The 72089-nt window shown below is 46.1% G+C and overlaps 2 long non-coding RNA genes across 2 annotated transcripts; both read left to right on the top strand.

Annotated features, from left to right (window-relative positions):
• Positions 1 to 39398: 39398 nt before the first annotated feature.
• On the top strand, positions 39399 to 41869 carry LOC306816867. The gene is made up of 3 exons (XR_013777801.1): positions 39399 to 39518; positions 40933 to 41037; positions 41839 to 41869. It is a non-coding gene; the product is annotated as an uncharacterized lncRNA (long non-coding RNA).
• Positions 41870 to 45304: 3435 nt separating this feature from the next.
• On the top strand, positions 45305 to 47419 carry LOC306816869. Its single transcript, XR_013777803.1, has 2 exons — positions 45305 to 46639; positions 47274 to 47419. It is a non-coding gene; the product is annotated as an uncharacterized lncRNA (long non-coding RNA).
• The last annotated feature ends 24670 nt before the right edge of the window (positions 47420 to 72089 follow it).

The following is a 72089-nucleotide window of genomic DNA, read 5'->3' as shown; positions in this document are numbered from 1 at the left end:
TTCAAATAATTTAAAATTTATAAACATTGATTTAAATTGTTTATTTATCTCTTTGTAATCAGAAATTAAAACTGAAAATTGATTGATTATTATATTTTAACCAAGAATTTATTATTGTTAAATCAAAATTTGAAATTGAAAACTTATTAACATTGATTTAAATTGTTTATTTATCTTTTTTTGTAATCAGAAATTTAAATTGATTGTTAAATTCTTATTACTATATCAAAAATTGAAATTGAAAATTTATTAACATTGATTTAAATTGTTTATTTATCTTTTTTTTGTAATCAGAAATTGATTGCCAAATTGATTATATGTTTTGTTTTCTCTCTCCTTTTTCCTTTCCCGTATCTTTTTTCCTACTTTTCTATTCTGTCCAACTTTCTGTCTCTGTTTTGTAGGATATGCTATCAACATGGACAAGTCCTGAAGACTTTGCAACAACACCACGAAGGAGTGCTCTTGCTGATGATCATGAGTCATGGGGTGGTGTGTCAGTCTGAAGTTTTCTCTGATCTGCCTCATGACCACCATCAGAGACTGGGACCTGAGATTGCACCACTTGCCCTGAACCAGAGCTCCAGCCTGGCCCAGGTGGATGCTTGCAGGCCAAGGACTGTTTGTAGCCGTGTCTGGTGCTTGTCATGGTACACTGCAGGGTACTGGTTATCGCACCCTGTCCCTGCACCTGCGTCATGGGGCTACGATCTCCACATACAATAGTCCATAAATCGTCCCACCTTTTGGCCAGAGGCCATTCGCTTTGGAAAAGGACTATAAAAAGTGACTTTCTTAGAGGAGACTGAGATCCTTTTCTCCCCAATGGATTGAAGACGTGTCTTGTCTTGTCGGACGGCCACGAGGATGCATCCCATCTGTTGGTAGCTATATCCCATCCTTTCTCCCTCTCTCTCCCCTTTTTATTTCATATCTCTCTCACACACACACAAAACTTAATTATTAGCACGCAATAAACTGTATTACTGCTTTCTGCTAAACAAACCTGAGTCTCTAGCCTTTTGTCTTTTGCACCCTGGGGTCGAACGAACCATCACAACTCCCGCTCGGGTTGAGCGGATCGTGACAATGTCCCAAGAGGCAAGTATCAGCTTTAATTTTTCTTAGATCATGGAGTAACCTCCACTTTCCAGATTTCTGTTTTATAACAAATACTGGAGTGTTCCAAGAACTCATAGATGGTTCTTTGTGCCTCTGAACCAATTGTTCTTGAACCAGGGTTTTGAGGGCTTCTATTTTCTCTTCTGTTAGGGGCCATTGTGGAACCCACACAGGCTGAACAGTAAGTCATTTCAAAGCAAATGTGGGATGCTGTTTACCCTCTATTACAATGGCCCCTGTCAAAAATCCGTACCCATCCGGACTCCCCATGCTGATAATGCATCCCTTCCCCATACACTCATGTTTTCTGCAATCACATATGGCCGAAGTGTGGCTATTTGTCCTTTATCAGTTTTTATTAGCACTGGATTATCGCTTAGATAGCTTTGTGTGGTCTCTCCAACACCAGCAATAGTAGTTTGTGAACGCATAGTAGGCCAGGATAAAGGCCATTTGTATGCAGAAATAATAGTGATATAAGATCCTGTGTCAACCAAACCCATGATCCCTATCTGTGAAGGCTTGGCTTTAGGCATAGTAACAGTAGCTTTTATAATAGGTCTGTCATTACCTATGATTTGAGTCCAAAATACCTCTGGCTGTCCTGTTGATCTGAAGCCTTGGTCTCCTCACTCCTTTAAATCTGCATTGGGGACACAAGACTTAAACAGGAGAAGTTGTGCAATTCTAGTTTTTTCAGGGATAGTTACAGGTGGAGAAGGAGTGGATACCATAGCATATACTTGTCCTGTAAAATCCACATCTATTACACCAGGATGTATAAAAAACCTTGTAAAGTAGCAATAGATCTTCCTAAGAGAAGGGCACTTAGTCCTTTCCCTATGGGCCCTCAGTCCTCAAGGGGGACCCTATGCACCTTTGATGAGTCTATGGTTACTGTTGCAGAGGTGTAAATATCCAGGCTGGCTGATCCCCTTGTCCTTGCTGTGAGCTGGTCACAAAGGCTTGTTCTGGGGGCTGAGGAAGCACTTCTCTCTTCATGCATTCCTCCATCGCGCTCTGCTTCTGGTTTCCCTGATTCGTAACAAGTTGACCATTAATATGATATTTAGATTTGGATACCTTTGTCTCATGTCCAGATTTCCCACATCAATCACAGGGTGAATTGACATTACCCTGCCCTTGAGCCTTCTTCTGTGAGGCAGATTTCTTGGGGCAGTTTGACTTCACATGGCCTTGCTGTCCACAATTGAAGCAATGCACTCTCAGCCTTACTGCAGCTGCAAATGAATTGTCTAACATATCCATGTTATGACATACAGTCCCAACCTTAGCACATGCAATAATCATTTCCTCCAAGGATGGATTTTTTTTGGGCAGTGCATTTATAATTTTTCTACGGTCCTCATTGGCATTATCTCATGCTAGTTGTAGCAATACATGATTCCTTGCATCCTCATTGGCTATCTGTTTCTCCATGGCATCCTGCAATTGCTCTATGAACTGCATATATAGCTCACTGGGGCTTTGTCTTATGTTTGAATATCTCTGGGTTGGCACAGACATGTTTGTGACCTTATTTAGGGCTCGCATCCCTAATTCTTTTGCTTGACTTACTATTGCTGAATTTAAATATGCCTGGGTTTGTGGGTCTTCCGTGGGACGCACCCCCATTAGGTGCGGAACCCCTGCCCCAAAGCACGGATCATGCTATGAAAGTCTCGAGTCTTTTAGCTCTTGTTCCTCTGCATATGTTCTCCAGGCGGATTCAAACATCATATATTGCACTGGAGCACAGATTATTTTCACAATCTGTTTTATATCATAGGTTGTCAGGTCATTAGCAGTCACTAATTGCAGCTGCGCAATTTGTTCCTTTATTTCAAGAAATAATAAGAGCAACACGCTCTGCACCCCCCCAGCCATCTGTGTTTTTCCCAGCCCCATTTTATCCCCCGATCCCGGTGGCTCCACCTCACTATGTCCTTCCCCAATGCCATAGCGAAAAACCAAAGCCCCGCTTCCCCCGCAAGCCCCGTGCCCCGAGCCCGCTCGTGCCGAAATTTTGTGTCCCACCGAACCGCCGGTTCCTCCCCCCCCACCTCCAGTCCGCGCAGCCAAATGAAACATTGTTTTCCCCCAAAGCGCCGGATCCACCGCGCCCCCCTCCTTTCGACTCTGCGTGTGCAAACGACACCCCGCTTTGCCCCAAAGCCCCGCTCAATTCCGCTGCGAGACAGTCGCCCGTTCCCCCACGCGCACAGCCGGGACGAGCCGCAAAGCCGGGCCACAGTCGCCCGCACAGCAAAATCAAACCCCCAGTTGCGCACCGCTGCTGCCAAACGCAACCCAGCCCTGCAACCGTGCATAGACCCCCAGCTTCACATACCATGATAGGCGCGGTCTCCTCCTCCCCCTGCCTTTTTCCCGCGACAACCCCCCTGTCTCAGTACCAGTGTCACCCTTCTATTACCTCGCCTATACCTGCATTTTACAACTCCCCCCATCCCCCACTGTTAGCCCCTCAGGGGCCCCCTATAATCCCTCACTCCCTACAGTTGCCACAGAAACTGCATTCCTCCAACATTCCAGTGGCTCCCAACCCCCGTGCTCCCTCCCTACCCCCCTTCTCGCTCCCCTTCCCTCGGCTCCTGCTTCCATTTCTAATGCACCACTGTCACCGTGTGGCGAAACCGTGTCATGCACGCAGCCAAAAAAATTTCCAAATCCCACCACCCCTCCCACCCCCCGCTCCCCCTTCCGAGCCGTGCGCTCCCCTGCCTGTCTCCAGGCCCCTCACCCACACCCTCCCTTCTCATTCTAAAAAACACTGCAGACGACGTAGATATTCTACGTCTTCTGAGGACACTGACTCTTATAATTCAGAATATGAACAAGACCCCTGGAACAATGTTAAGCTATTAGCCACACAAAGTGGTGATTGGCAAATAGCTCAAAAAAATTCTGCTTTTCCTGTAGCATATAAAGCAGGCCGTACAGGACATGCCACAAATAATGCTCATTGGGAAGCTTTTTATTCAAAACAACTGAATTATCTAAAATTGCAAAAGAAAATGGTACAAATACCCAAATTTTTAAAAACTTTTTAGAAGCAATTTTTTCTGCACACATTTTAGTACCACATGATTTAAAAAACTTAGCACAATGCCTTTTGTCACCTGCTAAATATATGTTATTTCAAAGACATTGGGAAAAAAACCTAAAAATATTATCTGATAATTATGCAAAAGATGCAAATCGTCCAAATTTTACAGTAGAACAATTAGCTGGAGAAGGCAATTTATCAAAGCCTTCAGCCAAGCAAACACTTTGCCCAGCGACACATTGCAAGACATAGCCAATGCAGCAAAAACATCCATACTTCTCACACCTGATGATTCCACTCCTACCATGCATTTTTCTAACATCAAACAAAAAATAGATTAAACCTTTATTAAATTTGTAGACAGACTGAAAGATGATTTGGAAAAACAAATTGAGAGTGCAGAGGCAAGAAAAGAACTGTTATGCAAACTTGCTATGAGCAATGCAAATGAACAATGTAAAACTATTTTAAGGTCCTTGCCTCTTGACACAGAACCCACCATTGAACAAATGGTGGAAACCTGCACACATTACATGTCTACTGAGAACACAGTAGCCCAAGCAGTGGCCAAGGGCATTGCTGAAGGAGTCACAGAAGCCTTTGCAGCAGTGACATCCAAAGAAAATGCCCGATGCTTATACTGTGGAGAACTTGGACATTTTGTAAAAAATTGCCCAGACAAGCCACAAATCCAACACCCCCCCAGCCATCATCCTAAGCCCCAAAAACAACAAAAGCACCCACAGAATCCAAAAAACGAACAATGCAGCGCGGGTATAATGGCCCTGCGCCAGGACAACAAATCAAAAGCCATTCTAACCACTGTCCCACCTATGAAAATCAGTCAAATTCCGGAACGCATCAAAATGGTTCAACACACACCCAGATATCGTTGGGAACCCACCGCCGACTGGTAAATTCCTTGCCTTACAACTTCACAAATGGTGATTTTTACCGTGTTCCTACAGGAAAACGTGGGCCACCAGATGGCCCTTGGGACATTCGCATATTTGGTGATATTGTACACAGCCCAAAGCAAATTTTTGTTTTGCCAGAAATTCAGACTGTTCAACCTGGACAAGAAATCCTTGTTCAGCTTCCCTGCACAGACACGCCTTTTTTCCTTTCACAGGGTACACCTATCGCACAAGCCTTCCTGCTTCCAAAACACTACAACAAACAAATCCCTCTCAACCCTACTGTGTTGTGGGTACAAATTATGGGATCCCAAAAGCCCATCCTGGAATGCAACATCCTCTGCAAAGGTGAGAGAATTCTCAGGCCAGGAATGATCGACACTGGAGCAGATGTCACCATCATCGCTCGCTCAGAATGGCCATCCCACTGGGACCTGCAACCAGTAGCTGGCATGATTTCTGGAATTGGTGGCGTCACCGTGTCCATGCGAAGCACAAACAACGTTTTCATCGAAGGACCTGAAGGCAAGTTGGCAACTGTCTGCCCGTTCGTGGTCAGAGCCCCCATCACCCTGTGAGGCAGAGATGTTCTATCCCAGTGGGGAGCCCCCCTTCGAGTCCAATGTCGGGATTTCTGATTGGGGCCACTGAATAGCGTGCCCTCCCACCGACCCCACGGCTCACATGGAAAAGTGACAACCCTGTATGGGTCGAGCAGTGATCCCTGTCAAAAGTCAAACTGCGCGCACTGCATGCCCTGGTGGAAGAGCAACTCGCCAAAGGCCACATCACTGAAACCACAAGCCCCTGGAACACTCCTGTTTTTTTCCTGCAAAAACCTGGAACAAACAGATGGAGGCTTCTCCAAGACCTTCGCAAAATCAACGACGTCATTGAAGATATGGGACCCCTTCAGCCTGGCACGCCTTCTCCATCAATGCTGCCTTGAAACTGGACACTTGCTGTCATTGACATCAAAGACTGTTTTTTCAGCATTCCACTGCACCCAGAAGACGCCCCACGCTTTGCTTTCTCCGTTCCCTCTCTCAACAAAGAAGCTCCCCTCAAAAGGTACCACTGGCTTTTCCTTCGTCAAGGACTCAAAAACTCTCCCACCATATGCCAATGGTATGTGGCTCACATTCTCTCCCCTCTTCGAAGCTCATTCCCAGATGCAATTTTGTATCACTACATGGATGACATATTAATTTGTGCCTCAGAAAAGACTTACTTAGACAAAGTAATAAAAGCAACCACTGAAACCATCGAAAAAGCTGGATTTGAAATCCGTGAAGATAAAGTACAGTACACCAGCCCGTGGAACTATCTTGGACTTCAAATTCGAGAAGGAACTATCGTACCTCATCAGCTTCACATCAAAGACAATCCAAAAACCCTAATAGACCTACACAGTCTGTGCAGATCCATCAACTGGATACACCCCCTCCTGGGAATCCCAACAAACAACTCGCCCCCCTGTTCAACCTTCTCCGCGGAAAAGAAGACCTCAACTCACCGTGCACCATCATGCCAGAAGCTCAACAAGTCATTGTCAACGTCCAAGAAGCTCTCTCCTCATGCCAAGCTCATCGGTTTGAACCTGACCTGCCTTTCCAATTTGCCGTCTTGGGAAAGGCCCCTCACTTTCATGGACTGATTTTCCAATGGGACCCCAAACTCACGAACCCTTTGTTAATCCTTGAATGGGTTTTTACAAGCAATCAACCTACAAAAACAATTACCACGTTTCAAGAAATCATGACACTCCTTATAAAGAAAGCCAGAACTCGCCTCCGCTCCCTCGCAGGGTGTGAATTCACATGCATATACCTGCCACTTACCACTGGTAATCTAGAGCATTTGCTCCAAACCAATGAAAGCCTCCAAATTGCTCTAGATAGGTATACTGGCCAAATTTCAATTCAATTACCACAACACAAGCTTTTTAATAAAGATGCAATTTTTCATTTAATTCCAAAATTAGTCCAAAGCAGAACCCCCCTCAAAGCTCTAACTGTTTTCACAGACGGCTCAGGCTCCTCTCTGTGAGAGTCCGTCCGAACCTCTTGTCTGTTTCTGCCCAACGACCCTCTCCTGAGGCCTGCGCTGGCCAGGGATGGGAGGAACGCCAAGTGACTGTTCTGCAGGTGATGCCTACCAGGACTGGGTTCTCATGACAACTAGTCATGGGGCGTTTACTCAACAAAGCTCCCACAGATGGAAGAACAATGGACTGGTCAGTATGGGCTACCCTGCGTGTGTTCATAACAACAAAGATGGTTTGGTGTTCCTTGAAGCGTCCTGTTTCCACCTGTTCCTCAGCAAAAGGAGCTCCACATACAATAGTCCATAAATCTTCCCACCTTTTGGCCAGAAGCCACTCGCTTTGGGAAAGGACTATAAAAGTGACTTTCTCAGAGGAGACCCCCGAGATCTCCCCAGACGGCAACAGACACCTATTGGCTGCCTCTACGAGAATTCATCTGCCCGTCTTGGTAGCTATAATCCCGACCCCCCTTTTTTCTCTCTCTTTTTCTATCTCTCTCTCTCTGTCCCACTATCGCATTTTGGTTGGCACTAAATAAAGTGCATTTCTGTAGAAGTAAACTGGTTTTGTCCCCTGCTGTGTCTTTTGCGCTCTGAGATCCATAAAAGAACCAGTCGCGATTTGCTCTTGAATTGGGCAGACCGTGACACTCTCACAAGTCAGTTATGACTTGGAAAAACCCCAAAACCCAAAATTGGGAATCAGATATTCAAACAGTGGAGGGATCTTCACAAATTGCAGAGCTAGCAGCCGTTGTTAGAGCCTTTGAAAAATTCAAAGATGAACCTTTTAGTTTAGTCACAGACTCAGCCTATGTAGCCAGTATAGCTATGAGAGCAGAACACCCCTTTTTAAAAGATGTTTCCAATCCAAAACTGCACCAATTAATTTCTACACTGATATACTTAATTTCTCACAGAAAACAGCCTTACCACATTGTTCATGTAATGCCACACACTGATCTCCCAGGTTTCATTACAGAAGGAAACAGACGAGCAGATGCTCTAGCAATGCCTATACAAACTGCAAATGTCCCTGACATCTTTGCTCAAGCAAAGCTGTCACATGCATTTTTTCATCAAAATGTGCCCGCTCTAATGCGAATGTTTAAACTTGCAAAAGACCAAGCAAAAGCCATTGTAGCAACGTGCCCAAGCTGTCAAACTTACCAAATACCCTCTATGGGTACAGGTGTCAATCCCAGAGGTCTGAACAGCTGCCAGCTGTGGCAAACTGACGTGACCCACTTCCCATCATTTGGGAAGTCCAAATACGTGCATGTGTCAGTTGACACGTTTTCTGGACCAGTTTTTGCATCAGCACATGCAGGAGAAAAAGCCACTCATGCTATTAAACATTTTCTCCTAGCTTTTGCCACTCTGGGAGTTCCACAAAAAATTAAAACTGACACTGGTCCCGCTTACAAATCCCAAAACTTAAAAAAGTTTTTCAGTGAATGGGGGATTGAACACACCACCGGCATTGCTGCAAAACCTACAGGACAATCCATCATAGAAAGAACTCATCAAACCCTCAAAAGAGTTCTCAACCAGCAACAAAGAGACACAAAAATTTTATCTCCAGTTGAAAGACTCTGCAAAGCTTTCTATGTTATCAATTTTCTAAATTGCACAACTTCAGAACCCGATCCCCCAATTCTTCGTCATTTTTCAAACTCCACACAAGCCAAACTCACTGAAAAACCACCAGTGCTGGTAAAAGACCCAGAAACTTACCAAATTTCTGGGCCCTTCCAATTAATCACCTGGGGAAGGGGATATGCTTGTGTGTCCCTGCCATCTGGTCCAAGATGGTACCCAGGCAAAAACATAAAACCGTATTTGGGCACAGCCAAAAAAACTTCTTCAGGGACCAAAAAAAAATTCTCCTGAATCAAACACAAAACCCCCTCAAGACCAAACCAGCTCTGCATGGAGACGCAGGCATCGCAGAGCACTCACATACCAAAGGAAAAATCGTCCTGTCACTTAACAGCAGACAAAACAGAAAACCAAGCAGCCTTTAGCTGCCTTAGATAAGCCTTAAGCTGAAATTAAGTTTTTTGTAGATTTAGTTTAAAAATTATTAACCTTTGTAGAATTTTTGTTTGGTTTTACTATTACTTTTATTAAAATTTTTAACCTTATACGCAATTTTTTGTGTTTAGTGTTAAGAAAAAGGCGGGGGGGGGAAGGGAAAGGACAAAATCCTCTCCCTCCTCTCTCCAAAATAACGAATTTTGCTTGTATTTCCTATCAGAAGCCTCATCCTTGTTCAAAGATGAAAATTATCCTCGTTGATGTTGTTTTCACTGCTGCCAGGATGTTCTTCAACATACCTCATGCCTTCGGCTGGATGAGCCCACAACCCAGCCACAATATTTGGGTGACCTTAGCAAAGACATTAAAACAAGATAACTTGTGTTTATCCCTAGGCAGCCTTGACAATCCACTTTCCACATGTTTAGTGGGAATTCCATTCCCAGCAGATGAATGGCCCGTTCAAAACTCAGAACTTCTCAGCATCACAGGTAAGAGACCCAACCCCGTGGACACTTGGGATGATTGGACAAAAATTTTGCCAAATGGCCTTGAGGAACCCCAAGAATTAGCTTTGCTGGGGTCCTCCAAAGCAACATACTGTTTTAAATTTTACTTTAAACGCCCAAAACAAAATATACAGGAATTGGATTTGCACAAAAACACATACAGAAAAGACATATCACCCATCAATAAAGCATACAATTATCCAAATTGGTGTGATTACACCGCTCCCACAATTTCAGAGTCCTCGCTCCATCCCAAGAAATTGCCCAAGGGAATGTTTCTCATCTGTGGTAATTGAGTTTGGGCCGGAATCCCCTCTTGTCTCCAGGGGGGACCTTGTAGCCTTGGCAAGCTTTCTACCCTCACCCCCAACATTACCTTGTTACATAATTGGAAAAAAAATAGCAATTCAAAACGTGAAAAAAGATCTTACACTGAATTTGACGAAAATTGTGACCCTAAAATTCACATTTGGAACAAACCCAAAAGAATTGCTGCCTCCCTGTTTTATCCATGGGTAGCAGCAGCAAAAAACCTTGGTGACATTGACCATTTAGGGTGCTGGCTCAGCAAGCAGGCCAATGCTACATCTGCTGCTTTGAGTGACCTTTTGAAAGATGAAGAAACCATAAGACATGCAACCCTGCAAAATCGAGCAGCAATTGACTTTCTGTTGCTTTCTCACGGACATGGCTGAGAAGACTTTGAAGGAATGTGCTGTTTCAACCTGTCTTCCTGCTCCACATCCATTGAAGAAAACATCCAAAAGCTGAAAACCCTCGTGAAAGACCTCAAAACCGAAACCACTCCAGACTGGGTCAACAACCTTTTTAGCCAATGGGGACTGACAGGATGGGCTTCGTCCTTGGTCAAAGGAATCATGTGGATTTTTATTGTTATTTTTGTTGTGTTAGTTATGTTTTCATGTTTAGTTCAATGTTTAAAGAAAACTGTTAAAAAAGCTCTCTTTGTAAATACAGAGAGAGGAATTGTAGAAGATGTTACACTCCCTAAAGCATACCCCTGGGACGCCATCCCATGAAACAAAGAAATTCCTTCAAACAAAACCCCCCCTCCCTTATCGAAAACCCAGTTATCTCTTACGATTTCTATTGGCTCTTAAAGTCACAAGTTAGTTGGTTCTTTTCTCACTTAGAGTTTTAAAATAATTGGTTAGTTTGTAAGTTGTAGTTTTTATTGGTTAGAAACTCAATCCTCTGGAAACCCATATGAAGTGTTTTGTTATCTGATATAATTAGACCGTTGCTAGCATCTCCCTTCGAGGACAGTAAAGTTATACTTGGAACTTTGCAGCGTAGCTGGGGACTCTGCATCCAGGGTTCAGAAGTACCTGGACTCAAGGCTGCAGACCCTGGGGTTGGAAAACACCCAACCCTAAAAATAGCTAAAACTAATCTAAGCATATTTGTTACTGCAGGAGATCCTAACCCATGTTTAGCAGCTAGCTGGTGTAATTCTGGGAGTATTTGCCAATTAAATGGTACGTATTTATCCGGGGCAGTTCCATTTCATCTTATTACTGGGAATGCCATTACAGTTTCCCCCCTGTTTTGCCAGTCCTCTTCTGTTGGTGAAGACCAAGGCACAGTTATTAGTTCAGCCCCCTCCAAGTCACCACTTTCTAGAACTTTTTGCTTTACCTTTATCCGGAAGACAGCTGGGTCCTAGGAAGAGATGACCTCGGATCGGAACATCGATGGAGCTGGAGCTGAAGTTTGAAGTGTAGTGTTCCTTTCCTGGGTTTCTTGAGTGTCCTTCAGTGCTGTGATTGCAGCAGGTTCGGGGCTTGAAACGGGTAGTGTTCGGAGCGTTGGTGCTGGCATTTCTCGGTACCAGGGCACTTCTGGGTTTGTCTCCTGTCACTCCGAGTGTGACGTCATTGTGGCGCTCCCTCTCTTGGCAGTCAGCAGGTGTTTCCATGGCGACTCAGGGCAGAAGCAGGCTTACTTTCTCAGGCGATGACATGCCCTCCAGAGGCAGGGCCAGGGGCGGGACCCCTCCCTCTGGAGGCAGAGCTACCTGGGGTGGTGGCACGCCCCCTGGGGGCTGGCCCGGGGTGAGAACCCCGCCTTCCTGAGGCAAGACCTTGGCCGGAGTTACCGACCACCAAGGCTGGGTCAGAGTAGGAGGCACGCCCCACCAGAGAGGGGCTTGGGGCCAGGCCGTACCCCCCCAGGGCTGGACCAGGGCTGGAACCACGCCCCATGAGGGAGGCTGGGTTTCCTTTTCCCGCTGGCGAGCACAAGGCCATCGCTGTCTTGGGGTTTTTCCCGGGCTCACTCTTCTCTCGCCATGTGGCCACTGCCATCTTTTGGGCTTTCTTTGTCCTTTTGTATCCCCCTCCCCTCTCTCTGGGATGGCACGGGGTGGTCCCCTGGCTCCTTATTTCCAGCTGCTGAGGTTTTACTGGTTTCAGGAGCCTCTCCAAAAATGTCAGGCTGCTTACCAGTCACCGGGATTGTCTCAAATGTTCTGCAGCCCTCTGGAGACACTTTGCGCTGGAAAGGTTTTTTTTTTCTCTGTGCTGCCACCATTAAAGGATCAGCTGCTTTACTCCATGCCTCCCTTTGTCTGCGTTTTGCTACCACCCTCCTTGTTACTCTGTGTTATAAATGAGCACAAAGGGCCATACTCAAAACCAATTTGAAAAATTTATTGAGTACAGACGGCAAAAGCAAATTGCAGCGCTGGGTGGCAGGGAGACTCCGCTCCACAAAACTGCCACGCTTTCCCCCAAAGTTCGTTCTCTTTTAAGTCCCCTGATTTCCGGGTGCGCACGTTTCTCCGGTTGCTAGGGGGTCTTCCGTTGTCAGCGCTGATCCTTGTGAAACAGGGGATTTAAGGATTAAATAGAATGAGGAGTAGAACATATGTTTTCAGTTACTGTGTGCTTATAAGGAAAAGAATGTACAAGAGACCCCTGATGTATAGGTATCAGTTACTGTGTGCTTATAAGGAAAAGGAATGCACGATAAGAAGACCCCTGATGTATAAGGAAAGGGGCCCCTCTTTGTAAAAGTGCAAAGTCTGCAAAATATCACGACCAAGAGGCTAAAAGTGCATGCGTGGAAAGACAAGGTGAAAAGTTCAACTAGTGAGGAAGACTGTTACTTCATCATTTTCCGCCCACAGACTCATTTGAAGACCACCGACTCAATTAACTACGCAGCCGCAATGAATATGCAACTAATCTCCATATGAAGCGGGAAACAGGAGGGGCAGATAATCAATATGTATAGGCGATTTAGAATATGCATGGACTTCCTAGATAAATAGAAGGTTAGAAGCATGTACGGTACGCAGGATTTGGGAGGATGCTCTCCCCCTGCGTCCAGCGCTGAATAAAATACGTACCTACTCCACAACTTTACAGGTTGTGAAGTTTATTTTCCGCGCTTCACTTGCAGTACCCTTTGTTTTCCTAAAAAAAGTTACTAAGACGTTTGGTTATTGTGCTAGCCTAAGCAATCAGTAATCACATACCCACAGACCAGCCCGCATATCCGGGCTTCAAGATTACTTATTTTAAGCCTGCATGTCCGGGTTTCAAGATAACCTATCCTACAACTGAGAGGAATGTTACATTTGTCTTTACAAACAAACTGTAGATCTGTTGGTAGGTAAAGTTAGCACCTATAGATAAAAGAAACAATGGGAGGGATTACACTGATTGATGAATGGAAAAAGAGATTTGCCTTTACAAACAAACTGTAGGTTTGCTGGTAAATAAAATTGGGTAACAGAAGATGAAAGAAGCAACGGGGAGGGGGAAAACTGAATTCTACAAGAATTAAAAATTAAAAGGGAGGGTTATACATTAGAGGGGAATGTCAGGTGTCAGGCGTTCCGGGAAGTCTGTGCCTCTCGAGTACCTCAGCCAATGGGGAAAGAGAGAGGGAAAAGCGGCCGGGAAGTTAGGATAAAAAGGGAGGCTGCGTCCTCCAAAAATTCGAGAGATCCCAGGGGAATGCCCCATGGCCTCTCCCTTTATTCGAATAAAGCAAAAAGGACTCCTCTGTCTCCTTTTTGGACATAAACCTCTGGTGTTTGTGGGTTAATTTCCCTTACAACTTGGGGGCTCGGTCCGGGATATTTCCACCATCCGGGGAGGCAGGCAGCGGTGGAGCTGAAGGCGCGCCTCACCCAGTTTCGGTGATCAGCTCCCCCGGGTGCCGGCTGGCACCGGGCGATCGATTGGGTTCCCAAGACTGTCCAGGAGACAGACGAGTGGTGGACCAGGGGGGTCCGTGAAGAGTCCGCAGGGAAGGACCACTGAAAATCTCACCGGTGAGTAAAATGGGATCCTCGGGGAAGCAAACCTGGGAGAGCGCCCATGGAGGGCAGCACAGGTGAAACGGGGAACCCATGGAAGGTAGCACAGGTACACCTGGGAGGGCGCCCATGGAGGGCAGCACAGGTGAAACAGGGAAACCCATGGAGGGTAGCACAGGTACACCTGGGAGGGCGCCCATGGAGGGCAGCACAGGTGAAACGGGGAACCCATGGAGGGTTGGAAGGGTGAAGCCGGGAAAGGGACGCTGCAAAAAGGATCCCATAATACCCTCGGAGAGTCCCTTGGGGAGAATGCTGAGGTCTGGGACAGATTGTATATTCACCCAGAAGTAACTATGGGAATTATGATAAAATACTGTTATTTTGTGTGGCCAGAGTATAAGTTGTCAAAGGGGCTTATAAGGCCATGTTATATAGATGCCCTGGGGGGGCAACAAGTGAGGTCGAGAAGGGGTCTCGATAATCCATGCCCTGGGGGGGCAATACGGGAAATCGAGAAGGGATCTCGATAGTCCATGCCCTGAGGGGCAAAAAGGGGAGTTGAGAGAGGGTCTCGACAGCGGCGGATGGATGGAGAGTGTTTGTGTGTTGGAAGAGAATTGAGGAGGAGTGTGTCATAGGTATGGGTGAGGCAATGAGCGGCAGGTCCGAGCACGGAGCTGCGGGACCAGGAACACGGGCTGGGGGCTGTGGGGCTGCCGGGGCTCAGCGCGGGGCTGTGCCTGACCCCGTCAGCCCCGGGCAGGGCCAGCAGTGTCCACTGGCCCCCATGAGGCTCGGGGTGCCCCGGCCCCGTAAGGTTTGGGGTGCCCAGCCGCCTGCGATGCTGCGGGCCGTGCTAGCTGGGAGCATCGGTGGGGGAGGAGCTGTGTTTGCACTGTGACAGGATGCAAACTGACTCTGTCATACGGTGTGTGATGAAAAGAGGGAGAACGAGAATAAAGGAATATATGGGAAATGCAGATTGTACGTGAAAAGATTAGGATTCTGTTTTAAGGATTTTGTGAGTTTTGCTGGAAAATACAAGTAATACAGGGAAAGGCATGGGAATTTGCTAAATGTGTGGGAGGGGTTTAAAAAGCATGAGTTTCTGATTGCTCCTCATTGTGCCTGTAATTTACTGGGAAGAGATTTGATGACTAGAATGGGAAAGCAAATTAATTTTGTGAAAAGTAACAAGAGTTAAAAAAAAAAATAAGAAGCAACACAGAGTCTGTGTTACTGTCTGTAATATCTTTATGTTAAATGTCTGGTAAGATTTATGCTGAAATGCAGCTGCAGAGATATACGAAGTTTGTTTAGGCAAGCTGTGCAGAAAATATTAAGAGTTTACTCCACTCTCAGGAGTTAAGCTGTTGCAATATGTAGATGATTTGCTGTTATCGGGGGAGCAGAAAGAGGTGGTTGAGGAGAGAGTCAGATATTTGGGACACCTTCTGACTGAGGGGTTGCAGTGTGTTGGTCCAGAAGGAGTGCAGGGGATTTTTGCCCCAGACTGACAAGGGGTTGTGGAAATTTTTGGAGTTGGTGGGGGACTGCGGAGCTTGGATCGAGGATTTTTCTGTTGTGGCTAGACCTTTGTGTAACTTTTTAACCCAGAGCAGTCCTGGTGTTGTGATGTGGACACCAGAAGTGGAGCAGTGCTTTGGAAAATTGAGGGATGGATTAGTTGGTGCTCTGGTCTTGGCTCTTCTGGACACAGAAAAGGAATTTCAATTACATGTGGGTGTTGAGCTGGGTCATGCTAAAGGAATTTTCGTGTAAGAGAATAAGGAACACAGGGGCCTGTCGCCTGTTTTTCTGAGTTGTTAACCCAGCGGCCAGAGGCTGCCTCCATTGTCTGTAGAAACTGTGACCACAGCTCTGATAGGGGCTGACAATGGGAGGGTATGTGATTGTAAAAAGTTTAGCATCAGATTAAAGCTTTGTTAACTGAGAGAGCCTCTATGTGGATGACGAGTGCTCGATTATTACAATATGAATCTTGTTTAATGGAACAGGAGGATTTAGAATTTAAAAATGGGGAAAATTTTAATCCAGCCTTCTGTTTGAATGGCCCCAAAGAAAGGGGGAGACAGGAGGAAAGCCATGATTGTATCCAGGTTATAGATCTCCAGACTAGAGCTAGGGAAGATTTGAGAGATAATCCCTGGCCTGAGGGAGAGAATGTGTTCATCGATGGGTCGTCAAGAGTAATAAACGGGAAGCGTTTTACAGGATACTCTATCGTGAATGGCAAACAATTAAAGGAAGGGGGGAGGTTACCGCCCACGTGGTCAGCCCAGACAGCTGAGCTGTATGCGCTGATCAGAGCCTGTGAGTTATACCGGGATAAGACAGTGAATGTTTTTACCGTTTCTAAATATGCTTATGGGGTGATACATGCATTTGGGAAACTGTGGGAAGAACGAGGTTTGTTAAATTCTAGGGGAAAGACGTTAGCCCATGAAAACTTAGTCTCTCGCCTATTGGAGGTAGTGACTTTACCAAAAAGGGTGGCAATTAATCCACATTAAGGGGTATCAGGCAGGGTACTCAGAGGAGGCAATAGGAAACCGATTGGCTGATGAAGAAGCTCGGAAAGCTGCATTGTTGCCAGAAATCTCTAAGATACTCCCCTCACTCCCAGTAACTGCACCGCTGCGAGAGAAACTGTCTTTCCCACCAGAAGAACTCGAGATAATTAAAAAAAAGTGGAGCAGAAGAAAGAGGAAACAATTGGTTTACAAGGGATGGGAGGCAGTGAATCTCAAAAGCTCTGGCCTTATAATTGTTAAAACAACTTCATGAAGGGAGTCATTGGGGCTCTCGAGAGTTGGCAGAAGCCTTCCTAAAAATGTATGCTGCTGTGGGTCTTTTTAGCTTGGCAAAACGAGCTATTGAGGGTTGTTTGACTTGTGCTAAAACCAATAACAAGGTTACAAAGAAACTTGCCAGGGGAGGGAGGCCTTGGGCTGTACGTCCCTTCCAGAGATGTCAGGTGGATTTTACTGAAATGCCCCGAGTGGCAAGGTTTAAATATCTTCCGGTAATAGTATGTCAATTAACAGGCTGGCCAGAAGCATTCCCTACTGTTTCAGCAACTACAGGATTAGTTGTTAAAGTATTTCTGGAACAAATAATTCCAAAATATGGAATTGTGGAAGCAATAGACTCAGATAGGAGAACTCATTTTACAAGAAAAATTCTTCAAGGAGTTATGGCTGCTTTAGGGATACAATGGAACCTGCACACCCCCTGGCACCCCCAAAGTTCGGGTCGGGTTGAAAGAATAAATGGAGAAATAAAAAACCACCTTCTGAAGCTGGTGATAGAAACCAAGATGCCATGGGTACAGCTCCTGCCCCTGGCTTTGGAAGAATGAGGGCCAGACCCAGGGAAGATATTAAATTATCTCCCTTTGAGTTAATGTTTGGAATTCCTTATCCTTGCAACTCTCAGCCTAGTGGGGGGATAGAGATAAGTGATGTGTATTTGAAGCATTATGTGTCTCGGGTACTGTCTCTTGTGAAATCTCTTCGACAGGAGGCTCAGCTGGCACAGACCCTGGCTTTGAACTTTGCTGTTCACAACATCCAGCCCGGAGATTGGGACCTAGTTAAGGAGTATAAAGAAGCACCGCTGGTGGTGAAGTGGCGTGGACCTTTCCAGGTGTTGCTGACCACAGAAACAGCCGTCAAGACAGCTGAACATGGGTGGACCCATCACACTCGGGTCAAGGTCTCTAAGGCCCCAGAGATTTGGACATCTCAGCTGGAGGGGAAGGACGGGAAGCCACGACTGACACTCCGCAGGGGCGGACTGGAGCAGTAGCAAGTGCGTCGACATCGAGGGAAGCCTCGTGTGCCTACCCACGGACTGCCTGCTGAAATAAGTTTGTGTGGGCATCCCACCTCTCGGATCTCCATTCACTGGGGGGCCAGCCCTTTGCTGTCACTGTTTTCCTTTATATTAAGCTGTTTCTGTGCCTTCACTCACCACAGGTGCAGAAGACAACGTGAAAGTAAAAATTAGGTTAGGGAATTACATAACCCAGTTACAATGTTTCTCTTAGTGATCTTACCTTTATACTGTCAGTTAGGATGGGGCCAGGAATGGGAAAATAAGTTTTTAACCTTAGGAGAAGAAGTAGCAAAAACCTTTAACCTTAGCAATTGCTGGGTCTGTGAGGGGCCAGGAGGATCTGAAAACTGGCCATGGGTGGCCAGCCCAGTCGAACCTAAATGGTGGGTTAGCACCCTGAGTGAAGTCCATAATGGAACAGGATTCTGGGATGAAGAAGGAAGTCCATGGCGGCTTCATTCTTCTGAAAGAGGCACTTATTGTCTAAATAGAACAGGAAGCATATACGTGGGGAAAAGTGTTTGTGACTGGACTTTATCTTTGGGTTTAGATTGTTGGACCCCCAAATGCCTTCCTTATGATTGTTCCAGATATCAGGGCAGATGGAATCAAACTCATGTTAAGCTCTCAAATGGTAGATGGGTAAAGTGTTCCTACCATACTTACCAGAAAGATTTGGAAGGCTGTAAAGCAGTGGAGAGGGATAAGCTTTTTGACTCCTTATTTTTAAGCTGCCCCTGAGATAATTCCACAAGTAGGACACATGTTGTTCGTGACTATCAGTGGAAGTGGCAACACCGGAATGGAACTCGAACTCTTTTTAGCAGGTTCTGGTCCCAATCTAATAAAACAGATCTGGGATGTAACTGCAGCTGGAAACCTCATGTGGGAGCATGGAAGTGCAAATACTGTGATTCTTATGGTGGGGCAACTATTCTTAGGGGACCACTAGGCCCAGGAAGCAAGCTGTATTTTGACCCCCCAGTAGATCATGAAAATTGGGAAGGTCCCTTTGCCAACGGGACGTGGGCTTTAAAGGGGCATTACTGGATTTGTGGCCAATATGCCTATCGCAGGTTACCCCCAAACTGGTCAGGAATATGTTATGTGGGGTATATCCGACCACTGTTCTTTCTGCTACCACAAGTTCAGGGAAACCAGTTAGGAATCAAGGTAGATGATGATCTAATCACGGAAAAGCGGTCAATTGATGTATCCTTGGCTGGGGGGAGCACCCAAAAGTGGGGTAATGATGAGTGGCCACCTGAACAAATCATACAACACTATGGCCCAGCCACTTGGAACCCTAGTGAATTAATATCAGGTGCCAGAGAACCCATTTATAATTTAAATCGGATAATTAGGTTACAAGCTGTCTTTGAAATAGTAAGTAACCAGACAGCTACAGCTCTTGACCTTCTTGCTGACCAATCTACTCAGATGAGAAATGCAATATTTCAACACCGGATGGTATTAGACTACTTATTAGCAGAAGAAGGGGGCGTGTGTGGCAAATTAAATGACTCAAACTGCTGTTTGCAAATAGATGACAATGGAAAGGTGGTGAAACAAACAGCAAAAGGAATAAAAAAGTTAGCTCATGTACCTGTCCAAACATGGAAAGGATGGGAATGGGACATGTTTTCATGGCTACCTGGTGGACTGTGGGTTAAACAACTCCTTTTTTTCTTCTTATGTGCTGTAGCAACTCTAATCTTTTTACCATGCATGATCCCTTGCTTAATACAACTTATTCAACATGTGATCAAGGGGACGCAGGTAATAGCCATGCCTACTGACCCAGAGATGGCTACAAAAGGACAGAAATTGATGTCATTGCAAATAATTGCAAAACCAAAAAGGACACAAGACCAAGAAATTAAGACAATGATAGCTAAAGTTTGTAAAGACAATTACTAAAAATAAAAGAGGAGGGATTGAGAGGAATGTTACATTTGTCTTTACAAACAAACTGTAGATCTGTTGGTAGGTAAAGTTAGCACCTATAGATAAAAGAAACAATGGGAGGGATTACACTGATTGATGAATGGAAAAAGAGATTTGCCTTTACAAACAAACTGTAGGTTTGCTGGTAAATAAAATTGGGTAACAGAAGATGAAAGAAGCAACGGGGAGGGGGAAAACTGAATTCTACAAGAATTAAAAATTAAAAGGAAGGGTTATACATTAGAGGGGAATGTCAGGTGTCAGGCGTTCCGGGAAGTCTGTGCCTCTCGAGTACCTCAGCCAATGGGGAAAGAGAGAGGGAAAAGCGGCCGGGAAGTTAGGATAAAAAGGGAGGCTGCATCCTCCAAAAATTTGAGAGATCCCAGGGGAATGCCCCATGGCCTCTCCCTTTATTCGAATAAAGCAAAAAGGACTCCTCTGTCTCCTTTTTGGACATAAACCTCTGGTGTTTGTGGGTTAATTTCCCTTACACAACGAACAAAAAGGTCACCATTCCCTCACAATCCCCCCTTTTTCTATTTACCTATTTTTGTTCGTTGTATCTCTGGAGCTCTTTTCTGCTAAGTTCTAAGCAATCCTCAGTTTCGACACCATCTAGAGGCTCATATTTCGCCCGTATCAGCCTAAGGTGGGCAGCTTCTAATCTCCCCTTTACAATATTAATTAATTTGTTAAAAATACAGGGGCCGAATGTCAATCCGATTATTAGTAAAACTATAGGTCCTGCTATAGTAGATAAAAGGGTGGTTAGCCAAGGGGAATGATTGAACCATGATTCATACCAACTTTGCTGAGCCTCTCGTTCCCTTTTTCGTTGCTCTAGCTGTTTTCGGAGCTCAGCCATAGTGTCTATGACTATGCCGGTATGATCTGCATACGTGCAGCACTCTTCCCGTAAGGCTACACATAATCCCCCTTGTTGTAAGAACAACAGGTCCAACCCTCTACGATTTTGCAACACTACTTCTGATAAAGACCTTACTGATTTTACCAAGCCATCAATAGCCTTTTCAATTCTACTTAGGTCTTCATCCACTGACATTCTCAGATCCCTCATCCCTTGCTGCTGGTTTACTAGGGACGCTACTCCGGTACCGATCCCGGCCCCCCCCAACACTCAGCAACACTGCCACTGTGAGTGCTGTAAATGGTTCTCTTTTCATTAAGTGATATTCAGGGGTCACCTGATGTTCAGACACATAATTCTTTGGGTGATGTGATATTTGGGGGATGATGAGAACCTGTATGCAATGTTCCAATGTTTCATTAAAGTTTTTAGTATCGAAGCCATGAGCCACCGTCTCACATCCCCAATATCCACAATAATACTCCCCTGGGTAATTACAATAACTCCTTCCCGGGTTGGATGCAGGACAAAAATAAAATCCTATCTTGTTTAGGCAGGGTTTTGTTGGCATAAGGTCGCAGAGCTGACAACCAAATGAAGGACTTCCCGAGGTTATTACTGTAGAGAGAACTTTCTGATCCTCGAACCTTATTAGCGACCATTTGAAAGGTTCGTGACTAGCTGCTGCTGGTCCCATAACAAGTCCCAGAAGTCCCCCCATCACACACAATTTTAGAGTTAGGGGGTGTTCACTGCCAAAGTTAGTTCGTTGTTTACCAATTCTTTCCATTTCATCCGTCTTACCACTTCCCTCCCGGCCTTGGGTTCTTGAACGGATACGTGCCTTATTGGTGATTATATTTGGGAGCCCTTTTTCCCCACTATTTATCCTTCTGCCTCGCCCGCCAACTAGGTTGCTGCTAGTTGCGGGGTAACCCATCTTCGAGGCAGCAAGGATATTCTTCAGGGGTGGAATTTGCTCCTCTCTCCCACTTCCTTCCTTTAGAATGCCAATTCTTTTCTTTCAATGGTGGAGTATCACACCTGAGTTTCTTTGCCTGTTTCCGGCACTTCACTTTTACAATATCCTTATTGAATGGTCCCAAAGGCTCATTGGGGTGGTAACAATAAAGCTCAGGGTTAATACCTTTGGAAAATATTTGCCACCAAGATGGGGATCCCACTTTTAGCTCTCGAGCTGCTACCTTTTGACTTAAAACCAAGGTAGTCAGCTCGCGCTGTCCCTCCCAACAAGGCTGGCACACGCTTTTAGGAGCCCTCCCTCTTTGGCAATGAACCCACCACGACTCTCTGCAAATTTTGCAACAAAAGCATACAAATGGGTAGCAATCACAGTCTAACCAGCTGCATGCCACCCTTATATCTTTATGATTTACATTCCCCTCCCCATTATATAATTTCCCTTTATTTGTTAACCTAATGTCTCGATAGTAAGGTTGTTGTGCAAGTTCCTCTAAATATCCGCAATATCCAGGTGACTCTGAGGTTCCGATTAATTCTTTTTGCAATATCCAGTTATCTCCTACCCAAATGTCCCCCGAGTCCATTTATGGAGGCGTTTTCTTTTTTTCAAAGTCAATTTTAAGTCACCCGTTGTTCTTTTCACCTCCCATTCAGAGTTATTAGTGTCCTTTGTGAACTTCAATGGATCCACTGGTCCCTTTATTTGGCTGGCATGAGTCCACCCCCTTTCTGCGATGCGTATTGCCGTGTCCGTTGTAAGTAGCACCAAATAAGGTCCTTCCCACTTGGGTGTTATCGGATTTTCTTTCCAACTCCGGATCATTATCCAGTCCCCGGGCTGTACCTGGTGTTAGAGCTACCAGGTACTTATTGATATAAATTTCATAACATTTCAAATGGGGAAAGCCCCACATCCGCTCGGGGTTGGGTTCAGATGTTCAGCAAGGCTAGTGGAATACATTTTCCATCCTCTAGCATCCATTTTCCTGACTTCTCCTTAACCCCCATTTTCCTTAATTTTTCCTTTTCCTCATTAGTAAAAATTATGTTAGTACTTTCCTCATTATGTACTTCTTGGTTTTCTTGCCCCCCTTTTTCTTTTAGGACCATCTCTCTTAAGGCTGCCTACTTAGCTTCTTGGTCCGCTGCATTATTTCCTCTGCTTTTGAAATCTATCCCCCATTGGTGTCCTTTTAAATGGACCACGGCCACTCTCCTAGGTCCCCTCAAAGCCTGCAATACTTCAACTATTAGCTTCTGGTGCACTAGGTCTTTCCCCTGTGAATTGATCAAGCCCCTTTCTTCCCATAATTTTCCAAAGGTATGTACCACCCCAAATCCATATCTGGAGTCAGTATATATTGTCCCTTCTTTTCCCTTGAGGAGTTTTAGAGCTCTTAATATGGCATACAACTTGCATGCTTGTGCAGACCAAGATTTATCTAAAGTACCTGACTCTATTACTTGCAAGTTGGAACCCCCCACAACTGCGTATCCCGATCTCCTTCTTCCTTCAATCACCCTAGAGGATCCATCCACAAATAATCTTTCACCATCTTCTAACTCCTCTTCCTCCAAATCAGGCCTAATCTTTGTTTGCTCTTCAATGGTTGCTACGCAATCATGGGTTAGGGGTTGATGTTTCGGTTCCCCATATAAAAATGCAGCTGGGTTCTGTAAGGTGGTAGTTTCTAGTGTTAAATCAGGGGCTTCTACTAGAATGCCCTCATGCTTTAAAAGTCTCGCATCAGAGATCCATTTGTCTGCCTTTTGTTGCATCACACTCCGGATATTATGAGGAGACATCACCTTTAGGCTACTATTAAAGGTAATTTTTCTAGCTTCTTCAATCAATAGAGTGCATCTCGCTACAATTTGCAAGCATGTGGACCACCCCCTACTCACTGGATCTAAAATTTTTGACAAATATGCCACTGGCTTCTTCCTCCCCGCCCAGTCCTGAGTAAGCACCCCAAAAGCAATACCTTCTTCTATGTTCACAAATAAAAAGAATGGCCTCCTTAGATCGGGGAGGCTTAGGACTGGGGCATGGACCAGGCTCTCTTTTAACTCCTGGAGTTTGTCTGTGTCCTCTTGGCTCAATTTTAACAACCCTTCTTGTGTTAATTTGTAATACAAAAATCTGGCCTTGCTGCTATAGTTTTCAATCCACTGTCTACAATACCCAGTAAGTCCAAAAATTTGGCGAATTTGTCTTTTATTCTTTGGTATTGGCAATGCCACAATTGCTTGGATTTGAAAAATTTATTGAGTACAGACGGCAAAGGCAAATTGCAGCGCTGGGTGGCAGGGAGACTCCGCTCCACAAAACTGCCACGCTTTTCCCCAAATTCGTTCTCTTTTAAGTCCCCTGATTTCCGGGTGCGCACGTTTCTCCGGTTGCTAGGGGGTCTTCCGTTATCAGCGCTGATCCTTGCAGTACCCTTTGTTTTCCTAAAAAAAGTTACTAAGAATTTGCCTTTGCCGTCTGTACTCAATAAATTTTTCAAATTGGTTTTGAGTATGGCCCTTTGTGCTCATTTATAACAATTTGGTGCCGTGACTCGGATCGAGATTGGGTAAGGGGTATTTCCCGTCTGTGGGAAGGCGCGCCCCACCCTCTTGGTGGTCCTGAGGGACGGGAGCCCCCGCTCCCACCTCGACCGACGAACCTAAAACCAGAAGGCAAAAGCAAAGGAGGAAAGGGCCCGGTTGACCCCTTAAATTTTGTGCACAAAGTCCGGACGAAGACGCGGGACGCGTAAGTAAAAGGGAATCCGTTCGGGCGGGGTCGGGATCCCGGAGTGCGGCGACGTGGTGTGTGACTGAGAGGGGAACTGGCAGCCAGATTCCCCAAGCGAGTGCAGACCCTTAGTAGTGCGGTTCCCATTGACCCGCGAGGGCGTGGACCACGAAACAGGGGAAGCGAAAGTGACTTTTTGTGCGAATGAAGGCACTCCGGAGGAATGGGACAGGGGAAGAGTAAGCCTCCTGCAGGGATTAAACTCCCACCTGTACCAAGGGACAGTCCCTTGGGGTTTTTATTAGATAATTGGGAACATTTTCCGGACACAGGGGGGAAGGATAAGGCTAGGATGATACACTATTGTGTAGAGATATGGGGTGGAAAGGAAATCTCAAAGGGTGTGTTTTGGCCAGTATTTGGGTCTTCCGAGGACTGGGTGAAGCAAAAACTAAACATTTGGGTAAATACAAAGAAACCTTTTCACCTGGAGGAGAGTGAATATGCTAAGGTGTGGGTGGGCCGCCCAGAGGTGTTTATTTTTAAACTAACAGAAAAATCTAGCGAGAATAAGGAGAAGGGGGGTCGAGCTGAGGAGACTATGATAGCCCCTCCCCCATAGCGGTGCGGGAAAGTAGAGGGCAAGATCAGGGAAAGATGCAAAAAGAGCCTATAAGAGAGTTTGGGGGTCCGAGAGATTCGAGGGAGAGGCAAGACCAGAAGGTGTGCTTTTATTGTGGAAAGAGAGGACATTTCAAGAGGGAATGTCGAGTTCGAATTAGAGATGAGAAAATTCAAAGCAGATTAGAGGGGTCAGGGGCTCTATTTAATGGGGACCCGGAAACAACAAAAAGAGCCCTTGATAAAACTGAGAGTGGGTCCCCATGACCAGGAGATAACCTTTCTGGTCGACACGGGTGCAGAAAGATCTACCATTCAATTTTTGCCCAAGGGATGCACCCTGTCTAAAGAAACCGCCACTGTGGTGGGGGCAAAAGGAGAACCTTTTGAAGTAGGGGTGATAAAAAGGGTGACGGTGGAATCAGAATCAAAGATAGGAATAGGGGACTTTTTACTAGTACCAGAATCTGATTATAACCTATTAGGAAGAGACATGATCATAGAATTAGGAAGTCAAATAGAAGTAGTGGAAAAGGAATTACAAATTAGGCTTTGCCCCCTTAGACAAGAGGAGGAGGACAGAATAAGTCCTGATGTGTGGTACAACCCAGGAAGCGTTGGACAACTGAAAATAGCCCCATTCACGGTAAAAATTAAGAATCCTGAGGTCCCCGTGAGAATAAAACAATACCCCATTTCCCTAGAAGGAAGGAGGGGACTAAAACCTGAGATAGAAAGACTACTAAATAGGGGGCTGCTGGAGCCTTGTATGTCTCCCTACAATACACCTATACTTCCTGTCAAAAAGACGGATGGGTCGTACCGTCTAGTACATGATTTGAGGGAGATAAACAAACGGACCATAGCAAGGTTTCCTGTAGTAGCAAACCTTTACACCCTTTTGAGCAAGCTAGGACCTGATAATTTATGGTATAGTGTAGTGGACTTAAAGGATGCCTTTTGGGCCTGTCCCCTCGATGAAGCAAGCCGGGATTACTTTGCTTTCGAATGGGAAAACCCTGATACAGGAAGAAGACAACAGCTTAGATGGACAGTGTTACCCCAGGGGTTTACGGAATCTCCAAACTTGTTTGGACAGGCACTGGAACAGATCTTACAAGATTATCAAACTAGGCCGGGGGTGACCCTGATACAATATGTGGATGACCTATTGCTGGCAGGGAAATTGGAGGAGGATGTAAGAGAAGAAAGTATCCGGCTATTGAATTTTCTGGGACTTAAAGGGCTGAAAGTTTCCAAAGCCAAACTTCAATTTGTGGAGGAGGAAGTCAAGTATTTGGGACATTACTTGAGAAGGGGAGAAAAGAGAATAGATTCCGAAAGGATCCAAGCAATTGTGGCATTGCCAATACCAAAGAATAAAAGACAAATTCGCCAAATTTTTGGACTTACTGGGTATTGTAGACAGTGGATTGAAAACTATAGCAGCAAGGCCAGATTTTTGTATTACAAATTAACACAAGAAGGGTTGTTAAAATTGAGCCAAGAGGACACAGACAAACTCCAGGAGTTAAAAGAGAGCCTGGTCCATGCCCCAGTCCTAAGCCTCCCCGATCTAAGGAGGCCATTCTTTTTATTTGTGAACATAGAAGAAGGTATTGCTTTTGGGGTGCTTACTCAGGACTGGGCGGGGAGGAAGAAGCCAGTGGCATATTTGTCAAAAATTTTAGATCCAGTGAGTAGGGGGTGGTCCACATGCTTGCAAATTGTAGCGAGATGCACTTTATTGGTTGAAGAAGCTGGAAAAATTACCTTTAATAGTAGCCTAAAGGTGATGTCTCCTCATAATATCCGGAGTGTGATGCAACAAAAGGCAGACAAATGGATCTCTGATGCGAGACTTTTAAAGCATGAGGGCATTCTAGTAGAAGCCCCCGATTTAACACTAGAAACTACCACCTTACAGAACCCAGCTGCATTTTTATATGGGGAACCGAAACATCAACCCCTAACCCATGATTGCGTAGCAACCATTGAAGAGCAAACAAAGATTAGGCCTGATTTGGAGGAAGAGGAGTTAGAAGATGGTGAAAGATTATTTGTGGATGGATCCTCTAGGTTGATTGAAGGAAGAAGGAGATCGGGATACGCAGTTGTGGGGGGTTCCGACCTGCAAGTGATAGAGTCAGGTACTTTAGATAAATCTTGGTCTGCACAAGCATGCAAGTTGTATGCCATATTAAGAGCCCTAAAACTCCTCAAGGGAAAAGAAGGGACAATATATACTGACTCCAGATATGGATTTGGGGTGGTACATACCTTTGGAAAATTATGGGAAGAAAGGAAGAAAGGGGCTTGATCAATTCACAGGGGAAAGACCTAGTGCACCAGAAGCTAATAGTTGAAGTATTGCAAGCTTTGAGGGGACCTAGGAGAGTGGCCGTGGTCCATTTAAAAGGACACCAACGGGGGATAGATTTCAAAAGCAGAGGAAATAATGCAGCGGACCAAGAAGCTAAGTAGGCAGCCTTAAGAGAGATGGTCCTAAAAAAAAAAAAGGGGGGCAAGAAAACCAAGAAGTACATAATGAGGAAAGTACTAACATAATTTTTACTAATGAGGAAAAGGAAAAATTAAGGAAAATGGGGGTTAAGGAGAAGTCAGGAAAATGGATGCTAGAGGATGGAAAATGTATTCCACTAGCCTTGCTGAACATCTGAACCCAACCCCGAGCGGATGTGGGGCTTTCCCCATTTGAAATGTTATGAAATTTATATCAATAAGTACCTGGTAGCTCTAACACCAGGTACAGCCCGGGGACTGGATAATGATCCGGAGTTGGAAAGAAAATCCGATAACACCCAAGTGGGAAGGACCTTATTTGGTGCTACTTACAACGGACACGGCGATACGCATCGCAGAAAGGGGGTGGACTCATGCGAGTCGAATAAAAGGACCGGTAGACCCATCCAAATTCACCAAGGACTCTGGTTGGGAGGTAAAGGGTGCAGCCGGAGACTTGAAGTTAACTTTAAAGAGAAAGACACAATCCTGAGAGACCGTGTCGAAAATTGAAGGGAGACTGAATTTTGGTATACCGCTGAATGGACTCAGGGGATATCTGGGTGGGGGAAAACTGGGTGTTATAAAAAGAACTAATAGGACACTCGGAGTCCCCAGGATATTGTAAATACTTAGAAGATCTTGCTCAACAACCATATTATCGACCTACTAGATTGGAATATAAATCTCAATTATGGAATGGGGAGGGGCATGTTAATCATAGAGATATAAGGGTAAGGTGTAGCTGGCTAGATTGTAGTTGTTCCCCATTTGTGTGTTTTTCTTGTAAAATTTGTAAAGAGCTGTGGTGGATCCACTGCCAGAGAGGGAGGGCTCCTAAAAGTGTCTGTCAACCTTGTTGGGAGGAGCAGCGGGAACTGACTACCTGGGTATTGAACCAGAAGGTGGCAGCTCGGGAACTAAAAGTAGGATCTGGATCTTGGTGGCAGATATGTTCAAAGGGAGTGAACTCTGACCTTTGTTGTTACCATCCTAAGGAACCCTTTGTTCCATACATTGTGGATATCATAGAAGTAAGGTGCCGAAAGAGGGGAAAAAAAGCTCCGGTGCGATATCCTTCCACTAAAAGAAAAAATTGGAGCTCCAAAAGGAATAAGTGGGAGAGAGGAACTCATCCTGTCCCTGAAGAACATCCTTGCTGCCGAGAAGATGGTTTATCCCGTAGCTCGTAGCAACCGAGTTGACGGGCGAGGCAGAGGGATGAGATGTGGGAAAGAAAGGATTCGCCAGGATGAGGAAAAGGTGGATATGGCACCTAAGGTCCTAAGGGAACAGGGACGAAGAGGAGGTAACAGGGGGAGAACGATAGGGATAAAAATAAGAAAAACTCATTCTGGCAATGGATCTCACCTGGTTCTGGGGATATGTGTAATTTGGATGAACATGATGTTGATACAGGGAGACGGGTAATCACATGAACCCTTCAGGTGGTCTTTAATAAGATGGGAGTCTCCAGACACACCTATCCAAACGAAAGTCACCTCAGGAGCCCCCAGTTTTAATATAACATTGGATCCTTTGTTCAGTACCTGGGGTATTGGGGGTGCCTTGTCAAAACCAAGAGGAGTAGTTTACTTGTGTCCGGCATCAAATCCAGGAAAAGGGTATTGCAACTATCCTGGGGAATTTTATTGTGGATATTGGGGTTGTGAGACTATTTCCCTGGGATGGATAGTTGGAAACCCAGATAAGTACCTGAAGGTGGGAAGGGGGCCATATGGTTGTAGGCCACCCAGAACGGATCCATCGGGAGTAGTACTAGATGTTGGAACTTGCAAGTGGATTTACCTAAATGTTACACAGCCTCAAGACACCGCTTGGATAACAGGAAAATTTTGGGGAGTGAGGCTGTGGGAGCCAGGGAAGGATAGAGGGGGGGCATATCCTGATAAAAAAGGAGCCTCTTCCACATGACCCAATAGCCATAGGACCAAACCCAATGGTGGAGGAAGAAGAAGTGGAGTAGGATGATGCAACTGTGACACCAAATAAAACACAGGGAAATCAATTTTCCAGCTGGCCCATTGCAACCCAACCTACCCAGAAGGATAATATTCTCTGGAAGGTAATGCAGGCCACCTTTGGAGTTTTAAATAGCACCTATCCAAACTTAACCAAAGGATGTTGGTTGTGCTATATGATCAGCCCCCCATTTTATGAAGCCTTAGGATCTACTGCAAAGTCAAGGCGCATTAATGGAACAAACCCCAGAGAATGTCTGTGGAAAAAGGGAAGGGACAGTACTCCTGGAATATCCATGGCTCAAGTGAGAGGAAAGGGAAGGTGTGTTGGCAACATACCACCGGATAAAGACCACCTTTGCCAGGTAAAAATGTCCGTGAACGATCACCAAAAGCCAGCTCAATGGCTGATCCCTGCTGCAAATACTAAATGGGTCTGCAATATTTTGGGAGTTACCCCGTGTCTGGCAATTGATAGATTTAACCAAACGCATGAGTATTGCATACAGGTGTTAATCGTTCCCCAAATTATTTACCACTCAAAGGAGTATGTGTATAACCATCACGTCACCCCAGAACATCACCTGGGCAAAAGGGAGCCACTCACAGCTCTTACTGTAGCGGTATTACTGAGTGTTGGGGGGGGCTGGGATCGGTACCGGAGTAGCGTCCCTAGTAAACCAGCAGCAAGGGATGAGGGATCTGAGAATGTCAGTGGATGAAGACCTAAGTAGAATTGAAAAGGCTATTGATGGCTTGGTAAAATCAGTAAGGTCTTTATCAGAAGTAGTGTTGCAAAATCGTAGAGGGTTGGACCTGTTGTTCTTACAACAAGGGGGATTATGTGTAGCCTTACGGGAAGAGTGCTGCACGTATGCAGATCATACCGGCATAGTCATAGACACTATGGCTGAGCTCCGAAAACAGCTAGAGCAACGAAAAAGGGAACGAGAGGCTCAACAAAGTTGGTATGAATCATGGTTCAATCATTCCCCTTGGCTAACCACCCTTTTATCTACTATAGCAGGACCTATAGTTTTACTGGTAATCGGATTGACATTCGGCCCCTGTATTTTTAACAAATTAATTAATATTGTAAAGGGGAGATTAGAAGCTGCCCACCTTAGGCTGATACGGGCGAAATATGAGCCTCTAGATGGTGTCGAAACTGAGGATTGCTTAGAACTTAGCAGAAAAGAGCTCCAGAGATACAACGAACAAAAATAGGTAAATAGAAAAAGGGGGGATTGTGAGGGAATGGTGACCTTTTTGTTCGTTGTAAGATAGGTTATCTTGAAACCCGGACATGCGGGCTTAAGATAAGTAATCTTGAAGCCCGGATATGCGGGCTGGTCTGTGGGTATGTGATTACTGATTGCTTAGGCTAGCACAATAACCAAACGTCTTAGTAATTTTTTTAGGAAAACAAAGGGTACTGCAAGGATCAGCGCTGACAACGGAAGACCCCCTAGCAACCGGAGAAACGTGCGCACCCGGAAATCAGGGGACTTAAAAGAGAACAAACTTTGGGGGAAAGTGTGGCAGTTTTGTGGAGCGGAGTCTCCCTGCCACCCAGCGCTGCAATTTGCCTTTGCCGTCTGTACTCAATAAATTTTTCAAATTGGTTTTGAGTATGGCCCTTTGTGCTCATTTATAACACATACCACAAGTCCTTACAAACCAAAACACATACGGTGTGCTGCCAACTTAATTCCTAAGCACATGAAACCACGAAAACAAAATCCGTCCCCATACCCAAGCACATAGGCACATCCGGCACGCACAAATTGTGATCACCGTATTCCGTGACCCAAAATGGAGTCATCCATACACCAACACCCGCGACCGATACCTCAAGCTGGAAACCACCATGTCGCTTTTAAGCCACAGATTAAACTGGAGCCACCACTGCTCCTAAACTACAACAAAACCCATCAGCGCTGTTGTTACCGCTGCCCGAGCTACCGCTCGAGCTCTTACTTCTGGTGGCCACCACGGTCCGCCACTACCTCCCTACTTTCGCGGCACTAATTCCTGGTGCTGTTACCAGTTTTTCCTGGAACATAGATCACTACCAGACCCCACGGAAACTTACAAACAAACCCACTTAGGCATTTTACCGTGTGCAGGAAGTCTCGCTGCGTCTTACCAGCTGCCTTTCTTCAGAGGTACCTTTTTTCAATTTTAAACATACCCTTTTTGCCTGTAGTTTCAGAAGATCCTGGTCTTTCCCCTGGGGTGTCAGGGGGACAAAGGAGCCCTCTTCCCAGGAAAATTCTGGGTGGGCACCCGAGAGGGGTTCTGAGCCTTGCTGGCCCCTCGGCCAAAGAGAGCAGAGTCCTGCCACGGTCACCAAATGATTTACTAAAATATGGATATTGATCTAATACCGATACCCAACTGTGACGAACAAAAGACTCTCTAACAATTTAGAGTTAGAAAGTGTAAGTTTAATTCAGCACTAGGCTGAATTAGGGGACTACCCCACACAGCGGAGGGAGGGAGCGGCATAAGTACTTCCATTTTTTTTTGGTTCTGTTGCCGGCTGCGGAGCCGGTGCGAGCTGTGGCTCTGCATTGATATTGTCTGAAACCACCTGTGGAGCCTGCAACTCCGGATCCGGGAGTGCAGAAGATAGGATAACTGGGACCTCCCCCCCAAAGAACTCTCGTGCAAACGTCGGAAAGGCAGCTGTGAGGTCATCCGGCTCTAAAGCCGCTGCTGCCTTTAACACTGTTATTATTGCCTTCCAAGACGTGCTAAGTCCCTTATTTTCCTTTGATCCATCACTTACGGCATCCCAGAGAATTCCTTCCAGCATTTCCCACTCGAGGGTGTCGAAAACACTCCTGGGTGTAGCAAAAAATCCTCTTCTGACCTCATCTCAATAGTATTTTTAAAGCCTCTGGGTCATATTTAACTGCTCTCTTAGAGAGGATATGCTGGAGGATATTCAACTTTGCTTGCTCTTCTTTCGACAATGCCCTTCCCATCCTCCCAGCCCTGGTCGCTCACCTTTTTACCGTAGTTCCCCGCTGCGGAGCCCATGCTTTATTTCTGGAGTCTTTCTCGGGAACTTTCTCTCTCCCGTGCTCCTCGGGTTTTTCGGAGCCTTTCTCGGGAGTCTTCTCTCTCCTGTACTCCGCGGAGCCGCTCTCTGCCCGCCCCCCCCCCCCCCCCCCCCCGCGGTCCAGCCACGGCAGTCTCCGACCGGACCTCACACTTTTTCGATCTGCGGATCCCCTGCAGAGACTGTCCAAAGACTCCAATGGTCTGCTTCACAAGCACGATGTCTATCACGTCATGAGTCACTAAAATGCAGGAACAAAGGACTTCCGAATGACAAATCAATGTAATTATGCAGAAGCCAATTTATTGTTTACCTTATACCCTACTTATACATTCTAAAACGATCATGCATTTTTGATTGGTGCCTCTGTCTTGTCCACACACTCTGCACGCAACTTGAAGGAAATATGATTGGTTACAGTCCAGAGCTTCACCGCCCACCTTTATCTTGGTTCTTCTAATCTTGATATTCTGTTTTTCAGCTTTTTCTCTCCCCATTTAGCACAATTTATGTTTCAGTAGTCTTGACGAATTCCATTGTTTGATAAAATAGCAGAGAAACAGTTAAAAATGGCTAGGCTGGTGCACCTGGTATAAACTATGGTCTAAACTATTCAAATACATTGCTACACTATCTCTTCTGAAGAGCTTGTAGCCATCCAGTGCAGTGCTCCGGCTATGTAAGTCATCCCACCACATTTCTGTGATGGTGACTACATCATAGCTTTGCTCTTGTACCATGGCTTCCTGCTCTTCTTGTTTGTTACCCATGCTACCTGCATTAGTATACATGCACCTCAGCTGGACTACTGATTTCACCCCTAACTCAGGCTTACCACCCTTAGGTCTGCTTCCAGAGACCCCAGCTGCATCCCCCTCCCCCTTCAAACCTAGTTTAAAGTCCTCTCAATGAGTTCTGCCAGATCATGAGCTAAAATCCTTCTGCAGCGATCCACCTGCATCCTATGGGGGATGTGCTCATGCCGGAGCAGGTGGATGCCTGGAGGAGGCTGTGGTCTATAGGGAATAAAACAGAGAGTACAATGGAACTGATAACAGGGCCTGATATCTTAGACCTTATTGAGCAGAAACCATGGGAGAGGCAGACACAATATAAGTGTTCTCTGGATAAGAAGTGAACAAAAAACATGTTGTGAAACTTTGTGATAAGATAATGTTACCAGGTGATGTGATGTCATGAAGAATGTGCAACCAATGGGAAATTTTTGCCAAAATTAGAAACCTATATAAGTGCCATACAAGTAAAACCCTATAAAAACCCCTGTATACTCAAGAAAATTGGCTTCTGATCACAACTCGGAATGTCCCCATCTCAGTCACCGATAGTGGTCTAGTGAAAGATCTGGTAGAGAGAGAGGGCCTGTGCTTCCAGGCTGGAGCAGCCTGTCCTTGGAGGACTGCACCCTGTAGAAGAGTGACCCACACCACAGCATTTTTGGAAGGACTGTTTGCCCGTGGGGGGAATTAATGTTGCAACAGTTTTGGGAGAACTGCTGCTTGTAAGAGTGGACCCAGACTGGAGAAGCTCACAGAGAACTATCTCCCATGGGAGGAATCCCACAGTGTCAGGGGAAGAACTACTCTCTCAGAGCCACAGAAGAAAACCTTGGGTGACGAACTGACCAAAACCCCCATGCTGTCTCCCTGCCCTGTCAGGGGGAAGGAGGGAGGGGCTGGGGAGAAAAAGGTGTTTTAAGGGTTTATTTTACTTCTCATTATCCTCCTCTGATTTTGTTAGTAAAAAATTCACTTTGTACCTTAAGCTGAGCCTGTTTTGCCCTTGGAGTGTTTTTCTTCCAGACCTTATCTCAACTCATGAGGCCTTCATTTATTTTTTTTTTTTTTCTCTCCTCTGCCCAGCTGTAGCAGGAGAGGGTGAGAAAGTGGATCTCATGGATGCCTGACATTTGGCCAGAGTAAAACCATGAGGCTACACTGTTAAAGGAATAAAGTAGGTATTTATTAAAAGGCCTTCAAAGGATACATTTTGGGTAGTACAAGAGCCTGGCCGTGACTCCACCCAAGGTGGACTCAAGGTGGACAGCGATTCACGAGTTTTCACACTTTATAAAGTTTCAAACTTTATAAAGTTTGGTCCATTTACATATTGGGGTTAATTGTCCAATTACAGCTTCAGGTTATGAAGTTTTACCCTCTCAGATCGTTCTCCTCAATTTGCTGTTGTTTATACTTTTTGGGCCTGAAGCTGCAATGGTGTCCTTGGTTCTCAGGCTGGAAAAGGATTGTTTTGTCTAACTAAACTGTGAAGAGAACTTGCTAACACTTTATATGAAGTTCAGAGTTAGACACTAATGCAGTACAGAATCTGGAAAATATGAAAGCTAAAACATAAAGCATCAGAAGGCAGGCAGGGGTTGCCCTCTATGTAAACTGAAAATAAGAGGGCTTGAATGCACAAAGCTGTCTTTGAAAGACAGTGGTGAACAGGTTGAGAGCTTATGGATGAAAATTAGAGGCCAAGCTGTTGTGTTAAGAGCAAGAAATTTGACAGAAAATAAAGTCCCTTGTATTCCAGCTGATCCTCAGAGGGACTGGGTGGAGTTGGACTTAATTTCCAATTCCAACCAATTCAGCATTGTAAGTCTGGTTGCGTTCTCTAAGAACCTTTGTGAGCACAGATTCACTAATAGTGCAGTTTTTTTAAGCTATAAAAATACAGATTCAGAATTGCCATTGAGACATGCACTAGCTGCGATAGGGCTCTAATAACATTGTGCTAACCCAGGTAATAATAATGATGATATTAATAATCATGATAATTATAATTATCATTATAATAATAATTGTCTGCAGAAGCTTCCCAAGAAAGTGCCCCTGCTTGGGAGGAGGGAGAAGAGAGCAGCTTGTCATCTGTCTCCGAGGTGTTTTGGGAAGTCCTCCTAACTAGGTGAAATTTCTACCCTCCTTAAATATAGCCCCATCTCCTTATGTATAGCATGATCTAAGCAGAGAGATGAGTAATATAGTCATATATGTGGTACCATGTACATCATTAAGCTTATTAGCATATGCATGAGTGTGCATTCTAATACATCAATGACCCTTAATCAGGCACAGGTTACTTTTTTGGCCTTGGTGTCCTTCAAAGTTCCAGTCATAAGACTCTGTTCTGTTCTATGCCGTTCATCAGAGACAAATCAGGACTATGCTAGATGCTCCAGACCTTCTCCTTTGGCTAACTCATCTTTTTTTTTCATAAGCTGTATGGATCCCCATCTGCAAAGATAATCGTCTTGGGAATGGTTTTTATCCCATATCCATTGTTTGGTTTTTTTGTTTTTGTTTTGTGTCCGTAAGTGGTCACACTCCCCCCCCCCCCTTCTGCCCAACCCCTCCCCTTCCCCCCGCTTCCCCGGCTCCAAGAGTATTGCAATGGGTGAGACCTGCCCAGGATTCCTGTGAGAGTTGGGGGCAAGGTCTAAATGGCCACTTGGAGTGGTGTTTCTGGCTAGAGATACTCTTGCCTTGTGGTTTTTGCCCGTTTCTTTTTTTCTTCTTTTTTCCTTCAGTACTGTGACTGGAGTTTACTGGCTTGCTTCTCTACTCCTTTGCTTGCTTGGGAGCCCAGAGCCAGCACGTGTTGCGCTAGGAACCCCTTGTCCCCACACCAGGACCAACCCCTCTGCACAGCCCAACCCCGGGACCAACCATTGCCAGTGAGCTATCCAGGGGAGCGACTCCCAAGCCATCCCCATTGTTCTCTGCTGCTGCTTCAGAGCTTCTTGCTACACTTTAACCAAACATCCGGACACTCCGCAGCTTCTAGCACACCCCTGAGTTTCTGCTACATTTTGTTTGCCATCCCTGGTGTGCCTGCCTCTTCCATTCCAGCTTGCTGCTTCCAAGGTTTCCTGCTGCAGTGCATTCCATTTCCCGAGGGGCACTGAGACCGGCTGCTTCCCATGAGTTTGCAAAAGAAAGACACTTCTCGCTCTCTCTGGCCTGCTCGCCCGCCATTACCACGTGAAGAGAGACAGCAGAGCTCATGCCACAGCGCCCCCTGCAGCTGTGGGGAATCATTGCACCTGACCTGCCTGGCTGGGAGACAAAAGCGCCCCTTCCACCTGTGACCATAACTACACAAACGGGGAAAGTGTGACTGTTACTGGTTTTCTGTTTTTTTTTTCTTGGTGCTGTTTGTTTGCCTTTATATATATATATATATATATATATATAACATTTTCTACTAATGAACTGTTATTCCTTTTCCCATACCTTTGCTTGAAAGCCCTGTGATTTCAAAGTTATAATAATTTGGAGAGAAGGAGGTCACATTTTCTATTCCAAGGGAGGTTCCTGCCTTCCTTGGCAGACACCTGTCTTTAAAAACAAGACAATAATATGGAGGGTACATGATATAGGCTGTAGTTAGTAAGCCTTAGCTTTTGCCTGCATCCATGGTCATCACCTGACACAAGCCAACAAAGGAAACCTTGTGGTTGATGTCTACCATAGGCCACCTGATCAAGGAGAGAAGGTCGATGAAGCATTCTTAATTCAACCACTGGAAGCATCCCAATCACAGACAAAGAGCAAAGTCAAGACACTGAAATTTAGGACAGTAAACTTTGAGGTCTTTAAAGAACCAGTGGATGGCACCCTGTTGGAAACTGTTCTCAGGGATGATACAGGAGCAGAAGAGAGCTGGCAGTTTTTGAGGAGCATTTTTCTTAGAGTAAAATAGCTCTCGATTGCCATGCATAAGAAATTAAGCAGGAGAGGCAGGACACCAGTGTGGATAAGTAAGTGCCTCGTCTTCTGGTTGAGCTGAAGCACAAGGAGGAAACACATAGGCAGCAAAAGAAGGGACATGCATCCTGGGAAGAATCTGGAGATGCTACACAGGTGTGTAGGTGTGTTGGGTTGATGTGGCCAGAAATGTGTATTCTATCACCATCTGTTAAAACCGGGTGGGGTAGTGATTCCTTATCTCCATGGCACATACCATCTGCTAATGGTCCATCTTTAAGACAAGATGGGGCAATCATCTTTATCTTTTCCACAACCCATCCTCCCTCCAGGAAGATATCATCTGCTATTGGGCCATTAAGTTCCACTGTATGACTGATAAAATTACATCATCCCATTGGAAGATGCACCAGGCAGGGGGAGGAGCCAAGCCTTTCCTACCTAGATAAAAAATGAGATTTTGGACAGCAAGTTACCTTCTTTCCACTGGATTCCAGAGGAGAAGCTGGACCTTTCTATATCATCCCTGGATTTTGTGGGAAGGTTGCACCCTTCTACAGGAGCACTGCTTCAGCTGAACCACACCTGCCACTGCAGGGGGACTGTAGCCACCATTTAATGGGACTGCTACCAACACCCTGACTGATGGGGTGTCAGGTTGTATTCTGACTCTGTCAGGGTTGGGATTGTTTTTTGTAATACTGTATTTCTATTTTAATTTTCCCAGTAAAGAACTGTTATTCCTAATTCCCATATCTTTGCCTGAGAGCCCCTTAATTTCAAATTTGTACTAATTTGGAGGGAGGGGGTTTACATTCTCCATTTTAAAGAGAAGCTTCTGCCTTTATTGGAAGATACCTGTCCTTAAACCAGGACAGTAGGGATGAGATGAGGTAAGCTAAGGTACAGCTGGAGCAGAATTTGTCAAGGAATGTGAAGAATCATAAGATGGGCTTTCAGAGGTGCGTTGATCAGAAAAGGAAGACTAAAGAAAGTGACTCCCATCCCTCTCACTATCCCTGCCAATAAATAAGGACATCTACTGACAACGAACATGGAGAAGGCTGTTTTACTCAGAAATTTATTTTCCCCAATTTTCACTGTCAATCACTCTTCCCACTGTCTCTCAAAACCCTGAACCTCAAGGCAGGCACTGGGGGAATCAAGTCCCTCCTATTGCAGGAAACGCTCTGTTTTGAGATCACCTGAGGAACCTGTACATGAGTCCTGCACCTGGGGAGGCACAACCCCATGCACCAGTACATGCTGGAGGCCGATCAGCTGGAAAGCAGCTTTGCAAAATAGGACAATGTGCCCTTGCCGCAAAGGCGGCCAAGGATATCCTTAGCCTGATATAGAGCAAAGCAGGGTTTATATATGTTACAAGACACTTGTGTAAACCACTCAAAGTGCTCACTGTCCCCGGGGGTGCAGGGCACCACAGACCACCCTTGGGGGCATTCCCTATTTTTCCAAAAGACAGCTTAGCATACATCTGATTTTGAACCTTCAGCCCAGTAGTGCCAAATGCAAGATTTGTGTTGTATTTTCTTCCAGGTGTTGTGCAGCATAGAAATGTCTGCAATGGAAGTGGGGCTTTCAGCAAACAATGTAGAGCCATTTCTGTTGGTTCTGTGAAGTGTCCTGAAAAGTTAGGCCATGTATGCCCTGTCCTGGCCAAAGCAGTCATTTGACTGGAGGGAGAAGCACCAAAACGGCACAGGCACCTTTGGGGTGGACTTGATGTGGTAACAAATAAAAAGAAACAGTACTTGTAGTTACTACAGCCTCTTCTGCGACCTCGTAGGCCGCCCTCGGATTCGCAGCACTACACGGGGCAGATCCCTCCGCGGACTCGCCAAGGTCGGATCCCTCCGCGCCCCGAGGGCTCGCAAACTCCCTGAGCCCCGGTAAGCACCAGCTCAACGAGGGCGGACCCGCCAAGGGGGCGGGGACAAGCGAAAACGACAGACGAGCAGCGAATCGAAATGCAGGAACGGCCGGCGGCGATCTGTCAGCCCAATGGGTGCTGCGGTGGGCCTGTCCAAGTGGAGGAAGTGCAGGAACGGCACTGGGCGTTGTCCTTGCCTGACAAGAGTATTGGAGTGCTGGGTTGTTCGGTCTCGTGGCGCCATTATTGTCTTCCTAAAGATAATCGGCAAAGCACTTCCCCGGTACCATTAGCGACAAGGAGGTAGCAGAGTCTTTGCTCTGTGCGCGGTTCTTCTTCCCTTTCCCCACCTCCCTCTCCCTGACCCCAGGACCCGGTGCGCGGTACCCGGGCGCGCAGCAGGGCGTGCGGCGGCGCTGCCGCTGCGGATGGGTGCAGGAACGGGGGACGGACGGGTCCTCTCTGGGTTGTGGCGCTCTCTACTACACCATCCCCTAAGCTTGTTCTGTGCCGCACCCCCGGCCTTCCGGCTGCTGCGGGCGTTCTGGGTTGCTGGTGTTGTCCGGACTTGCCTCGCATCCCACCCTACTGTGTCGTGTGCGCGCGTAGAGAAGGACCTCCGATGGTAACGTACACTGTGTTAGCCGCAGACGTTTGCCGCATTATATCCCTTTGGCACTGCGAGTCGGACAAAGTTTGCTACCTCATATAGGATGATAGTTTTGAAAGTTTATTTTAGGCACCGTCAGTCAATCTCCTCGGGGATTCCGTGTGTGTGTGTGTATGTGTGTGAACAGTGAATGTCTGAGTAATGACCATAATGAGTTGGGTTTGCATAGGAAAAATGCAGATCTCGATGTGTATCGTAATAGCATCAAAAAGGTTTCACAGCTCTGCTGTCCTAGGCTTCGGTTCTGAACCCCAAATTGGACTAGGCAAGAAATAACAGGTTTTTCTTGTTTGTATTTTTTAAAAAACAATTGAGGAACGGGTCATCCTGCAGGCTTCAAAACCTTCCCAGATCTTGTTTCTGTGGGGAAGTGGGATCGTGATAACAGCATGCTTGGCAATGGTAGTGGGTGTTGGTGCTGGGAACGAGAGTGATCTGCTTAGACTGGGGGGGGGGGAAAGCAATGCAGCCGTTGCTTACACGATGTTAACTTTAAGTTAGTATCTCATATAATTTAGTTATTAAAATACTGAAGGTTATTAGGGATGCCTTCTGCTTTTAAAGGTAGGGTTTGCATGTAATATAGAAGACAGACTCGTCCTATGCACTTGCATGCTTCCTGTCATTGTGTTTGATACTTGAGCTCCCCATCCTGTGGGAAATAAATGGCCACGCCGCTGCTCTTCTACTTCACTAAACTCTTTGCTGATTCATTTAAGCCATTTGTCTCCTGCCTCTGCATGGACCACATCCAATAGAAAAACTCCTTAGGAAACAATCAACCTGAACTAAAACATACTGAAGGTTGATAATAGCAAGTAGTGGCCCCTCTCCTTTCTCCCATACCACTTCTGGGAGAGGTTGTAAATATGTTGCATTTTGGGTATAGAAATCATTACTATCACACAAGAAAAATCAATGTTCGGGCTTGTGTTTGGGGTATCTGGTAATCTGCTTCTGTAGGAGTTCAGTGGAGCAGGTTGATTTACATAAGATGTTACCTTTCTCTGAAGCCAGTTATGTTTCAACTGTTTACTCTTCCTCCAGTGACTCATCTTCCATGATCTTTCACCCCAAACTGGGATGCTTTTCCTAATCATGCCTAAGGAGCGAGTTTTCCAGTTGTCTGAAGCAGAAGATTCTGGTAAATCTGTAAGTATTGTTGAAGCTTTCTGTATGCTAAACTGTACCTGTAGTTAGTTCCTCATTATCTAGACTCTTTCTCATCTCCCCTTTCCCTCTTGATAGGACACAGTAATCTACTTTCGCTTTTGTGGCGCTATAATATTTTGCCTCTAACTTGTAATGGAGTTGAGCTTTTTGACTAAAAGCAGTGATATAAAGCAGTGCTTATTCCTGGGTATGTATTTCTGGTGCAAAATGCAGTGCTTTTTTGGAGAACAGTCTGGTGCCTATTGCCATGGTTTACAGTAAGAGTAGTAGTACTTCTAACATGGAGAAGAGGTCTGGGTTTATGGCAGGTCCAGGGCAAGGAAGGACAAAGGTGGTTGACAGGTGCTGGATGCTTTGCTTTTATCTATGGAAGTCAGGTTCAAAGACTTTGTAAACCCATGCAAAAGGCAGCCTAAAGTTTATTTTCCACCAGGATTGGTTATGTTTCCTGAAGACACAATGGGGGCTTTGACCCAGAGTCAAAGTCAGCTTCTGTGGCTGTTCTGTAGCTTGTTGCTGTCTCTTGAAAAACATTGCCTAGCTCCTTTTTCCCCTGTAGTGTGCATAATTGGTCTTTGTAGCTTTGCTTGGAAAGCGTCGGTTGTGGGCAGTTGGACTTGCATTAATTTGAAGCGCAAATATTGAATTGCTAGGAATTTGCTAGCTGCTTTCTCTGGGTGGTTCTCTACTCACTCCTTCCCTTCCTGTCCTCTCCCTTATTTGTGTGTTCCTTTTTTCTTTCTATTTTACCTATTTATAAGTTTGTACTTCCTTCTCCAGCTTCTTGGGCATGTAATGATTGTTGGCGAGATGTGTGTTGCTCACCTGGGCCTGACCAATGGATTCCGGATGGTTGTGGATGAAGGGCCCGAGGGTGGGCAGTCTGTCTATCGCATACATCTACCCGTTGTGGGTGGCCGTCAGTTGGGCTGGTCGCCTGGCTAAGATTTTGGCACCGCAAGAGTTGCTGCACGTGTACAAATTGCCACTGAATGGATTTCGTCTCTTGCCCGTCAATCTAGCCGCTGTCGATGTTTAATTCTTTGTGCCATGTGTCTGTGGAAGGTAATAAAAGCTTTGAGCAGCAGTTGCACAATAAAGATTTGTCATGGGGATATCACCTCCAGTCTTGCGCGTCTTACTGAGGGGAAGTAATTCTGCAAGTTCAAATGATGTCTCCCTGGACTGCAAGTATGTGGAATGTTTCAGCCTGTTAAGAGCATTCCATTGACAGTGATTTGCCTGTTGTTTCAATCGCTTAGCTGGAAATGCTTAGCAGTCTCCTGCATCTTGTAGAAAGCAGTCTTAGGTCTTTGGCAGTTTTGGCAGTATGTTTTACCTTTCATCCTACGTTACCAAAAATTTCCTTCAAACTGGGGAGAGCCAAGGATTATAAAACTTTCACTGGAGAATCATAGGATCCTAGAGCAGCCCGGGTTTGAAGGGACCTCAAAAAGTCATCTGGTTCAGCCTTTTGTTTAAAAAGGGTCCTAGATTAGATTATCTATCACTCTTTCCAATAGTATCTTGAAAACCTTCAGCGATGGGGTCTGGTGCAACCTCTGCCCATTGTTCCTTTTCTTCTCCATGTGGGTCCCTGTGAAAAGAGTTTCCATCCTCTGTACCTTCCCTTTAAGTACTGGAACACTGTGATGAGGTTCTCTGTGAGCCTATCTGTCTGCATCTTTTTGTTGAATTCTGGGGACCAGAACTGGACACAGTGCTTCAGGTTCTACCTGCAGGTGTGGCCTCTGGGAGAAGAGGCCAGGGTCTGCCCTATGCTGGACACAGCTAGTTTCTGCCAGCTAGGCACCAGACTCCTCGAGGGCCAAAACTGAGCAACTCAGCAAAGCTTGCGGCACCCCTGTGTAAGCATATTTAAGAAATAGCAAAATGCTGAGGCAGGTACTTCCCTGTTGCCCTTGGATCTGGCAGCTGGATTTGTCCTGAAGCAACATTTTATCCTTATTTTCTCCCCCTGTCCTGTTGAGGAGCAGTGGTAAGAGAACAACTGGTTGGGCCTCTGGCATCCAGCCAAGATCTGGCATCAGAAAGCCTAAAAGGCAGGTTCATCCATGTAGAAGTAGAAGGGGATTGGTGGTTTAGAGAATGATAGTGAGTGGGGTAGGAAAAGGATGTTTTAGAAGTAGCAAATTGCATCAATATCTGGGGATCCAGTCACTTTTAGCAGGGGAAGTTTCAATGGAAAAATCAGTCTTTCTGAGCAATGAGGTTCTTGTAAGAAAAAAGGATCTAGTCGCCTTTTTTTTTTTTTTTTCAATTGATAATAGAAGTGGCAACAATCTGGAACTCCTGCATTGAATGCAATGCCACTGAGCAGAGCCTGTTGGGTGCTCTGTGTGTGTGTTGGATATCCAGGACCAGCTATAAAGCGGTAATGGAGGAGATATGAGGTTGGTCTGGCTAAACTTGATTAAGACAGGGTTTTACAGAAGGCAATGCCTTGAGGATGTGAAGGGTAAAAGTAAGGATAATATGTAAGGCTGGCGATGTTGCTCCCGACCCTTTTTTTTGGAAGGATTGGGACTGAATGTTGATTTGAGTGAAGGGCAGGTACCAATCTGTCTTCTATAACTGCAATTTCAGCAGCAAATAACACTCAAAGCTGAGTATCAGGCCCCAACGATGCTTTATCTGGTTTGGCTGAGATGGAGTTCATTTCCCCACAGCAGCTCTCAGTGCTGTGCTTTGCATTGGTAGCTAGAAAGGTGTTGATAACCCACCAGTGATTTGGCTACTGCTGAGCAGTGTTGGCACAACATCAGCACTGTCTCTCCAACAATTCCACCCTATCATCATTAGGCTTGGGCTGGCAAGATCTTGGGAGGAGATGCAACCAGGACAGCTGACCCAAATTGGCCCAAGGGATTTTTTGTACTGTATGACATCAGATGAGATATAAAAGCTAAGTAAAGGAGAAGGAAGGGGCGGCATTTTGTTTTTTACAATGTTTGCTTTCTGTAACAACTGCTACACTTGCTGAAAGAAGCCCTGCTTCTTAAGAAGTAGCCAGACAGCTCTTGCTGATGGTAAATAGACAATAATTTTTTTTTTGCATCTGCTAGTTTGCACACAAACTTTTGCTTTTCTTTTAGTAAACTGCCTTATCTCCACCTGCAAGTTGTTTTCTATCTTATTTTCTCTCTCCTATCCAGCTGAGAAGGGGGAGTGATAAAGTTGCTCAGTGGGTACCTGGCATCCAGCCAAGGTCAACCCACCACAGATGTTTTTGATGCCATCCAGGTGTTGCAGGAGAAGAGTCAGAGATCACTTTGGCAGATCTGATCAAGTAGCTTGTTTATTAAGTTCCGGTCCTACTTGTTGAGCATTTGCCTCGACCAAATTTCATATAGTTCAAACAGGACAAGCGCATCTGTGACACCAGCTTTCCCCTAGCAATGACCCCAGAGCTCTGAAGGTGATAGTCAAGGGCATGGAGGCCCAGGGGGTGTTCTCCTCTGTTCTGCTGCTGAGAGGAAAAGGCAAGAGGAGGAGGACACTGATAATGTGCATCAATAATTGGCTGCAGAGCTAGTGCTGGCAACAGAGTTTTGGGTTCTGTGAGTGTCACAATCCGCCCAACCCGAGCGGGAGTTGTGACTGGTTCTTTTATGGATCTCAGAGCGCAAAAGACACAGCAGGGGACAAAACCAGTTTACTTCTACAGAAATGTACTATATTTAGTGCCAACCAAAATGCAATAGTGGGACAGAGAGAGAGAGTGAGAGAGAGAGAGAGAGAAAAAGGGGGGTCGGGATTATAGCTACCAAGACGGGCAGACAAATCCTCACGGAGCCAGCCAATAGATGTCTGTTGCCGTCTGGGGAGATCTCAGGGGTCTCCTCTGAGAAAGTCACTTTTATAGTCCTTTCCCAAAGCGAGTGGCTTCTGGCCTAAAGGTGGGAAGAATTATGGACTATTGTATGTGGAGCTTGTTACGCTCAGGAACAGGTGGAAACAGGACGCTTCAAGGAACACCAAACTATCTTTGTTGTTATGAACACACGCAGGGTAGCCCATACTGACCAGTCCATTGTTCTTCCATCTGTGGGAGCTTTGTTGAGTAAACGCCCCGTGACTAGTTGTCATGAGAAACCAGTCCTGGTAGGCATCACCTGCGGAACAGTTACTTGGCGTTCCTCCCATCCCTGGCCAGCATAGGCCTCAGGCAAGGGTCATTGGGCAGAAACAGACGATAGGCCTAGACGGACTCTCACAGTGAGCATGAGACCCTGTTTGTGGATCAGCATCTGCTTGGGAGAGAGGGACTCCTCCTCAGTAAGCAAGGCAAAAGTATTTTTGCCAGAAGGATGTCTGACCTCATTAAGAGGGCTTTAAGAATGAGGGCAAGGGCAGGGACAAGAAGAAAGTAACCAGCTGCCCTGTGAGGGAGTGACAGACTGGGTCGATGAGCAAAGGGCAGGGAAAGGGCTCTAGTACCTTGAAGTCCCTCTTAGCACCCAAAGGCAGCAGTCAATGTCATAGCTGCAAGCGTACCCAGTGGGAATATCTGCTTAGACAAGTAACTGTGTTAAGAGGAGCTTGACAGGCAACATGGTGTAAGGCCCCAAAAAATGTTGTTGGCAAGACTCTTAAGAGGACTTAGGGTTTTTCATGGATTGTGAGATGCATGGCAGAAATACCAACAAAATATTCTCAAGAGGTCAAAACAACAAAAATCTTTACTGGAAACTTCAGACAATCAGAGGACTTTGGAAAAATTTTAAAGTAATATTCAATCAACATAAAACATGTCACAAAGCATTAACTTAGCCCATTTAACTTGGCAAACTCCAAGTCCATCTGATTTTAAATTACTCAAAACTCCGAGAACAGGGAATTAGAAGAAGAAGGAGAAAAAATATAGAAAGGAACAAATATGGCTACCACTCCTAGTTCCAGTGATGTCCCTGGTTGGTTGGAAACATACCCTGTAAACCATGCCACTACTTGAAACACTATCTTAAGCCTTGAGAGGCACCTTTTTTGCAACATGGTACTCCAGAAAGAATGGAATCAGACATTGGGAATAATTTTCGAAATAACTTTATAAACTCTTGGGCAAAGAAACATGCAATGAATGGATATATCACATTCCCTATCACCCACAAGCCTCCAGAAGACTGAGAGATATAATGGATTGCTGAAGACTATGTTAAGAGCATTATTAAGAGCAAATGGGACATGGAAGCATTAGGATGCAAATTTAGCAGAAGGCACTTGTCTGGTTAATACTAGAGGATCTGGTAAGCACCCTGGTCCTGCCCAAACAAAACCCATACATAGTGTGGGAGGAGATAATGTCCCAGTAAGGGAAATGTCTAGGGAAGTTGGGGATTTCTCCTCCCACTGGAAAGGCAAAGCCATTCATCAGATTGTCTTTGCCTTAGGACTTAGGTGCACTTTGTCAGTGCGAGATTTAACCTTGGGGAAAAAATAATCTGTGGTGTAAGTTGTATGTTGCAGCAATTACACAAGCTAATGAAGAATGAATTTTGCAAGGAGCAAGGAGAATGCTATGATGACCTGAACCGGGCCAGTGTCAATGCCCAATGAGCAGGTATACTGCTTATCCTGTCCTGACCACCCGTCCCGATGGAATGGAGCCAAAGTCATGGGTCTGGAGGGGTGAAGGATGCCTATGAAATTGGAAAATAATATCTATTTGTGAAAGGACAGGTGGATAGTAGTCAATAAAAGTGTATGTTTGGTATAGACATGGTTTAAGGATGTAGTTTAAGTTGTATGTGTGGGTAAAAAGGGATTGCTGTAATGAGAAATAAATACCATGGAACAGTTGGAAGATATATAAATTATGTGGGATCTGAGCATGATGCAAATGGTATGAAATAAGGGGTGGAGATTGTATTGGGTCTGACTGAGCTGGAGTTCATTTTTTCATAACACACTCACAGTGCTGTGCTTTGCATTAGTAGCTAGAATGGTGTTGATAACACACCATTATTTTGGCTACTGCTGAGCAGTGCTGTCTCTTTAACATTCCCCTCCCCCATCAAGGGTCTAGGAGTGGGCAAGATCCTGGAAAGGGGACATAACTAGGCCATCTGACATAAAGTAACCAAAGGGATATTCCATACCATATGATGTCAGCTCAGATATAAAAGCTAAGCGAGGGAGGAAGAACAGTAGGCATTTGTTATTCTACAATTTTGCCTTTCTCTATTGACCACTAGGTGTGCTGAAGCCTTGCTTCCTGGGAAGGGGCTGAACATTGCTCACCAATGGCAAGTAGAGATTAATTTTTTTTCTGTTTGCTTATGTGCAAGCAAACTTTAGTGCTTTTTTTTCTTGCTTTAGTAAACTGGCTTATCTCAACCTACTAGTTCTTTTCCATCTAATTTTTCTCTCCCATCTTGCTGGGGAGTGATAGAATGGCTTGGTGGGTACCTGGTGTCTAGCCAAGGTCAAACCACTGCTTGCACTCCTTGTCAAAAAATATGCTTTAAGGATAGGCCAGTTTTCAATAGTTAGGAATCCTTTCCTTTTAGAGTCCATAACCTTAGAGGTTCAGGTATCGTCATAAACCAAAAAAATATACATGTCACAGATGACCATGCTTATTATTCCCACCATCCAGGTTTCAGAGGCATTCCTGAAATCCATATCCAGGGACAAATGAAAAAGTCAGTGGGCACCATGGGATGATTACATTCAGTAAAATTTCTACTACATGATAGTCTAGATTGCCTCGGGGGTGGAGGTCAAAGATATGCCAAAACTCAAGTCATTCCAAACTCCTCAGTATATTGTTTCACTCAGGGTCCTGGGTTCAGACCAAATGCCTTTCCTATTTTACCAAACCCTTCATTGGTTCTCAAATCTGAAATCTTTCTTCTCTTTTGTGAGCTTAATGACTTATGCCTTCTTCATCCACAGCTTGAGAGAACTTTCCATCTGCCTCTTCAGCTCCTCTGTCAGCCCATTTTCTTCCTCCTTCCAGGGGCCACCAACAGTTTGAACATCCCCTTCTTCTGTATAATTGGGCTTTACAGCTTGCTTACCTCTACTACGTGTGCATCCCTTGATATAGTAATTTTACACTTTTCTCTGACTAAGAGGTACACAAATTTGATTCCATAATCATATGAAATTCTATGTGAGCTCCCAAAACTAAATTGAGGGAGAAATCTTTTCAACACACTGTAGCAACCTGAGAGAAAATACAAACATGTAAAACATTGTTTGCGACAAACTTATATAAAACACTTACAAACGTAAATATCTAAAAACTATCAAGACAAAAACATGTAAAAAATAGATGCAGCAAAGAACAGCAACTCTTCAGTCCTGTTGCCACTTCGCCCTCTCATGGAACACCTCTTCTCTTGGAATATCTGCAAGAGGAGAGAAAAAAGAAAACTCAGTCCTCCTTGGGCCAGTCTTAGGAAAGAACTGTCCATCTGCTGGCATTTTGTGTTTTCTGCCAGAGGCATCTGTGGCCTTTAATTCCAGAATGACTTCAGCAATTCAGTTCCTTGCCTCTAGTGGCAGACAAGGCTCTATATTCACTACCACCAGAAGGTGGCAGTGTAGGAGCATTTTGCAAACCTTCATTGCCAATCCGGGGAAACCGAATTTCCATTTATTTCCAGGGAGCCTTTTAGGATATCTGAATTCACCACCCTCTTCCAGCTCACTTTTTGGGGGCTGAGTTGAGAAATTTTTTTCTTGGTCTTGATCCTTTAATTTTGCAATAAACAACAACAACATGGGAGAAGGTCGACAGGATGCCAGCCAGCTGTTTCTCATGTATGGGTTGGAAGCCAGCTGCCTCTCACACTCTCTTGGTGCTTTTAGCAAATTTTGGAGTGGGGAGAGGACTGGATTCTCCCTCCTCCAATAGATCCAAACTTTTTACACAAAAGGTTGTTCCCCGAGCAAGAGACCAGGGCTCTTTGCCATGTGCTTTCTCCTCATAAAGCTTTGTTTCATTCCCCCTCATTAGTGAAATTTTCAAAACATTCTTTATTTTTTCTTTGGGATGATTGCTACTTTTCTCTTGCTACATAACCAATTCTGTTGCAGAGTGAGTTATTACCATGGGCTCCACCTCCTGGTAAAGAATTCCATCTTTACAAGTGGGCAGAGCTTGGGCTGGGGGAGGGAAGAGGGGGCTGGCTTTACTGAGTTCTCCAGGGAGTGGAGGAAGGTGACATCATGCTCAGGGAGTCTCACCTCCCTCTCTGCCTCCTGATTTTTTACAGGTGGGCAGAGTTTAGGGTGATGAAGGGGATTTGGCTGTATTATATCAAACTCCTCCCAAGGGCTGAGGGGGTTGACATCATGCTCATTGAAGTTCACCTCCCTGAGGCTGGAAAACCCTGGTTCATTCTCCACACCTCACCCATCAGTGTTAATTTGCAAATCCAAACATCTTTGGCTCTGGATAAGCTTGTTCAACTGGTTTTTCAAGTTTTGGGATAACTTCTCCATGTAAAATTCTCCATCCACCCTGAGTTTACCTATTGTTTCAGCCACCAAAGCAATTTGCAACTCAATTAGCTCTCTGCTGCTCAGCAACATATTTCTCTTTCTGTGCATCTATGAACCCAGCTTCCACCCATATGGTTACCAAACCATTTTCCTTATGACATTTTTTCAATTTCTTTATTCAAAGATCTGATTTTCTCTGCAACTAACTGCGGGTTGTACCAGATTTACTCAGCCCACATCTCTCTGTTTAGGGCCAGACAAGCTTTCTACGCTTTTAGCAGCTCTGTCAGTGGAGGGAAGTCCAGGTAAATTTTTACCTTGCTGTTGGAAAAGATACCAAATTTAAAAGTGTTTATATAACTTTAGTCAGGGGTTTTGTTTGCCTTTGCTCCTGGGGAAAGGAATTTCAAGTTTCTTTTCAGGGTACTGTCCAAGTTTAGGAGAAATTTGGGGAAAAAAGACCTCCAAAGCCCCCCCCCCCCCCTCTTTTACAATTCCTTCCTTCACCGAGCTCAGAAAGAATTTTTTCTTCAGGGGAAAGTGGAAAAAACTTTTTTTATTAACAAAAATACAAGAGAAACACTTCCCAGCACAGACCCAGATGCGACGAACCCGGCCGGTCCTCGCCGGGAAGGGCGGCAGAGCCTCCCGGGCAGACTTCCAGAGGTGGTCCCCGAAGTCCAGATCCTCGTCCTCCGGAGCCGGTGCAAATCCCTGGGACGGGGAGAAGGGAGAGAGGGGGAGAGGCAGCTGGGAGCAAGCCAAAACAAGCCCAGGACAAGCCAAAGCAGGGGGGCAGCCAAAGCAGCCGGGGGGGAGCAGCCAAAGCAGCCGGGGGGGCAGCTAAAGCGGCCGGGGGGGCAGCGAGCAGCAGCCAAAACCGCAGCAGCAGAAGCAGCAGCAGCCCAGCCGAAAAAAAACCAGCAGCCTAGATAAAACAGCCCGGGGGAGGGGCCGGCAGCTGCATGGGGGGGCAAGGAGAAGAGCTAGTCAAAACATCAACCCATAACAGTACTGTTTCATCACTCAAGAAGTGATGAGCTTAACATTTCAACAGACTGGGAACAGCACAGAAGAGACAAAAGATAACAACCAGCAACTCTGAGCATCACCCCTGGCATGGTGAGAGACACCTGGTCCAAAAAAGACTGATAAGACCACCAAGGAATGAGGACCAAATTAACATTGGAGATGAAGAAATCTCTAAGCAATAGCAAACCAAATACTAAGAACTCTCTTAACTTGGGACCAAAGAACATTGAGCCAATGAATTTCTTTGGGTTTTGATTGCATAAAGTATGTGAAAAATCTAGTACAAGTAATATGTGGTAGACGAATTTTCTCTGCACAACCCAGCCAATGTGTGGATGAAATAATTTCTGTTGTACATCCTGACCAGTACAATATTCTGGCCAGAATAAAATAATGCCTTGATTCTCTTAACACTAAAAATGTTGTTGGAGAGTTTTTGTTTTTCCTGCCGTTTTGATCACACTGGTTTCCATGGCCTTCCAGAAAATATTGTTTTTGACCAAAATTCAGTTTCTGCTTTATTCTGCCACTAGCAGTTTTCTCTCTATAAAATACCTCCTCGTCACCTCAAGAGTACCTTGCTTGCTGCACCAATAAAATGCAAGGCCCCAAAACCCACCCAATGAGACACTTAAAAAGCTTTACTTTTTTATGTGCCCTGAGTTAGACACAGCAGAAATACCAACAAGATGTTCTCAAGTGGTCAAAAGAACAAACACTTTACTAAGAACTTCGGAAGATCAGAGAACTTTGACAGAAGTTTAAAGCAACATCCCATCAACATAAAACATTTCACAAAGCATTACCTTAGCCCATTCGGCTTAGCAAACTCCAAGCCCATCCAATTCTGAGTTATTTAAAACTGAGAAGAGGGAATTAGAAGAAGAAGAAAGAGAGAAAAGATATAGAAAAAAACATATTTAGCTACCGCTCCTGGTTCGAGCAGTGTCTCAGCTGATAGAAATTCAAAGAGGAGGTAGGGTCAAGATGTGCTTGCTTCATGTCCTTGCTTAACTATCTGTATTAGGTCTGGCTGAGCTGGAGTTCATTATCTCATAGCATGCTCACAGTGCTGTGCTTTGCATTGGTAGCTAAAAAGATGTTGATAACATACCAGTGTTTTGGCTACTGCTGAGCAGCATTAGCACAGCATCAGTGCTGTCTCTCTGACATTCCCCTCCCCATCAAGGGTCTGGCAGTGGGCAAGGTCTTGGAAAGGGGACACAACCAGGCCAGTTGACCCAAATTAAGCAAAGGGATGTTCCATACCATATGATGTCAGCTCAGATATAAAAACTAAGCAAAGGAGGAAGAACAGGGACATCTGTTATTTTACAATGTTTTCCTTCCTGGAGCAACTGCTATGCATGGTGAAGCCCTGCTTCTTGGGAAGTGTCTGAACATCACTTGCCAATGGTAAGTAGAGATTTTTTTTTTTTCCTTTTGCTTATGTCCTTGCAATTTTTTTTTTTCCTTTAGTAAACTCCTTTATCTCAACCTGTCACCAAATGGTGAAAGAAACATATCCAAAATGAATTTGATGCAAATAAGCAGACACTTCTTTATTGGGGGTGCTGGGGGCATGGGGGATAGCTTCATCCAAAACCTCCCACTCAACAAACAAAACCCATCCTTTTTATATACTTTTTCTTCTAAATCATCATTACATAATTTCTTATACATACTATGCATACTATGCCCGCTCTTAAATTTAACCTTTATGTTGATTGGTTTCAATAGTTATATAACTTCATCGATATTCTTATCCTAAAAAAATCATTGGCTATTTCTACAGAGATCTACTGATTGGAATCCTTGATATTATAATCAAGATGGGAGGGGCAGTGGGTTTCCAAGCAGTCTAACAGGTGAGCATGACAGTCTCCATACTTTCTTGACCAAAGCACAAAAGCACAGTAACTTCATGGCAAGGTTTCTAGGGTTACACATTCCAGACACAGACCTCTTGATATTTCTACGCCTTATATTTCACAATTTTCTACTTGTAATCATAGCTAACCCTGTTATATGATTTAATTGATTATTTGATCAAAATATTCATAGCAAACCTCCCAGTTGTTTTCCATCTTATTTTCTCTCCCCTGTCCCTCTGGGAAGGGGAATGATAGAGCATCTTGGTGGGCATATGGCTTGCAGCTGAATTCTGCCCATTACAGTCCTTGTTGGCAATATAGATAGATATATATTGCATGCTATAGTAGTGGTTATCAAGTAGCAAGCTCCTGTGTGGGACATGGAGTTTGTCAATTGCACTGCTTATCTCCTTATTTTGTTGTGTTTGGGAACATGTTAATGGCTTTTTGTTTTGCTCTTACACTGATGGCCTTCTTATGCTGGGGTAACTATCCTCTGTAGATGATGATGACATACACCTCCCTCTTTTAGCCCAAGACTGATGTGAAGGATTTTATATTGCAGGCTCCCATGGTCATTGCTCATCCTTATGTAAGCTGTTAAATACTGCTAATAATATTAGCAAATACTGGTGGTACACTATAGAGTTTGTGGAATCTGGTGTGTTGGGGGTTGAGTGTTTTTCTATTACTGTGTCAATTGAAAGAATTTTTCCCATTATCATGCCAATGGAGCTGGCCGGGCTACACCCAGGATCTCTGATGAGTCCAGACAAAAGGGGTGGGTGGGAATGGCTCCCGGAGGGGCCTCTGAGGCTTCTGGGAGGGCACTCGGGTTTCCGGCTAGCTGGGAGGAGGACGCTCGGGATCTTCAGCTCACGCGGCCGGAGCACAGGAGAGCCAGACCTTCTGTGATCACCTGCCCTGCATCTGCCCCGTTCCAGCCTCCTGCCTCTGCGGACACAGCTTGATCACCCGGACACACACGGTGAGCCAGGAGCCGCTGCTCCAGCCCATTCCCACCAAGACCGGCGTGGCCGCTGCCGCTCCTCCCCCCCCTCCCTCCTGCCTCCGTTCCCGCCTGCCCTCGGCAGATCCGGACTGGGACTAAGCACAGAGACAGCATGCTTGCATCTAAAGGGACTGACACCGAGTTATCTGTTCTGTTCTGTTAGCAATTTTAACAACTGCTATTGTTTTCTGTTTGTACAGTTAGATATATTAGTAAAAGAGCTCTTATTCCCACCCCCTTATCTCTGCCTCAGAGTCCTTGATTCAAACAATTATAATACTTGGGGGGTAAGTGGAACCAAAGTCTCTATTCCAAAGGGAAACTTCTGCCCTTACTGGCAGACACCTGTCCTTTCAAACCAGGACAGATTTTGGCGCCCAGACGTGAGGCAGAGGGCACTGAGTTGAGAGTTAAGATAGGAATAACAGCTCTCTTAACTGGCAATATGTTGTCTGGTTTAATCTGGTTTGTGTTCCATGTGGTCACAGCCATCTCCCTCCCATTTGCAAGCCCTTATTTGAATTTGGGCCCCCTCACCAAAGTTACTGTAGCTATTATCCAATTAGTTTGGTGGATTGATTATGTCAGGAATTCATGGGGTTTTAATTTTTTCTGGGAAGCAGTTGCATGGATCCGGAGCTATCACACTCTAACTGCGTGTTTCTGGGGCTATTTCAGTAATGGTACTTACTGTGAGATAACGAGTGCAAGGGAAATTTTCTCCCAACCCATCACCCAGTTTTTTGAGGCTACCCCACCAGTTCTCAAGGATTTCAGATCTGTTTTAATTGCCAGTGTTATTATACAGTGGCTGGTGTTGCTGATAGGCCTGTTTTACTCAGCATTCAGAAACAAGGGAATATTGGCTTGGACGACAACTCTGATACCTGCCCCAGGGACTAGGGATGCTGCCCCAGAACCTGCCTCTGCCCCAGGAACTAGGGATGCTGCCCCAGAGCCTGCCCCAGGGACTAGCGATGCTGCCCCAGAGCCTAGCCCTGCCCCACAGCCCACCGCAGAAATGAGCCACCCAGAGTGGGTGGGGGCTCTAGTGAAGGATATAGGCCAAATGCTGAAAGAGCAGAGTCAGATGTTGAAGGAGCATAGCCAGATGATGAAGGGAGTATTTTTCTCCAGCTGATGAGAAACCCTCCCCCTGCCCTAAAGAGGGAGAGTCAGATGGCGCTGCAGTGGAACCCGTAGATGTTGTATCTGTCCAGGTTCCAGCTGAATCACAGGAGCAGCCACAGCCAGCAGCAGTTGCTCCTGTGGAAACTAGGAAATCTAAGATTAAAACGAGGCACTTAGATAATGGGGATCAGCAAGGAGGGTCCTCACAACCAGCAAGGGAGCCAGAGGTTGAGATTGTCACCGAGTCCCTCTCATAGGATAGTCTCCGTAACCTGCGTAAAGACATTGCTCGGCGGGGCCATGAGCCTTTTACAACTTGGTTACTCCGGGTCTGGGACCTTACGGGAACAGGTGTTCAACTGGATGGAACTGAGGCCAGGAATGTGCGATCCTTGGCCCAGGATTCAGGTGTGGACCAGATATTCGTAAGGGAGCAAGGCCTCCTTTCCCTCTGAGACTGGCTTTTAAAGAGTGTGAGAGAGAAGTTTGTACACAGAGAGAGAATGCAGGAGCACCACCGTAGGATGCGCTGGAAGACCCTTGAGGAAGGCATCCAGCAGCTGAGAGAGACAGCAGTATTAGAGGTACTCTTTGGGAGGGATGGACAGCATGACAATGACCCTGACAAGGTCAAGTGCACAGGGCAGATGTTATGGAATCTGGCAACCTTGGATCCATCTCAATATACCACCTACATAGCAATGATTAATGCTGATAACCATCCAGAGACAGTGTGTTCTGTTGCCAACAAACTCAGAAATTTTGAGAGCATGATGAATGGCCCAATGCAGGCTAATGTCTCTGCCATGGCCAGGGACCTCCAACAGGTCGAAGATAGGATGAGGGATATGAGGGAGGAGATGATGGAGAGAATTGAGGAGGTGAGGAAGATCAGCGTAGCACCAGTACGAGTCACAGGCCCCCAAGTCAGAGCTTCACGTCCCCCAGCTAGGGAGAGAGGGTACACCTCACGAGCTGACCTGTGGTTTTTCCTGCGAGACCATGGGGAAGACATGGGAAAATGGGATGGGAAACCCACGTCTGTCCTGGCAGCACGGGTGCATCAGCTCAGGGAGGGAAATGCTAACCGAGGGAACCGCACTAAAATGAAGGTAGCCTCAACCTCCCACAAGCAAGGTGCAGGGTATTACAGCAAGGAGGATGTTCTGCAGATCCCCTGGAAGGAACCTCCACCATGTATGCTCAGGAAAGAAATAATAACCAGGGCTAGAGGGGCCCTGCCTCTAGCCAGGGAGAGGCATGGGATGACAGGATTTATTGGATGGTGTGGGTGCGATGGCCTGGCACATCAAAGCCACAGAAACATAAAGTGCTAGTTGATACTGGTTCACAATGTGCCCTGATACCATCAGAACATGTGGGGAAGGTACCTGTTTCTATTGTTGGGGTGACGGGGGGATCACAGGAATTCACTTTGCTGGAAGCTGAGATTAGCCTGACAGGGAAGGGGTGGCAGAAACATCCAATTGTAACTGGCCCAGGGGCACCGTGCATTCTAGGCATAGACGTCCTCAGGAACGGCTACTACAAAGACCCAAAGGGGTTCAGGTGGGCTTTTGGAATAGCTGCTGTAGTGACAGAGAGCATTAAGCAGTTCAACACCTTGCCTGGACTGTCAGAAAACCCCTCTGCAGTAGGACTCCTGAAAGTGACAGAGCAACAGGTTCCAATTGCCACCATGACAGTGCACCGCCGGCAGTACCGGACAAATCGAGATGCTGTGATCCCCATCCACAAAATGATCCGTGATCTTGAGAGCCAAGGGGTGGTCAGCAAAAGCCACTCACCCTTCAACAGTCCTATCTGGTCTGTGCAGAAATCTGATGGAGAATGGAGACTGACTGTGGACTATCGGGCATTGAATGAAGTGACTCCACCGCTGAGCACTGCCATGCCGGACATGCTGGAACTCCAGTACGAGCTGGAGTCCAAGGCAGCAAGGTGGTATGCCACCATTGACATTGCAAATGCATTCTTCTCCATTCCTTTGGCAGCAGAGTGCAGGCCTCAGTTTGCTTTCACCTGGAGAGGGGTGCAGTACACCTTGAACCGACTGCCCCAGGGGTGGAAGCACAGCCCCACCATCTGCCACGGACTGATCCAGGCTGCACTGGAAAAGGGTGAGGCTCCAGAACATTTGCAGTACATCGATGACATCATTGTGTGGGGGAACACAGCAATGGAGGTATTTGAGAAAGGAGAGAAGATCATCCAGATTTTGCTGGGAGCCGGTTTTGCCATTAAAAAGAGCAACGTCAAAGGACCTGCCTGAGAGATCCAGTTCCTGGGAGTGAAGTGGCAGGATGGACGGCACCAGATCCCCACTGAGGTCATCAATAAGATCACTGCAATGTCTCCACCAACAAGCAAGAAGGAGACACAAGCTTTTCTAGGTGCTATCGGCTTTTGGAGAATGCACGTCCCTGAGTACAGCCAGATTGTGAGCCCTCTCTACCAGGTGAGTCGCAAGAAGAACGATTTCCATTGGGGCCCTGAACAACAGCAAGCCTTTGCCCAGATCAAACAGGAAATCGCTCATGATGTGGCCCTTGGCCCAGTCAGGACAGGACCAGAGGTAAAGAATGTGCTCTACTCCGTAGCTGGGAACCATAGTCTGTCCTGGAGCCTTTGGCAGAAGGTGCCTGGTGAGACCCGAGGCCGACCCCTGGGATTCTGGAGGAGAAGCTACAAAGGGTCTGAAGCCAATTACACTCCCACAGAGAAGGAAATCTTGGCTGCCTATGAGGGAGTTCAAGCTGCCTCAGAGGTGATTGGCACAGAAGCACAGCTTCTCCTGGCACCCCGAATGCCAGTGCTGGGGTGGATGTTCAAAGGAAAGGTTCCCTCTACTCACCATGCCACCGACGCCACATGAAGAAAGTGGATTGCCCTCATCACGCAGTGCGCCCGTACTGGTAACCCGAATCGCCCTGGGATTTTGGAGATAATTACAAACTGGCCAGAAGGTGAAGATTTTGGTCTCGCTGATGAAGAGGAGCAGAAGCAAGTCACCCGGGCTGTAGAAGCTCCACCGTACAACCAGCTGCCAGCAGATGAAACACGCTACGCCCTTTTCACTGATGGTTCCTGCCGCATTGTGGGGATGAACCGGAAGTGGAAAGCTGCCGTATGGAGCCCCACACGACAGGTTGCACAAGCTACCGAAAGAGAAGGTGGATCGAGTCAACTTGCTGAACTCAAAGCTGTTCAGCTGGCTTTGGACATTGCTGAGAGAGAGAAATGGCCAAAACTCTACCTTTACACTGATTCGTGGATGGTAGCCAATGCTCTGTGGGGTTGGCTGGAAAGGTGGAAAAAGGCTGACTGGCAACGTAGAGGAAAACCAATCTGGGCTGCTGATGAGTGGAAAGACATTGCCACTCGGGTAGAGAAGCTCCCCGTGAAAGTCCGGCATGTGGATGCCCATGTTCCCAAGAGTCTGGCTAATGAAGAACATAGGCACAACAAGCAGGTAGATCAGGCTGCACAGATAGAGGTCTCAAAGATAGACTTAGATTGGGAACACAAGGGAGAAGTGTTCCTGGCTCGATGGGCCCACGATGCCTCAGGTCACCAGGGCAGAGATGCCACCTATAAGTGGGCACAAGACCGAGGGGTGGATCTAACCATGGACAGTATCTCTCAGGTTATTCATGACTGTAACACGTGCGCTGCCATCAAACAGGCCAAGTGGGTGAAGCCCCTCTGGTATGGGGGGCGATGGTCCAAATATAAGTACGGAGAGGCCTGGCAGATTGACTATATCACACTGCCTCAGACCCGCCAGGGCAAGCGCTATGTGCTGACCATGGTGGAAACCACCACTGGATGGCTGGAGACCTACCCTGTGCCCCACGCCACTGCCCGGAACACCATCCTGGGCCTGGAAAAGCAAGTCCTCTGGAGGCATGGTGCCCCTGAAAGAATTGAGTCAGACAATGGGACTCATTTCAAAAATAGCCTTATAAGCACCTGGGCTAAAGAACATGGCATCGAGTGGGTGTACCATATTCCCTACCATGAACCAGCGGCTGGGAAAGTCGAACGGTGCAATGGTCTGCTTAAAACCACCTTAAAGGCACTTGGTGGGGGGCTTTCAAGAACTGCCCTTGGGAGCACCAGATGGAGATAAGGTTCCAGTGGTACACCTGAGAGGCATGTTAGGGAAAACTGTCTGGGTGAACTCTGCTTCCAGCAAAGACAATCCTGTTCGTGGGGTGGTTTTCGCTCAAGGACCGGGTTGCACTTGGTGGGTGATGCAAAAGGATGGAGAGACCCGATGCATACCCCAAGGGGACCTTGTTCTAGGGTGAACTATCTATGATACTGTGCCTGTAACTACATGTATGTATATAATTTAAAGGTTTCAATATGATGTAGCATGTTGGCATGGAAAAAATTTGGGGTGGATAATGTTGGGGGTTGAGTGTTTTTTCTATTACTGTGTCAATTGAAAGAATTTTTCCCATTATCATGCCAATGGAGCTGGCTGGGTTACACCCAGGATATCTGATGAGTCCAGACAAAAGGGGGTGGGTGGGAACGGCTCCCGGAGGGGCCTCTGAGGCTTCCAGGAGCGCACTCGGGTTTCCGGCGAGCTGGGAGGAGGACGCCCGGGATCTCCAGCTCACGCGGCCGGAGCACAGGAGAGCCAGACCCTCTGTGACCACCTGCCCTGCATCTGCCCCGTTCCAGCCTCCTGCCTCTGCGGACACAGCTGATCCCCCGGACACACACGGTGAGCGAGGAGCCGTCGCTCCAGCCCGTTCCCACCGAGACCAGCGTGGCCGCTGCCGCCCCTCCCCCCCCTCCCTCCTGCCTCCGTTCCCGCCTGGCCTCGGCAGATCCGGACTGGGACTAAGCACAGAGACAGCGTGCTTGCATCTAAAGGGACTGACACCGAGTTATCTGTTCTGTTCTGTTAGCAATTTTAACAACTGCTATTGTTTTCTGCTTGTACAGTTAGATATATTAGTAAAAGAGCTCTTATTCCCACCCCCTTATCTCTGCCTCAGAGTCATTGATTCAAACAATTATAATACTTGGGGGGTAAGTGGAACCAAAGTCTCTATTCCAAAGGGAAACTTCTGCCCTTACTGGCAGACACCTGTCCTTTCAAACCAGGACATGGTGTCATCCTGTTGTAAGACAAAGACTTTACATGGGGAGATACTGAAATGTTCCCCGAGAAGGGTGCCTTGCCTACCCCAAAGAAAACCAGCAGTTTCTCGCTCTATACTGGGGCCAGGCCTGTGTCTACTGACCTAGTGTTCAGTACTTTCAGAGGACTGTAATTGAGGCAGGAATCAAAATGGCATTTGAGGACAACTTTAGCTGAGACAGGGAATCAAAATACAGCAACTACAGTAATTGTCCCAGTAGTGAAAAAAATGGACGAGGCAAGTGTCCTGGTTTGGAGGACAGGTACTTGCCAAAAAAAGGCAGGAGCTTCTCCCGAGATGGAGAATATATATCCTCTCCCTCCTGATTATTACAATTTTGGAATCAGGGACTCTCAGGCAGAGATATGTGGGTAAGAATAACAGCTCTTTACTAATATATCTATCCGGACAAACAGAAACAACAGCAGCTATGAAAATTAGCAACAAACAGAACAGGAATTCAGTTCCAGTCCTTTTCAACCACAGACACTCCCTCCCTGTCCTCGGTCCCGGTGGTGGTAGGGGGCAGGGTCCGTCCCGCGCATCTCTGGAGGGCTAGGATGATGTCGGCAGCATCCCAGGTGGGAGAAGGGGTGGAGGAGGGACTCCCTGCTTACCGTGTGGTTCGCGACGCTTGGCAGTGTGCTCAAAGGTAGCAGGATGGAACGGGAAAGGTGGCAGTGCAGTGTCCCACAGCAGAGAACCTGGGTCCCGGAGTTGGGATGGCGCGGGGTGGAAGCGAGAAGCCCCGTACATCTTCCTCCGACCCCACCGGTGAATGAGAGGGCCAGACCCCGCCCTTCCCTTTGTTTTAAGCCATCACGAGCTAAGGTGCAGCCCGCCTGACATGCTTTCTTAGCATAATACTGGAGAAAATACCACAGAGAGAAAAAAAGTTGGGATCAAACCCCAACCCTCAACATTATCCACCCTGAATTTTTCCCATACCAACATGCTACATCAAATTAAAACCTTTAAATCATATACATACATGCAGTTACAGGCACAGTGTCATAGATAGCTCACCCTAGAACAAGGTCCTCTTGGGGTATGCATCAGGTCTCTCCAGCCTTTTGCATCACCCACCAAGTGCAACCTGGTCCTTGAGCGAAAACCACCCCACGAACAGGATTGTCGTTGCTGGAGGCAGAGTTCACCCAGTTTTTCCTAACATGCCTCTCAGGTGTACCACTGGAACCTTATCTCCATCTGGTGCTCCCAAGGGCTCAGATTGGGCAGGGCCTGCTCAGTGGAACCTCGGGTATTCCCTAACCATGTGGCCTTTGGTAGATTGATCTCCCAGTTCTTGAAAGTCTCCCGACCAAGTGCCTTTAAGGTGGTTTTAAGCAGGCCATTGCACCGTTCGACTTTCTGAGTCTATGGTTCATGGTAGGGAATATGGTACACCCACTCGATGCCATGTTCTTTAGCCCAGGTGCTTATAAGGCAGTTCTTGAAATGAGTCCCGTTCTCTGACTCAATTCCCTCAGGGGTAGCATGCCTCAAAAGGACTTGCTTTTCTAGACCCAGGATAGTGTTCTGAGCGGTAGTGTGAGGCACAGGGTAGGTCTCCAGCCATCCAGTGGTGGCTTCCGCCATGGTCAGCACATAGCGCTTGCCTTGGCGGGTCTGAGGCAGTGTGATATAGTCAATCTGTCAGGCCTCTCCATACTTATATTTGGACCACACTCCCCCATACCAGAGGGGCTTCACCTGCTTGGCTTGCTTGATGGCAGCATACCTGTCACAGTCATGGATTACATGAGAAATACTGTCCATACATAGATCCATCCTTCAGTCTTGTGCACATTTATAGGTGTTGGCTCTGCCCTGACAACCTGAAGCATCATGGGCCCATCGAGCCAGGAACACTTCTCCCTTGTGTTGCCAATCTAAGTCTATCTTTGACACCTCTATCTGTGCAGCCTGATCTTCCTGTTCGTTGTGCTGGTGTTCCTCATTAGCCCGACTCTTGGGGACATGGGCATCTACATGACGGACTTTCACGGGTAGCTTCTCTACCCGAATGGCAATGTTTTTCTATTTATCAGCAGCCCAGATCAGTTTTTTCCTACGTTGCCAGTTAGCCTTTTTCTACCTTTCCAGCTAACTCCACAGAGCATTGGCTACTATCCATGAATCAGTGTAAGGGTAGAGCTTTTGCCACTTCTTTCTTCCAGCAATGCTCAGGGCCAGGTGAAAAGCTTTGAATTCAGCAAGTTGACGTGATCCACCTTCTCCTTCGTTAGCTTGTGCAACCTGTCATGTGGGGCTCCATATGGCTCCTTTCCACTTACAGTTCATTCCCATGATGTGACAGGAACTGTAAGTGAAAAGAGCATAGCACGTTTCATCTGGTGGCAGTTTGTTGTATGGTGGAGCTTCTTCAGTCTGGGTCACTTGTTCTTGCTCCTCATCATCAGCGAGACCAAAATCTTCACCTTCTGGCCAGTTTGTAATTATCTCCAAAATCCCAGGGCGATTTGAGTTGCCAATCTGGGGGCGCTGCGTGATGAGGGCAGTCCACTTGCTCCATGTGGCGTCGGTGGCATGGTGAGTAGAGGGAACCTTTCCTTTGAACATCCACCCCAGCACTGGCAATCGGGGTGCCAGGAGAAGTTGTGCTTCTGTGCCAATCACCTCTGAGGCAGCTTGAACTCCTTCATAGGCAGCCAGGATTTCCTTCACTGTGGGAGTGTAGGGGGCTTCGGACCCTCTGTAACCTCGACTCCAGAATCCCAGGGGTCGGCCTGGAGCCTCACCAGGCACCTTCTGCCAAAAGCTCCAGGACAGACCATGGTTCCTGGCTGCAGAGTAGAGCACATTCTTTACCTCTGGTCCTGTCCTGACTGGGCCACGATCTACTGCATGTGTGATCGCTTGCTTGATCTGGGAGAAGGCTTTCTGTTGTTCAGGGCCTCAGTGGAAATAGTTCTTCTTGTGGGTGACCAGGTAGAGAAGACTCACAATCTGGCTGTACTCAGGGATATGCATTCTCCAAAAGCCTATGACACCTAGGAAAGCTTGTGTTTCCTTCTTGGTTGTTGGTGGAGACATTGCAGTGATCTTATTGATGACCACAGTGGGGATCTGACACCGTCCATCTTGACACTTCACTCGCAGGAACCGGCGCTCTTGGGCAGTTCCTTTGGCTTTGCTTTTCTTGATGGCAAAACCGGCTCCCAGCAAAATCTGGATGATCTTCTCTCCTTTCTCAAATGCCTCTATTGCTGTGTTCCCCCACACAATGATTTCATCTATGTATTGCAGGTGCTCTAGAGCTTTGACCTTTTTCAGTGCAGCTTGGATCAGTCCGTGGCAGATGGTGGGGCTATGTTTCCACCCCTGGGGCAGTCGGTTCCAAGAGTACTACACGCCCCTCCAGGTGAAAGCAAACTGAGGCCTGCACTCTGCTGCCAAATGAATGGAGAAAAATGCATTTGCAATGTCAATGGTGGCATACCACCTTGCTGCCTTGGACTCCAGCTCATACTGGAGTTCCAACATGTCCAGCATGGCAAGCCCTCAGCGGTGGAGTCACTTCATTCAATGCATGATAGTCTACAGTCAATCTCCATTATCCATCAGACTTGCGCACAGGCCAGATGGGGCTGTTGAAGGGTGAGTGGCTTTTGCTGTCCACCCCTTGGCTCTCAAGATCACGGATCATCTTGTGGATGGGGATCACAGCATCTCGATTTGTCCGGTTTGCCGGCACTGAAATGTTGAGGTGGCAATTGGCACTTGTTGCTCTGCCACCTTCAGGAGTCCAACTGCATATGGGTTTTCTGACAGTCCAGGCAAGGTGTTGAACTGCTTAATGCTCTCTGCTGCTACAGCAGCTATTCCAAAAGTCCACCTGAACCCCTTTGGGTCTTCGTAGTAGCCATTCCTGAGGAAGTCTATGCCTAAAATGCACGGTGCCTCTGGGCCAGTTACACAATTGGATTTTACTTCCACCCCTCCCCCGTCAGACTCAGCTTCCAGCAAAGTGAATTCCTGTGATCCCCCTGTCACCCTAGCAATGGAAACAGGTTCTTCCCCTATATGGCCTGATCGTATTAGGGTGGTATGTGAAGCAGTATCAACTAATGACTTCTATTCCTGTGGGTCTGATGTGCCAGGCCATCGGATCTACACTGTCTAATAGATACTGTTATCCCTTGCCTTTCCCTGGCTAGAGGCAGGGCCCCTCTAGCCCTGGTTATTATTCCTTTCCTGGGCATACATAGCGAAGGTTCCTTCCAAAGGATCCGAGAGATCATCCTCCTTGCTGTAATAGCCTGCACCTTTATCATGGGAGGTTGAGGCTACCTTCATTTTAGTGTAGCTCCCTTGATTAGCATTTTCCTCCCCGAGATGACGCACCCGTGCTGCGAGGACAGAAGTGTGTTTCCCATCCTATTTTCCCATGTCTTCCCCATGGTGATGCAGAAAGAACCACAGGTCAGGTAATGGGGTGTACCCTCTCTCCCTAGCTGGGAGGCATGGGTCTCTGTCCAAGTTTAGGACAAATTTGGGGAAAAAGATCTCCAAAGGGCCCCCCCCCCCCCCGCCTTACAATTCCTTCCTTCACCAGGCTCGGAAAGAATTTTTCTTTAGGGGAAACTGAAAAAAACTTTTTTTATTAACAAAAATACAAAAGAAACACTTCCCAGCACAGACCCAGATGACCAAAAAATTTCACCGAGAGAGTGAGACGAACTCGGCTGATCTTCGCTGGGAAGGGCGGCAGAGCTTCTTGGGCAGACTTCCAGAGGTGGTCTCTGAAGTTTCGATCCATCTCCTCTAGAGCCGGTGCAAATCTTGGGGATGAGGAGAAGGGAGAGAGGGAGAGGGGCAGCTGAGGGCAAGCAAAAGCAAGCCCAGGGCAAGCAAAAGCAGCGGGGGACAGCAAAGGCAAGCGGGGGCAGCTAAAGCAGTAGGGGGCAGTTAAAGCAGCGGGGGGCAGCTAAAGCAGCGGCCGCCGCAAGCAGCAGCAGCAGCGGCGGCGGCAGGCCAGCCCAAACATCAGCCTAGATAAAACAGCCCGGGAGAGGGACCGGCAGCTCCATGGCGGGGGCAGGGAGAGGAGCTAGACACAACATCAGGCTCTAACTTTGGGGCTTGAGACTCGCACCGGTGCTGCATTGATCTTCCTCATCTCCTCCCTCATCTACCTCATCTCACTTCTCATCTCTCTCATTTCCCTCATCTCTTCTTGGAGGTCCTTGACCATGTCAGAGATATAGGCCTGCATCAGGTCATTCATCATACTGTCAAAATTTCTAAGCTTGTTCGCAACAGAACCCACTGTCTCTTGGTGGTTATCAGAATTAATCATTGCAGTGAAGGTGGTATATTGCAATGGCCCCAGGTTTGCTGGATTCCACATCTGCCCTGTGCACCTAACCTTGTCAGGGTCATTGTCATGCTGTCCATCCCTCCAAAAGAGTACCTCCAATACTGCCACTTCTCTCAGCTGTTGGATCCCTTCTCAAGGGTCCTCCAGAGCCTTCTATGATGGTGGTCCTGCATTCTCTCTCTATTGACAAAACTCTCTCTTACACTCATTAAAAGCCACTCCCAGGGGAAATGAGGCCTGGCTCCCTTATGAATATCTGGCCCACACATGAGTCCTGGGTCAAGGATCCCAAATTCCTTGCCTCAGTACCATCCAGTTGCAGACCTGTACCCATAAGATCCCAGACCTGAAGTAACCAAGTTGTAAAAGCCTCACGGCCCTATCACACAATGTCTTTTCGCAGATTAACCAGACTTTCATATGACAGGGACTTGGCAATGATTTCAACCTCTGTCTCCCTTGCTTGTTGTGAGGGCCCTCCTTGCTCATCCTCATTTTCCAGGTGCCTTTTTTTCATCTTAGGTTTTCTATTTTCCACAGGGGCAACTTCTGCTCGCTGGGTCTGGCTGCCCCTGCAGTTCAGCTGGAACCTGGACAGATGTAACATCTACGGGTTCCACTGCAGCATCATGAGACTCTCCCTCTTTAAAGCAGGGTGAGGGTTTCTCACCAGCTTGGGAAAAGTACTCCTTCAGCATCTCGCCCATCTCATGTATCTCCTTCACTAGAACCCCCACCCACTCCAGGTGGTTTCTGCGGTGGGTTGTGGGGCAGGGTCAGGCTCTGGGGCAGCATCACTATTTCCTGGGGTAGGTATCAGGGCTTTTATCCAAGCCTATATTCCCTTATCTCTGAATGCTAAATAGAACAGTCATATCAGCAACACCAGCCACTGTATGATATCAGTATTTAAAGTGGATCTGAACTCCTTGAAAACTGGTGGGGTGGACTCAAAAAACTGGGTGATTTGTTGGGACAAAATTTCCCTTGCCATCACTTCTTCATAGTAAGTACCATTATTGAAGTAACCCCAAAAACACACAGTTACAATGCGATAGCTCTGGATCCATGTGGCCACTTTCTGGAAAAAATTAAAGAACCATGAGTTCCTGACGTGATCAACCCACCAAATGATTTGGATAATAGCTACAGTGATTTTGGTGAGGGGACCCATATTCAAGTAAGATGTTGAAAATGGGAGAGATATATCTGTGATCACATGGAGCCCAAGCCTGATTAAGCTGGACAACATGGTGCCACCTATCACAAAACCTTAGGTAACTCAAGAACTCTTATTCCTTTTTTCACCCTCCTCTCAATGACCTCAGACATCACATCTGGGCGCCAAACTCTATCCTTGTTTGGAGGACAGGTACTTGCCAAAAAAAGGCAGGAGCTCCTCCCGAGATGGAGAATGTATATCCTCTCCCTCCTGATTATTATAATTTTGGAATCAGGGACTCTCAGGCAGAGATATGGGGGGGTAGGAATAACAGCTCTTTACTAATATATCTAACCAGACAAATAGAAACAACAACAGCTATGAAAATTAGCAACAAACAGAACAGGAATTCAGTTCCAGTCCTTTTCAACCACAGACACTCCCTCCCTGCCCTCGGTCCCGGTGGTGGTAGGGGGCAGGGTCCGTCCTGAGCAGTTGTGGAGGGCTGGGATGATATCGGCAGCATCCCAGGTGGGAGAAGGGGTGGAGGAGGGACTCCCTGCTTACCGTGTGGTTCGCGACGCTTGGCAGTGTGCTCAAAGGTAGCAGGATGGAATGGGAAAGGTGGCAGTGCAGTGTCCCACAGCAGAGAACCTGGGTCCCGGAGTTGGGATGGCGCGGGGTGGAAGCGAGAAGCCCCGTACATCTTCCTCCGACCCCACCGGTGAATGAGAGGGCCAGACCCCGCCCTTCCCTTTGTTTTAAGCCATCACGAGCTAAGGTGCAGCCCGAGTAGCTTTCTTAGTATAATTAATAGTGGGGAAAATTCCACAGAGAGAAAAGTAAGGGAACAAACCCCAATTCCCAACAGCAAGTTACAGGCCCATACCATCAATTGGTAAAGGAGGAAGAAGAAGAAGCAAGAGAAGTAAAAGTAGGAGGACTTCAATCAAGAAGCATATCCTTCAACAAAGAAATTAAAAGGAGTGAGGCAAACCAACCAGGAAACCGAAGTTACTTGGTCCCTGACCTTGTCAGAAGTTCAAGATTTACAAAAAGATTACAGCCTCCAGCCAGGTGAGTGTTTTTCTGCCTGGCTGCTTCCATCCTGGGATAATAGGCCCTGAAATCCTTGACAGAAGTCAGAGATTTTGGAGCATTGCCTGGGAAGGTGACTCATGTGCAAGAAGCATCACCATACAATGAGTTATCAGAAGATTAAAGAGGCTAGCACTATTTACTGATGGATCCTGCATTGTGGTAGGGAGAAAGCTGCTGTGTGGAGTCCCACACAACAAGTCGCTTAGTCCAATGAAGGAGAAAGTGAGTCAAGTCAATTTGCTGAAGTGAAAGCAATTCACCTAGAGATTTATGAAGAAGAAAAGCAGCCTATACTGTATACTAATTCTCCTGGATGATGGCTAATGTCCTCTGGGGGTGGCTGCAGCAATAGAAGAAGACAAATTGGCAACGCAGAGCTGCTAGACTGTGGCAGGACATCACTGCATGGACTCTGAAGGTAATTTTTTCTTTCCCCATGTTGCTTAGACCCTGTCCTGGTTTGAAGGACAAGTGTCTGCCAAGGAAGGTGGGGACCTTTTTTGGAGTGGAAAATGTGACCCCCTTCCCTCCAAATTATTATAACTTCAAAATTAAAGGGCTTTCAGGCAAAAATATAGGGAAAGTAATAACAGTTCTTTACTAGCATATATATATATGTATAACAACGCAAACAAACAACAACAGCAGCAACAACAAACAAAACCAGAATCTCAATAACAGCTTTCTCTCTGCTGTCAAGCACTTTCCCCTTTGGTGTAGTTATGGTCGCAGCCATCAGGGGCGCTGTTAGCTCCCAGACAGGCAGGGCGGGTTCCATGATTCCCCTGTGTCTGCAGGGGGCGCTGTGGCCCTCTCCACACGGATTATGGTGGGAAAGTCAGTGGGAGAGATAGAAAAGGGGCTTCCCTTATAAACCCACAGGAGCAGCTGATCCCAGATGGCAGAATGGACTATAGCAGGAACCTCGGAGCAGTGGCCAGAATGGCAGAGTGAAGCAGACCCCAGGGTGGCAATAAAATATAGCAGAGACTTTGCAGACATATCAGGAAGTGCAGGGGATCAGGCAGAAATGGGGTATTTGGTTAAGGTGTAATGAAAAACTTGAAGCAACGGCAGAAGATGACAGGGCTGGGCAGCGGCAGCCAGGCTCCTGCAAACAGCCAGGAGAGGCTCCTTCGGAGGGGCTCGGGGTTTCTACTCAGGTTTTCCCTTGGGTTACCTGACTAGATGGTGTGAGAAACGACACTCACTTTTAACATTTCAAAGGTTTATTAACCATAACAAAAATACAACGAAAGACTGAATAAGGAGGAAGAACAGCACTGGGAGCAAAGGACTCAAGTGCCATGTGCTCGTTTACAAAATGGATGCTCTGCCTTTTATACCCCTAGCCCCACTCAAAGTCTTGTTAGTCAACTCCTTCTTCGCCGTCCATTGGTGTAAATCATCTTACATTTTGATTGGAGATCAGGTGTTGCCATAGAAACATTCCAACCCTCCCCCAATGTCCTGACTACCAAGGCCATCCCATGACAACAATACAAGGGGGAGGGGAAAGAGGACTATGGGAGGGCATACTATAGTAACATAACTATACATCTACAAAACTTCTCTTAACATTCACATAATATTTACCCCTGAATTGTGCAAGCCAACCATCACATTACTCATCTATAATAATGGTGAGGGTCTTTTTCCAATGAGGTCAGGTATTAATAAGGTCCCAGCTCAACCGCTGCTCTTATGAGCAAACTCTCATACATGGTAGGAGAAGCAGTGGGAGGACGAAAGCTCCGCAGTGGCACCGAATCCTTTGGGTAGCAAGGGTCTTGCACCAAACCCCACCTATCTCCACTTCGATCCCGAGAGAGCTGAGCCCAGCCCCTCACCCCACAGCCAAAATCTTGGGATATCTCTACCCTTCCCAAGAGAAAATCCCCCGGCTAAGTAGCCATCTGCACCCTTCCTCCTTCTCTTCCTCCCAGCAACATCTTTTGCTCTCTTAAGTACCAGTCGTTATCATCTCTTAGACAACAGATGGGACAAAATTCCCAGAGACAAATGAGAAGAAAAGGAAGAATCCTAGACTACAACATGCAAGGTGAAACACAGGCCTTACTTGACATAAGCACGTTAACAAAAGTATGAATTGGCAAAAAATTATGTGTGACGGCTGCATCTAACCACTTTTGCACGCAAGGGCTTAGCAATGATGGGCTAAGGCGATAAGAAGAGAGATGTATGTTTGCTGCGCTTAACTTTACCTTTGCAAGCACGGAAGTAGCCCTAATGGGCTAAGGAGATAAGAAGGGAGACTGACACAAAAGGCAAGAAAAATGCAAAGTCTTAAGTTTTGTTTCAATAGATAGAAAATAGAAGGACATCATCAATAAAGCACAGCTATAAACTGAATGTCTTATAACACTAAAGTTAGGTGTGTGATGAGTATGTTAGAACTGTGTGCCATGTTTGTAACCCTAACATAAAGAAACCACAAGTTATGTAAGACCCCAACCCTTAAAACTGCAACTTTTAGATAAACAAACAAACAAACAAGGGCAGATGCCAGATTTGTAAAAGTATGAAAGCCTGTGTAAAATGAACCACAGCCAGACACGTACATGGAGGTGCTAACCCCTACATGTTTTCTTGGTGCCAATAAAGGTGTGTTTTACTTTACAGTACCTGATGTAGAGTAGATTTCCTTGAACCAGTTTGGTGAGCCAGCCAGGAGACTCTCCGTTCAGCCGCAAGACACTCTGGAGCCAGGGACACTCTAGGCACAACTGGAAACTTCTTGGAGAGACTCCCTGTGCTCCGGTGGATCTTTGCAGGAGCGGAGAAGATCCTGACCTTGAGGTACGCATACTCTAAAACACCCTGTACCGTGTTGTAACTTGGCTAGTCAAACTAGTAGACTCCGTAAGCTCTGATGAAAATTTTATTGGTCAAAGTGAATGAGTGTGTGTCGTTTGATACTGCTAGGAACCAAGGAAGTAGCTTGAATTTCTCAGGCTGCTCAAGGAAAACATAAGATAACAATGATTAAGCACCTGCTGTATGTGTGAGAGATGTGAGCTAGGTGATGTTTTCGTGAAAGCATGTTTACCAGGGGTGTCACCTCCCTTGCACCAATCAGATCATGTCTGTCCTTAGTTCCACAGATTGGTCTATAAAAGTGTAGTGTTTCTTTAAATAAAGGACTTTTTGCTTCTCCATGGCATGAAGAAACTTTGTTGCTATATCCTTTTCGCTGCTCAGTAGCCCAAATGCAACAAGTGTGTGAGTGGCTGAGATGTGCAATAGTGCATGAAGCAAGTGCAGAGCTCTAATCTGTGGTTCCCTTGTCCTGCGAGGCAAATGGCCAGAGACGAGCAAAGCAAGTACTGGACTGATTGCATGAGAGTAAAAAGACATGACTGAGACACACAAATCAGTGTGATGCAAATGCAGAGCTCAAATTGACATTTCTGTAGCCCTTCGAGGGGAGCAGTCAAACAACAGCAAAGCGAAAGAGGAGCAAAATGGGAAACAAAGACAAGAAATAGTCGCTGAAAATGCCATAAGGTGCATCCTAATTCACTGGAAGGAGATCGGGGCTGCACCAGGAGGGGCAATTAGTAAAAATGCCCTTATCAAATATTTTAACTTCTATTTATTCACTAGATAATAAAAAGAAATTGTCATCTAATGGGTATTTGAATTCTTGTACAATTTTGCACTTAATGTTATACTGCTGAAGAAAAGAGATGTGATCTGAAAAGAACTGGCAAAAAAGCCCCCAAAACCATAGGTAGCTGAGGAGAATGAGAATGACCTTCTCCCAGATTATTTTTACATTTATCATGACACAAGTTTATTTTGGTGTCATTAATAACTTTGAATGTTCAAGTGTATTCTCACCAGCATACAGATTGAACATATATCCAGAAGTGGAATAAAGAGCTGCTTTAACAGAAGTGAAAATGACTTTTGATTACCTCCAAACTACTGTGAGATCTATGACCAGAGACTCCTAAATTACATTAATAAAATCAGCTCCAGGAAAAAGAACAAAGAAGAATTATATTGGACAATATAGTAAACAGTAAATCTGTTAAAAACTGTAGCAAAACACAAAATTCTAAAATGAACTGATTAAATGATTTATCCATTTTGCATTTCCAGAACAGTGTTTCCAGTATGCTAGCATGGTTGTTTCTGGATTGATTAGTCAACCATCCTAGCAGAATGTTTTAATAGCTGTAATAGCAAGTATAGCTTCAAATAGTAGAGGAATAAGTAAATAAGTAAAAGAGAAGAGTGCCCTTTTCTCTAGGGATCACTAACATCACATTGCTAATCAGTTATTTAATAGACTAATAGTGAAAAGATCTCAAAGGATGGCTGGCTATTCCAACTTGTTTACCTGATAATACTGTGACTATTCATCAATATTGTTAAAGTACTAACTTCATTAGTAATTGTCACATTTCTAACTGTTGTTGTTACTAGGTGTGTTTATATAAATTTATATGTTTTTATTACTGGTTGCCACAATGATTGAAAAAGCTCCTCCCTCAATTTAGTTTTGGGAACTCATATCCTTGTGGAAACTAATCTACATACCTCTTTCTATCTCCTCAGGGCAAAGTATAAAATTACCAAGGGAAGTGCATGTAGTAATGGTAAGAGAGGTGTAATTTGTGCAGAAGAAATGGCAGCTGCAAAAGTGACTAAAAGAAAAAAATTTGGATTTAAGAACCACTGACAGTTT

Source organism: Erithacus rubecula (assembly GCF_903797595.1).
Source record: "Erithacus rubecula genome assembly, contig: scaffold_94_arrow_ctg1, whole genome shotgun sequence".
In the NCBI taxonomy this organism is placed as follows: Eukaryota; Metazoa; Chordata; class Aves; order Passeriformes; family Muscicapidae; genus Erithacus; species Erithacus rubecula.
The sequence above is the reverse complement of the archived record's forward strand: the minus strand, read 5'-3'. Positions and strand labels throughout refer to the sequence as shown.